The sequence below is a fragment of the Zootoca vivipara genome, chromosome 10 (genome assembly GCF_963506605.1).
Source record: "Zootoca vivipara chromosome 10, rZooViv1.1, whole genome shotgun sequence".
Classification (NCBI taxonomy): Eukaryota; Metazoa; Chordata; class Lepidosauria; order Squamata; family Lacertidae; genus Zootoca; species Zootoca vivipara.
The window spans coordinates 41,831,526-41,888,854 of NC_083285.1; the positions used below are offsets into that span (position 1 = coordinate 41,831,526).

General features: G+C 43.6%; 3 protein-coding genes and 1 non-coding gene across 6 annotated transcripts; 2 read left to right on the forward strand and 2 right to left on the reverse strand.

Moving 5' to 3' along the window:
- The first annotated feature begins 3,163 nt into the window (after positions 1–3,163).
- RANGAP1 (Ran GTPase activating protein 1) lies at positions 3,164–23,787 on the forward strand. Of its 2 annotated transcripts, none has more exons than XM_035128198.2 (16): positions 3,164–3,280; positions 8,260–8,419; positions 8,780–8,907; positions 10,035–10,094; positions 11,113–11,292; positions 12,070–12,204; positions 13,217–13,375; positions 13,768–13,881; positions 14,538–14,637; positions 16,621–16,705; positions 17,871–18,039; positions 19,446–19,568; positions 19,946–20,048; positions 20,553–20,641; positions 21,349–21,470; positions 22,320–23,529. In XM_035128198.2, the coding sequence occupies exons 2-16, from the start codon at positions 8,308–8,310 to the stop codon at positions 22,387–22,389; spliced, it is 1,749 nt and encodes a 582-aa protein (XP_034984089.1). In that variant the 5' UTR covers positions 3,164–3,280; positions 8,260–8,307; the 3' UTR covers positions 22,390–23,529. The 2 variants fall into 2 exon arrangements, with proteins under 2 accessions (XP_034984089.1, XP_034984090.1); XM_035128199.2 differs by lacking the exon at positions 3,164–3,280 and adding an exon at positions 3,337–3,654 and having other exon boundaries at positions 22,320–23,787.
- Positions 23,788–23,896: 109 nt separating this feature from the next.
- Positions 23,897–33,030, reverse strand: LOC118091327 (chondroadherin-like protein). 2 transcript variants are annotated; one of them, XM_060279795.1, is made up of 4 exons: positions 32,811–33,030; positions 28,285–28,727; positions 25,902–26,500; positions 23,897–24,760 (listed from the first exon to the last, which is right to left on the reverse strand). In XM_060279795.1, exons 1-4 carry the CDS (start codon positions 32,894–32,896, stop codon positions 23,897–23,899), a joined length of 1,992 nt encoding a protein of 663 aa, XP_060135778.1. In that variant the 5' UTR covers positions 32,897–33,030. The 2 variants fall into 2 exon arrangements, with proteins under 2 accessions (XP_060135778.1, XP_034984087.2); XM_035128196.2 differs by lacking the exon at positions 32,811–33,030 and adding an exon at positions 30,397–31,366.
- Positions 33,031–36,085: 3,055 nt separating this feature from the next.
- Positions 36,086–36,201, reverse strand: LOC118091600 (U5 spliceosomal RNA). Its single transcript, XR_004693407.1, has one exon. It is a non-coding gene; the product is annotated as a U5 spliceosomal RNA (small nuclear RNA).
- An 8,415-nt stretch (positions 36,202–44,616) lies between these two features.
- On the forward strand, positions 44,617–55,931 carry CHADL (chondroadherin like). Its single transcript, XM_035127809.2, has 4 exons — positions 44,617–44,772; positions 46,950–48,620; positions 49,821–49,987; positions 55,597–55,931. Exons 1-4 carry the CDS (start codon positions 44,617–44,619, stop codon positions 55,886–55,888), a joined length of 2,286 nt encoding a protein of 761 aa, XP_034983700.2. The 3' UTR covers positions 55,889–55,931.
- The last annotated feature ends 1,398 nt before the right edge of the window (positions 55,932–57,329 follow it).

Below are 57,329 nucleotides of genomic sequence, written 5' to 3' on the forward strand. Positions count from 1 at the left end.
ATCCTTTTTACTTCCTTCCATTATTCCATTTTCTTACACTTTGTTGGCCACGCTGTCCTTTTCTTCTTTTGATCCTTTCCTCCTTTCTAGCTGTGCATAGTACAGTCTTCCCTCTCTCTTTGTCCAACTCAGACCTGGCTCTAGGTGTAGTTCCGGTGGTGCGGGGTGCTGCGCACTGCGAGGGCGCCGGAGCGATCTCCGTGCCTCAGCGCCAGGGTGCCTGACCTGCTTGAGACGGCCCTGGTCCAACTCCTATACATGCCTTTGCACTACTCATGCAAGGGAGTAGGTGCTTGTCCAATCAAAAATGGGCTTTTCAGTAAAGAATATTCCAGGCAATTTATCAACAGATAGTACCAGACTAAGGCTACAGTTCTAGATCCGCTTACATGGGTAGTCATGTACAGGACTGTACTGTAAACTACTTTATCCATCTATAAATGTGAATGAATAAATAATTATCAGAGTAATTAATCACTAAGTCACCTGTAAAAGGTGATTACTTGCAGTGATAAATAGCTAGATGATAGATAGATAGATAGATAGATAGATAGATAGATAGATAGATAGATAGATGGATAGATAAAAAATCAGAGTATATAAATAGAAGTCAAACTTTTGACAGTGTCCCAATGAGTAAAGACAACCAATTTTAGGAGTGAGCATAAAATAACGGATACTTAAAAATGGTTAGGGAATAAATGTTTAACCAGTCCAGTAACTGATGAGGAAGGTGTCAAATTAAACATACTGTATATTTATCAATTTCAATGGGATTTTTTTTAATCCTCTCCTTCACAGGGTTGATCACAGAGTTAGTCAACACTGAAATTGAGAGAGGAAAAAGAGGTAAATTCATTAAAAACAAGAATGCATGAAGCTAGTCAACATAATAACTGGGGATGTTGTTGATCAAGTTGTCCCCCAAATCAGAAGGAAAATCAACAAGCACTACTTTTTCTTGCTGATGATGGGTTTCCCCCAGTTTTGTGGGCTGTTGAGTTTGCTCTGCTTAGTTTTACTTATGTCTCACCCTTGGGTATCTTGAGTGATTGAAAGGCAACCAATAAATTATTTTAATAAGGCAATAAACTGTGGCGAATGAAATGGAAAGCCCTGTTAAAACTGGTGGGCTGCATATGTGGTACATATCTGCATTTTGGACATAGACACAGATTTGTACACAATTTTATGATGCTCGTTTAAGAGTTTTTCTGCTCCACTTCTCCCCACTGGTGCCACATATATCTGCTACCAAGCTGCACTGTAGTCAGTTTCTACCGTACCTCTTTTTCATAGCATAGCAAACCAACCCACCTCACAAGGTCAGTGATGCAAGTCACTTTAGAGTCTGTTGGGAAATGTAGGTGCAAGATTCCACAGCCCCACAATAATCTGTTATTTTGATGCTGTAAATTCTTGAGTAAACATATGCATGCAATAAAATAAGGCTCTATCTGCACAATACATTTAAAGCAATAGCCTATCACACCACTTTAAACAGTTGTGGCTTCCTCCAAATAATCCTGGAAGCTGCAGTTTAAGGGTGTTGAGAGAGCTGCTAGGGACCTCTACTGAGAGAGCCAGTGTGGTGTAGTGGTTAAGAGCGATAGACTTGTAATCTGGGGAACTGGGTTTGCGTCTCCGCTCCTCCATATGCAGCTGCTGGGTGACCTTGGGCTAGTCACACTTCTCTGAAGTTTCTCAGCCCCACTCACCTCACAGAGAGTTTGTTGTGGGGGAGGAGGGAAAGGAGAATGTTAGCCGCTTTGAGACTCATTAGGGTAGTGTTAAAGCGGGATATCAAATCCAAACTCTTCTTCTTCTTCAACTGCCCCCCCCATAGCTGCCAAGTTATCCCTTTTTTTAAGGGAAATTCCCTTATGCTTAATAGGCTTCCTCATGAGAAAATGGAAAACTTGGCAGCTATGCCCCCCCCCCCGGAGCTACAGTTCTCAGAGTTCCCTCCAAAGAGGGATTTATTGTTAAACCACTCTGGAAACTGTAGCTGCTACAAACTCTCAGCACCCTCCATAAAGTACATTTCCCTGGATTCTTTTAGGTAAGACTCAGGAAGTGCAAATGTTGGCCTCTGCTCTGTCTTCTCTCCACAGGTGGACCAAATAAATTCTGACCTTCCTCAGAGAACCTGTGTGTGTCTTTATTGATTGGGAAAAATACTGCAACAACATGACTGTTTAAACTAAAGTGATATGATACTGCTTTAAATGTATAGTTCAGATTGGGCCTAGTTCACAACACACTGAAACAATAGTGTCATTTTGTAAAAGTCTAAACTATACCCTCCAACATTTCTCCGATGAAAATTGGGATGTCCCATTCCATAATGATAACTTTACTTTTACATGTCTTACTGGGTTGCCCCAGCCACTCTGGGCAGCTTCCAATATGTATAAAACATAATAAAACATTAAACATTAAAAAACCTTCTCTATACAGGATTGCCTTCAGATGGCTCAGAGGCTGGATAACTTGAAACCCTCCAACATTTCTCCAATGAAAATAGGGACATCCTAAGGGAAAGTAGGACATTCCAGAATCAAATCAGAAATCAGGATGGCTTCTCTAAATCAGGAACGTCCCTGGAAAATAGGGACACTTGGGGGGGAATCTACTAGACCAGAGGATTTTCAGAATAAATTCTCCCTCCCCTCACCTTTTTCTAAACTAAAAAATTTCAAACGTTGTAATTTTTTCTCAAGAGAGTTTCTTAAAGGTAGTTCTTAAAGACACAGGAATTCTTCAAGAAAATAGGTAGCAGTCGTACTAAAAACTAAACAGAACCATATAATCGTATCCAAACCCGTTACACACGTCTGACCCGCCGCTCCAAGCAACAAAATAGTAGGGAACTCAGCCTCTTTCACTCCACCACCAAGTTTTGTTTTTAAAGGGGGAGCTCGAGGACACTTCCATTAAAAAAACTACAGCTCCCAAGATGCTTTGCGGCAAACGGGGAGCTGCGTCGTGCGACGCGAAATTGTGACCTCTCCTCTCCGTTTCGGCTCTCCCACTAACAATTGCCTGGGCGCCTTTAGGAGGAAGGAGGGAGCAAAGGGGAGGAGGAGGAGGAGGGAGGCCGTGAAAGCCCCTTCCTGCGCAGGCGCAGAAGACCGGGAAGGCGAAGAGCGAATCACAGCGTAGGAAACAAAACTGCCGGCTTTCAAATCCTCCGCCTCCCATAACGCCATCGTCTTCGTAGGCTTGGGGCTGCGGTAGCGGCTGCAACGTGACAGGCTGGAACCCGGCGCTTTCGCAGGTAAGCGCCTGCCGGGTGGTCTCGATGTGTTCGCGCGAGGAGGGGCGGGAGTTGGCTGGCTGGGTTGATTAGGCAGGCTCGCCGGTAAGAGGGCGCCGGGTGGGTTTGTTTCCTCGCATTAGCGCCGCCTCCCCACTTTCCGCCCCGGCCATGCCAGGCGCGGCGCGTGTGTGTGTGCGTCAACTGGTAGGAAAGGAGAAAGCACTTGCGCGTTGCCCCTCGGGATGCACGTGTACATATCTTCCCACGGTTCGTCCGGCGGAGACGTGGATCCAACCCTCCCTACTAGGAGTGCTTTTTTACCAGCCCAAAAACTCTCGGTCCCTTCCCTGTATGACGTCACGCCCTCGTTGGCAGTTTTAGGGCCCACTCGGGTGAGCCTGTTTAGCTTGGCTTGTGTAATTTTGTTGTGCTGTTGCGTTTGTGTGAAGCCCGTGCATGACGGAGCGAGGGACTCGGGTCACCCCTTTGCTCACCTTCTCTCAGTTCCACTTACTTTTTTAAAAGTGAGCATCTGCATGGGAGGCTGCTTTTTATGTAGAATAGCGAGGAAGCAGACGGAACTGAGTCAATGAAGGCGTGCGGTGGCTCTAGATTGGCTGAGCAATGTTCGATGACTGAAATCGCTTGCAACACTAGGAAACACGTAAGCTTCACGCATTTTCGTGTTGCTTCAAGAGTAGGGTGATAAAGGAAGAAAAACAAAAGGTTTAAATAGGACTTTTGTTTGGGAAGTGATTATTCTAGTGGAAACAAGTTGACAGTCTCTTGACCTGTGTAACAAACCACTGGTAAATAATAATATTGGAGCGTTTTGGAACTGAAGAGATGGTAATAATGTGCCTTTAGCAGCACTGATAGTCACTAAAATGTTTATCAAAACAAGAGTTGAAAATTAATTACATTTTATGTATTTTTTAAAAAAAATATGTTGTATCTTCTGTAACAGTCTGAACAGAGAACTAGCAATACAATATCATGAATGGGGAAATCAAGTTAAAGTATGACAAGAAAAAAATGAGTTGATTATGTAAGAGATAGAAAGATTGATAGTCATGGAGCCGTTGACAAAAAGCTAACTTTCTCCCCACCCCAACTACACTTCTGATAGTGGTGAAATGTGAAGCCAAGCCTCTGTTGATAACACAGTGGGTGGAGAGGGAGTGATCTTTTTAAATATCATGGTCCCAAATAGTGCAGAACTGAACTGGAAACCCGTGATGAGAAGCCCATAGGTAGGACATAAGCACAACAACACACTCCCATTCCTTTTCCCTAGCATACTCACAAGCATACTTTCTTCAGTACTGGAGACTGAATATTGCTATTGTGATAAGTAGCCACTGATAACCTTATCTTCAATGTATCTATGTAATACCTTTCAAAGTCAAACAAATGGGCATCAATCACTACATAGTGAATCCATAGTTTAGCTATGCTGTGTTTGAAGAAGTACTTTCCTTTGGCCTGTCCTGAATTTCCCATCATTCAGCTTCTTTGGATGATCCTAGGTTCTAGAGAAAAAGACGACAAAATCCACCCACTTAACAAATCCATGCCATGCATAACTTTTTATATTGTTACAAAATTCCAGTGCCTGCCCCTCTCACTGCCAAGCGGCGGCAAGAGCCCATGAGGTCACAGGGACACACACACAGGGTCTGTGTCTCTTGGGATAAAAGAAGACACAGCAGAGACTGTTGTGCTTTTAAAAATATGGTTTATTTGCACCTTCGGACTTCATGGTGGGAGTCCAGATCTTACAGCATGGCCAACGACATTGTAGGCAACCTTTCCTCTCTCCCTGGCCAAGATGGATCTCTCCCCCCCTTCCTCCTCATTCCTCCCAGAAACCTCTGCTCAAAAGCACACCCCATCACCTCGGCAACCCTTCAAATCAGACCCCTGTCTCTGTTAACACCTGTGCGTGGGGGGCGTGTTCCTGAATTCATTCAATTTATTAATTCATAGAGTTTAGCAGGATCCCCCCCCCAAGATCTATAACACCATCATGTCCCTTTTCAACTTTTCCTCCTTCTAAACTAAAGAACCCTGAAAGAGCCTAAAGCAGGCTTCCTTAACCTCGGCCCTCCAGATGTTTTTGGCCTACAACTCCCATGATCCCAGCGTCAGGGATGATGGGAATTGTAGTCTCAAAACATCTAGAGGGCCGAGGTTGGGGAAGCCTGGCCTAAAGAGCCTCTTTCCTCAAAGAGGAGTTCCTGCAGTCCAGTGACCATTTGGTTGCCCGTTACAGAATATTTTCCAGTCCTACAATATCCTTTTTGAGGTGAAAGATAGGCCCTGGCCAAAACTCTAGCTGCAGCGTTTTGTACCACTTGAGGTTTCCAGTTAGTTTTCAGAAACGGTTCACATAAATGGCCTTATATTAACTTTGCCTAGATGTGAAGAAGGCATGACAGTGAGAAGAGCTGTTTTCTCCTGGTAAGAGTACAGCTAGTGTATCAAGCTGAAGCAGCACAAAACAGTCCTGTGCACTAAGTTGGGCAAAGTTGGATCTGGAAGAGCTCCCAAATTGCGAACCAGCTCCTTTATGAAGAGTGCAACCTTGTCCAGAACAGACTTTACACCTAACCCTGGATTAAGTCTCCTGATCAACAGCACTTCTGTCTTATCTGAATTGAATCTCCATTTATTAGCCCACATCCAATCCCTCCTTAAATTCAAGCAGTGATTCAAAATCTCTGCAACCTCTCTAGAATCAAATGGGAAAGAGAAAATTGGGTGTCCTTAGCATGCTTATTGGTTTGTTTATTTTTATTTATTTCATAAAATGTATACACCACTTGATCGTGAAAATATAAAAGCCCACCTCAAAGTGGTTGTGCTAACACCACACCCCAGATCTCTAGAGCTTCTCTCCCACTGGTTTATGTCAGAGTTGAATACCTTGGGTCATAAGATGAAGCCTTGTGAAACTCTTGAGGGACCAAGAAAAAGGCCCTGGGGTGAAAGTAGTTAGCTCAACCCAGTGTGCAGTGGCTATGAAAAAGGTGATTTCAATGCTAGGAAAAATTAGGAAGGTACCCAGTAATTAAAAATAAAACTGCCAATATTATAACACCATAATACAAACCTATAGTGTAACCATGTTTGGAATACTGTGTACAGTTCTGATTGCCTCACCTCAAAAAGAATATGATAGATTTAGAAAAGGGTCAGAAAAGGGCAACCAAACTGATCAAGGGGATGGAGAGACTACCCTAGGAATGAATGTTGATTATGACAGATGCTTAGTATATTATTTAAGAATACAAGAAGATTTGTGTGCTGGATCAGCCTTTTAACAATTGGCATTCAGTGGCATTCAATTTAAAATTGAAAGAGCATGCCCAAGCAACATTTTAAATAAGGATTTGGGTTGAAATGGGGGGGGGGGGGAGCTAGTTAACAAAATATTAATTCAAAGAGATGTAATTAGGCCTGTAGATAAATGTGATACCTCTTGTTTAAAAATAGCATTAAGGTAATCTTCATTTTAGAAGGTGGCAAACAGATGCAGGGCTGTGGACATGAGTTCTGGTGCTGAGATAAGAAACAAGTGGCTATTCCTTCCTATCTTAAAAAAGTGGTATTAATATAGAACAGTATAGTATAGTAGCAGAGTGCTTTGCTACTAACTTCAGCTTACTTTTGATCGCTATACCACACTTTCCACATTTTCTAGTTTTGTGGCTCGCACTGTTGCAGACCATGTCATCTTTGGTGCCAATTTCTACAGCTATGCTTAGAAATTAATATGAAATAAATTATTTTAGGGTAGCTTCCCTTCCTGCTACATAATAAAGTGCTATAAAATTAAAACCGTTTGAGATAGAGGAAAAAAATTAAGGGGGTTTCTTTCAACTATAAGGGAAGGGTGTACAACAAGTTTCGTCAAAATCCAAGATGGTGAGTGACGAAACCCTTGTTTTTTGCATTGATTTGATGTGGAATGACCCACATCTTTGTGCGAAAATGTGACAAATAAATAATGATGATAGGAAACGAGTACCCTTAAGTAGGGAGAAACAAACTTGGGAATGGCTGCTAATCTGTGTCATTGTAGCTTCAGTTCCTTTTCATTTCCATTCAAATCCATAGTGTTGAATAGTCAAGCTGTGTATGTAACATATTTGCTATATTGGAGTTCCTTGTTAGTGTATATGGTCCGAGAAATGCTTCCTTCCTCCTCTTTCAGATACTGCTAATGAGAGAAAGCGTAGGCAAGTGTTATAATGAGGAATCTGATTGCCTATATTTCAAACTTGTCTATTCCCCAACTTCCTCATTGGAGCTTTTCCTTGCTCAGGCTTTGCTAGGTGTGCAGAAATTAGGAACAGGACTTCAGAAACATTTTGTGAATGAGTGTGGAGCTGACTTTTTAAAATTATGGATATGGCTGCTTAGGTTCTGCTAGGTGATGAATATTGCCCTTCTACGAATTTGAGTTTGACACGCTTGGCCCAGTTTATCATCAGCCTCATGCAAATAATCCTCTGCTGAAATGTGCTGGTGCTGAATATTAAACCAAACTGCATTATTTATGTGGAACTTAGCAGAAGCATGGCAGTACACACTAGCAAACTATGCTTTGTAGCCTCTTTTCAATAGCTGTTTCCTAATCCGCAGCTCTTAGAACTGGCATGTGGTGACGGGTAAATTATTGTTCTTTTATTTTCGCCTGCATGTGACAGGGCCTTTTTGCTATCCCAGTGTTAGGCTGTTCTGACCTCTTTTCTCGTGGCATATAATATAAGGTAGGAAAAGATTATTAGTCTACTGAAATATTTGTTTTGCAGGAGGTTGTATGATGATTTAACCCTTTGCTCCCCTCTCTTGGCTGTTTCCTTTTCACCACGAGCACTTAAGGGGTTAAGCCTTGAAAGCAGTTATCTATCAAACAATAAATTCTACATATAATTGAACAGCACATTTTCACCCCATTGATGGTATATGATTTCTCTCCTCTTTTTCAGCACCCTTCCCAACTGGTAATCAGTAAAGGTTGACACAATCCCCCCAAAATGGCATCAGAAGACATTTCTAAGCTGGCAGAGTCCCTTGCTAAAACTCAGGTGGGCGGAGGGCAGCTGAGTTTTAAAGGCAAGAGTCTGAAGCTCAATACCGCAGAAGATGGTAAGATGAATAGCACTGCTTTGAATGTTTTCCCAGCAATAGATCCTGGAAAAGTCTGGCCTGATCAAATATTTGTGCCCCCCCCTCTTAATCTTTCTAAAATGGTGGATTTGCAGGAAACCTTGATTTTGAATCCTTCCTTGATTTTGGATTCTGAATTGCAGGATGAATGTGCATCTGAGACCCAAACAAGGAGAATGATTTCAGGAGAGATTCTCCAACCACCCTTAGTACATACCTAGGCTGCACACATACCCCTTTCTCCAGAGTCTTTAAAAAATAATAATTCCACAGCTGGTACTGTTAGCACTGTTAGATCTCAATTTTGGCAACAAGTAATATTCTGCTTATTCTGTGCAGCGGAAGAGGTGATTAAAGAGATTGAGGAGTTCGATGGCCTGGAAGCACTACGCCTCGAAGGCAACACTGTGGGGGTGGAGGCAGCAAAGGTCATTGCCAAGGCTCTCGAGAAGAAATCTCAGCTCAAGGTGAGCATTTCAGTGGATGATGGACAGTGGAAAACTCATCATCTTGCAACTTAAATTCAGTGACCGCTTGACTAGCAGATAAAACAGGCCCAGGGACATCTGTGATATTCACAAACATAAGAAAAAAAAAATCGAAACTGTCTAAGCAATTTTGAATTATAAGTGGCATTCACTACTGTGCTTCCTGTGATTGACTCTGTTGGTAAGTGAACTTGTGGATCTCCAGATGTTGGACTCCCAACTTCCATCATCCCCAGCCAGCCTGGCCAGTGCTCAGGGATGCTGGGAGCTGTATTCTGCCATGATTTGGAGGGACACAGGCTCCCCACTCTTGATTTAAGGAAAAGTTTGAATTGGTGGAGCAAATACTGGTTGAAACCATTGTTCAAGCAAAGTTTACTATTTTTGCAGGGAACACAATGAAATATGCTAAGTCTTACAGTAGCAGTTATGAATTCTTCAACCATTCTCTCTTGTGCCCTCAACCCTCTGACTACAAAACAGCCCTCTGACTATTTTTTTGCATGGGGTGGTGATTGCATAGATAGACCCTATTTTTTTAAGAAAACATTGCTTCCTGCCTTCTTCATGAACTCTGGAGTAGCACTGCTTCGGCTGTCATTACTAAGCTTGTGTGTGTGTGTGTGTGTGTGTGTGCAGTAAGATTTTTAAATTGGTGTGCAAGATTATACTGGATATTTGAGCAAATTGAATTATAAATGCCACTCTGCACGCCTCCTTTGGAGCATGGTGATTTTATTTATTTCACAAAATTTATATACCACTTGATTGCAAGCAACAACAACCCTCGAAGCAGTTTCCCAGAGGAATAAAGCAATGTAATTACCAGTAAAAAAAACAGTTGAAGAAAAATATTTTAAACATTTAATGAATAATTAAAACCAACAATAAGGATTAGTTTACCAAATTTCTAATCTGTATGGTATTATTGCTATGTGCTGTCAAAAACCTGTTATTATTAAAAAAAAACTACTCTTGAGCAAAACATTCGATATAAAGCATATGTAGCTCTCCATTACGCACACCAAGTAAGTGAGTACAAATACTTTGACTAATCATGGTCTTTTATTTTTAAGCATGTATATAATATATGTGTCTTATTTTAGAGGTGCCATTGGAGTGATATGTTCACCGGGAGACTACGATCTGAAATTCCTCCTGCTCTGGTAAGTGTAAGACTAGGTTGCTAATATTACCAAATGTCATTTTTCATTATTTCTTAGTCCATGCTCTTTTCATGATATTTTTCTGAGGCTAAAGTGTAGGAATGACTTTCTGAGCTTGATGATCAACAGTGGGAGCAATATACTGTTTCTCTTACAGGGACTTTATGGCAAAGTTGGGGAAGCTTTTTCAGCCCAAGCTTTATTACCCTTTCTGGGTAACTTTCTGAGGGCCACATGCCAGTGGTAGGTAGAGGCAGAGGCAAAAGTGGGTAGGGCATTAAAGTTAAAAATTACCTTTGTACAGTAGGCTAGTTTCTACACACAGTAATGCACACCTTGCTATCCTCCATCCATGCAGCCAAGAGGCACTGTCAGATTCCAGGCAAAAACACTTGGGCTGCAAAGCAGAGCCAGTCAAGAGTGTGGCCTGAGGAGAATGTCGAAGGGTCTTAGGTTCCCCACCCCTGCTTCAGATAGAGACAGGGATGTGATTAATGAATGACCAAAAGGAAGGTTAAGAAGGGTTGTAATTTTAAGCTTTGAAATTGGTTGTCATAGATTAATTGCCAAGAGAGATCTCTGTTGGGCAGAAATTGAGTAATGATGGAATCAGTATTATAATGGTAACAGTTCAATAAAACATTAGGGCCTTATAAGGAGGGCAGAGTGTCATCAGTGGCTGTTTCCTCGGTCCTCTTTGCTCGGAGTCACAACATATCTGTTGCTGGAGAAAAGGCCAGGAGGAAACAGAAACACAGCATCCAGGTAGATGGGTGTGACTTGCTCATCCCAGCTGCTTGTGTTGCCCCTCCTTGACACAGACTTGGCACATAGGACATGAAACATGGCAGCTGCCTGCCTACCAGCAACTTCTCCATTTTATGAATGAAAAGGAGCCTCTCAAGGCTGCTAGCGGGTAATGAGTGAAAAGAGACAGCAAGAAATGGCTGCAGGGCCGATCACTGTCCTCGGTAGTAGACAGGCTTTGTTTCAAATTTACCTTTTGTTCATCTTTCAGATCGCACTTGGAGAGGCCATTGTTTCTGCTGGCTGCCAGCTTACAGAGCTGGATTTGAGTGACAATGCCTTTGGACCAGATGGAGTGCGTGGATTTGAGGCACTTTTGAAAAGCCCTGCCTGTTTCACCCTGCAGGAACTGAAGCTAAACAATTGTGGCATGGGCATTGGTGGTGGCAAGGTAAGGGCATTTCCTGGGTGGGGAATCCAGTCTTCACAGCAGGGTGAAACCTGAAATCCCCATAATTGCGGCTTCCTGCCTATCCATCATGTGATGTCGCCATGATGTCACAATTTCCCCTTAAAATGGAACTTGAACGCAAGTGGTGCTGCAAAGGGAAGATCCCAGCGGGGTTGGGTAAAGTCACTTCCCATCAGTTGATTGACACTGTCTTCAAACCCTATTTCTGACAAGGGTTGACTGTTCAGAAGCTTTGATTTAGAGCTCTTGAGTAGAACCAGTTCCAGGGGGGCTTGTGTTTGCCAACAAGTTTTTTATTGCTTCAGATTGTTTTCTGTATTAAAATCTCCACAAGCAGATCAGGGTGGGCAGTCTTCTCTTTTTCTAGTCAAAAAGTCTAATTCAAAAAAGAAATGTCTAAGGCATTCCTCTGCCTGCCACAGAGAGGTTTTTCGGTTTTTTGAGGGGGTGGGGAGAACCAAAACCCTAATTTGGGGACCTGTGTCCTTCTTATCTCACACACATGGAAATCTGAGTTGAAGATACACAACAGAATCATTGCATCTTACTCACTTACATTCCCCTCATGATATTACTGCTGACAGTAGCCTTCAGTGGTGTGTAATATTTCCTGCAGAGTGTCTGCATTATGTATGTATGTATGTATGTCTAGGAAGTGGTAACTTAAATGTGTGCCTTACAGGAATTGAATCCCTCAGGCCAAAATGAAATTATAGTAACATAAACAGTCTGGTATTATTATTATTATTATTTTAGATCTTGGCTGCAGCTTTGAAAGAGTGCCACAGGAAATCAAGTGTTCAAGGCAAGCCTTTGGCTCTGAAAGTATTTGTGGCTGGCAGGAACCGCCTGGAAAATGATGGTGCAACTGCTCTTGCTGAGGCATTCAGTGTAAGTACAAAAAGCAGGACTTTGAGAGAGGAAGTTTGCCCTGATATTTGTTGCATGGGGAGGGATGCTCTTAGCCATTGGTGTTAATGAACATGCATATTCTTCCTCCAAAGTGTGTTGTGGTGCCCTTAAAAAAACCCGAATTCCTTTTGCTACAATGCTACTATCTCTTGCATTGAATGGTATTAGTAGTGGTCAAGTTTGTTGCAGCATCGGAAAAGGCCATTTGAGGCAGCCTAAGTCACCTCTGTTGATACTGCTGCAAGAAGTGGCTTGCCAGGTAGAGTGGGACCACTGTGCTAGCTTGCCGGAAGATGGGTGCTGTTGTTTATCAGGAGGGACACAGAGTAGAAAGGAGGTTGATGCGGAGCAAACACACTGGCAGAGCCAATCTAAGGTTCCTGCTGGTGCTTTCGCACCACATTGACCTCTCTGCTCCACTGGCCCTCTCCCCCTGGTAAGCAACAGCAACTCACCTGCAGTATTTCTCAGTTGGTGGGCCAGGGACTACCAGTGGACTGCAGTCCACTTTTAGGAGGGCCTCAGTTCTTCTTACCCACCCTGAATTCTGGCTGTGCTGCAGAATTTTGGTTGGACCTATGCCAGCACCAGAAACTCCCCACATGCAGAGTAAAAGTGGTTGGGAGAAGCGTGGGGCAAAGAGATGATTTCACTCTGAAGAGAAAGGGCAGTAGGAGGTGTTGAACTAAATTAGAGAGACAAAAGCTAATATTTTAAAAAGTGAATAAAGCAGGATAAGTAAGCAATGGGACAAGAAAGGAAAGTTGTTCTGAGTCTCAACATTCTGGAATCAGGAATGCGCTTAGGCTTTTCATTATTCAAATTAGCCAATCACTTTGGATCACTAAATAATATACAAAGGGTTCAGACAGAATATCCCAAAACATTTGTGGAAGATGGAGATAAAAAGGATCTGAGAACACCAGCCTCCTAGAATTATCACCTATGACATGAACTTTATTTGCTTTCCATTCTGTTTTTGCCCCTTCAGGTTATTGGGACCCTGGAAGAAGTTCACATGCCTCAGAATGGAATCAACCATCCAGGAATTACAGCCTTAGCTGAGGCTTTTGCTGTCAATCCCTTGCTGAGGGTGATCAACCTGAACGATAACACTTTTACAGAGAAGGGAGCCGTGGCTATGGCAGAGGTGAGCTCCTTTCACTTAAAATTAATCCCTCTTGATTCTAAGAGTGACTTGGGCCAGGAAATCCTGAGAAAGTGTAGGGGAGGAAACACTTTCCTTAGGATTAAGTTGGTCTTGTGTGGTCTTGCATGGTCAAGTAGAATAGTGAGTGGAATACAGTGGTACCTCGGGTTACAAACGCTTCAGGTTACAGACTCCGCTAACCCAGAAATAGTACCTCGGGTTAAGAACTTTGCTTCAGGATGAGAACAGAAATCTTGCTCCGGTGGCGCAGCAGCAGCAGGAGGCCCCATTAGCTAAAGTGGTGTCTCAGGTTAAGAACAGTTTCAGGTTAAGAACGGACCTCCAGAACAAATTAAGTTCTTAACCATTGTAATGTTCTCTATTCCATTCAGACCCTCAAGAAACTCAGACAAGTGGAAGTGATCAACTTTGGTGACTGCCTAGTACGCTCCAAGGGTGCTGTTGCCATTGCTGAAGCTGTTAATGAAGGACTCCATAAATTAAAGGTATTGGCTACAACTTAATCTTTCAAAATATTGTATTTTGTTAAGATGCTTGGGAGAAATCTGAGTGATTAAGGGAGATTTCAAATAGGAAATACTTTTTCTTTTCTTTTCTGTCCATCTCCCCATGTGCTGTTTCATTCAAAAACCCTGAAATAGGGATTGACAAAATACATGACTACTCATTTTCGTGCTTATGGCTGAGATCCATCTTAAAGTTAAGGCACCCTTCTGAACTGATGCCAAAACATAGCCACTAAGCATGAATATATTCCAAGCCACTTGGCGTGATGGAAGAATGACATTTATTCTGTTTGAGTGAAATGTAAGTGTTTTGCATCCATTTAATATGAAATTTGGCTTAGAGGTAGTGTATTGAATCTAAAACTACAAAGAGTCAACATAAACCTTCATCTAGGATTTATTTCTGTAGTTCTTATAAAGAAAACCAAGCACTATTTGCCATCTCTTAAACAAGGTTATTCATAATTTAGTCATTTCTCCCCTAACCCCATCACTACCTTTTTAATGAAGCTTTTTTTAGATTCCTGATTTGGTACTTTGTAATGTGAATTGTAGACGTACCTGGCTTGAAAATGCAAAATATATCTCTAATTTTTTAAAATATTGCTCTAAAACCATAGCTTCTGTCTGTTTAGGAACTCAACTTGTCTTTCTGTGAAATCAAGCGAGATGCTGCTCTAATTATTGCTGAGGCTACTGAGGACAAGTCAGAGCTACAGAAGCTGGATCTCAATGGTATGAGGCTTATGATGTCAGTGTCAAAAATGTTTTACTAGAAATCTGTAGCTTGATAATTGCCTGGTTCATTCAGGTCAGCATGTGAATATGCCTCAGTTCCCTCTCTTCCCCAACCTTCTGTTTAACCCAGCCTTCCCATAAGTTCTCTGTCCATTGCCTACCCCACACACTTGCTTCTACAATCCTGTCTCTAAGATTCCGGTCCTTTAGCTTCCCTAACTAATTGAATTTCATATCAGTTGGTCGTGCAATGCTACTGTAGTTCATAGAGCCTGTGCAGGGTCTTGGTCCTAGCCAAAGCCATTTTCTCTCCCAGAAGATGGATAGGAAACATTCTTACATATTGTTCCCTGAGCATATATGACGTTCATGAATATTCTATATAACCACGGCAACTTAGCCATTTTGTGTCAAGAGACTTCACTACCAAAGTACAATAAAGTTGCTTTTTAAACTCTATTCCACATTGACCCAGCAAACCCAACTGAAGTGGCATTTCCTTCAAAGCACAAGTCCCATGATTGGGTATTTAAATATTAAAGTTGTTCATATAAAGATAATACTGAAGCAATAACTGTTTCATTCCAACAGTTTGTATTGCTAGACAAACACCTTCATGGCCTTCTCTGCAGTGGCTCCCCGTCTATGGAATGCTCTCCCCAGGGAAGTTCGCCTGGCACCTTCATTATACATCTTTAGGCACCAGGCAAAAACATTCCTTTTTAACCAGGCCTTTGGTTTATCCAAGACCCTTTTAGAATGTGGCTTGGGGTGGGTGGGTTATTGGGATACTGCTTTTGGTTTGATTTTATATGTTGTGGTCTTGTTGTGAACTGCCCTGAGACCTCCGGGTATAGGGCAGTGTAAAAGTTGAAATAATAATAGTAATAGTAATAATAGTAATAATAATAATAATAATAATAATAATAATAATAATAATAATAATAATAATACTGGGCCAACACCAATATACACCCGTTTACATACACACACAGATGGTACAAGTAGCCTTCTCCATCTCAACCCAGAGAGGGTTCTTTGTTTCAAAGTCATTGCTGTGTTAAAGTCCACAGCCAAGTCCTAAGCTTGGTTACTGCAAAGTCCTGCAACTGATAGGGTTCTCCGAGTTCTGAAGTCTGGCAATTTTCCAACTTCTTCCTCAACATCTTCAAAGTCTTCCCTTAAATCCGTAGTTCCAGCAGATAGCCTTCAGCAGTTCCTGAAATCTCCCCCCATGACCCACAGAGTTTTGCCCTTTTCTACGCAAAATTACTTGCCAAATCTGCCCAGTAACACTGGGAAATGATATATAATGAACTGAAAAAGATTTTTAACTATAGCTTTCCCAAAAAAAACCTGAGGCTTTTTTATTGGGACTAATAGGAGAGGAGATTGCAAAAGGAGATCAAAAATTACTTATGTATGCTACAACCGCGGCTAGGACTTTATTAGCCCAAAAATGGAAATTACAGGAGTTACTGACGATTGAGGAGTGGCAGACGAAAATGATTGACCATGCAGAGTTAGCAAAGTTGACCTGCGGGATCTGAAACCAGGGAGAGACAAGGTTCCAAAAGGAATGGAGTAAATTCGTGGACTATATGGAGAAAAACTGTGGAAGTTTAAAGACACTTGCAGGACTGAAATAAATCCTACGAATTGGTTTTAATTAGATGGACTAAAAGGAACTGCAAGATAAGAGTGGGAAAGAAAACCGAATGATGGGAGGGAGGGAAGTCAAAGCTTGGCAGAGCAAAATGAACTAAAATAGGGGAATACAAGATAAAATGCAAATTTTTGGTTGTTTGTTGTTGTGGTGGTTGTTTGTTGTTTTTGTTGTTGTTTGGTGTTATTTGTAAATTTAATAAAAATTATCTTTTTTAAAAAAATCTGCCCAGTAACACATATAAGAGAGTCACAGGATGGCTGCAGGTGCATTGTGGGAATTACAGTCTTTGCTGATGTCTGTCCTTGCTATAGGGAATTGTTTTGGAGAGGAGGGCTGTGAGCAGCTCCAAGAGATCCTTGAAGGCTTCAACATGGCAGAAGTACTTGGATCTCTGAGGTAAGATATATGAAGAAGCTACGGTAATCTGCTGCTAGAGTTCCTTGATTCTCTAGTGAAGCTGCATGCAAGCAGTGCTGCTTGTGAAATGGCCATTTCTCCAACAGTAGTTAAGCTTGAGCTCCTAATTGGTTTTGCTGTTTTTATAACAACCATTCTAGGAGTGTTACAGCGGGATAAATCTGACTCGGGGGACTCTTGACATGCCCATCTCTTGATCGGTTGGCCTGAGTTTTTCATTCCTTAAAACTTAAATTGTATTGACCCTCTTTGGAAATGGCTTATTCCTTATGTTGGTTATTCATGATTGGCTAGTTAACCATTGCCAGGGTGCATAGCTTCTATTCCCGAGTGTGAAAATATTTTTCGGGTAACACTTGTTGCTGCTCTTTTTGGTGGCTTATGGGTTTGTGCTCTGCCCTTCTGAGCTCCTTTAAGAAAAAGATTTTATAATCCATTTTACTTGGTTTTTTGCTTGTGTAATGATACAAAACTTGTTTTGTGACTACAGTTTTCTAAATGAGGCAAGAAAAATATGATGATGATAAGTTTAGGTTGTATTCCGCTAAGTCAGAGTGTAGACCAATGAACTCAATTGACATAACTAACTCAAATCCATTCATCTCAGTGAGTCCACTCAGTGAGTATGATTGGGTCGTATACCGCCAGTTTTCTAGGAGATGTACAAAGATGAAATGCCAAATGCATCTCTATCCACAAGGTAACAGTCTAACATTCACAAAAGAAAAGAAAAAGGGGATGGGATAGGAGCTGGAAAACAATCAAATTCAGTCACTGATGAAGGCTCTGGGGGAAACAATTTATTATTTATACAAATATTTATAAACCACCCACTCATATGACACATCAAGGTGGTGCACAGAAATGTGTAAAAATAGAATATAACATCAAACACCATTAAGAACAATACAGTGATGGGTGATATCCACTCCTGAGGTCCAACTGCTGCTCCTTGAAAGGACCACTAGGGAGAATAGCTACTCCTACAAGTGTGCTTCCTTCCTTCTTTGCCACTAGATCTTCCTCTTATTTGTGTTTCGGATTATTTAGTGTTGATTGTTACAAACTGACTGGCAGTAAAATGCTTGCATACGGCATGAAACGGCTATATTCATAACATTCTCTCTCACGCTTGTCCACCTAGTGATGATGAAGGAGAAGATGACGACGATGATGATGAAGATGACGACGATGAAGAGGAGGAGGAAGAGGAGGAGGAAGAGGAAGAGGAGGAAGAAGAACCAACTCAGTTGCAGGAGAGAGGCCAGGGAGAGCAAGAATCACTGACGCCTAAAAAAATATTGGAGGCACATGTAAGTATGAACAGATCCCGTTGCTTTCACATAGAGGGGAAATAGCTGTTCATGAAGTGATATGGGGTGGGAAAGTGTTCTGTAAAGATTTCTACTGCCATATTTTTCATTGTAGTTTTTCCATTTCTAACAATGCAGTGTTGCATAAAATTAATTAAAATGTACCGAGTGAATACAAGTCAAATTGGGCTGCTAAGCAAGTATTTTGATTCAAATATTTTTAGCTACTGGAAAACCTTCTCAGTTGTTTTTACAAACTTTAATGTGAGCAAGTAGCATGCTGAAATGGACTTCTCTAAAGTTGCTGCTGTATCACAGTCTTCCAGCCTAATCAGAAGCCCAGGTTCAGATCATAAATCAAGCCAGACTCTGGCTTGTTTCAGCCATGGCAGAGGAGCACCACAGGGACATTTGAGCAGTATGCATCAGTATTCTGCCTGTTCACATTAAACTATAGTCTTAAATTGTGGTTTCTTTTTCTCTCACTTTGTTTCTTCCCTGTGCACCATCCCTTTTTAGTCCATTGGAAGGGATACTTCAGGGACAACTGAAGCAGCTCCCTCTTCATCCCAAATAACAGAGTGGTTTGTGGGGGAAACCCCATAGTTTTTCCTTGCTTTCCCACAATTCTCCCCCACAACTGAGCAGTGGTAAAGAGGGAGCTGCCCTTGTAGGTTTCGCTGCATCAAGGCATTCTAGTTGCCTTGAGGCAGTGGCTTGTAACAGAGAAAGATTTCTTTGACCCTCATTTTTCCTGAGGCGCAAGAATTCAGTGATAGGAAGGTATTTTTGCTGTGGCCTTAGTATGTTTGATGGAAAGGCTCGGCAGGGCAGATTTAGGGTGTTGTAATATACAGCGGGTGGTGCTGTGGGTTAAACCACAGAGCCTAGGGCTTGCCGATCAGAAGGTCAGCGGTTCGAATCCCTGCAACGGGGTGAGCTCCCGTTGCTCGGTCCCAGCTCCTGCCAACCTAGCAGTTCGAAAGTACGTCAAAGTGCAAGTAGATAAATAGGTGGGAAGGTAAACGGCAAGTAGATAAATCAAAGTGCAAGTAGATAAATAGGTGGGAAGGTAAACGGCGTTTCCGTGTGCTGCTCTGGTTTGCCAGAAGCGGCTTTGTCATGCTGGCCACGTGACCTGGAAGCTGTACGGCGGCTCCCTCGGCCAATAACGTGAGATGAGCGCCGCAACCCCAGAGTTTGTCACGACTGGACCTAATGGTCAGGGGTCCCTTTACCTTTACCTTTTTAATATAGCATTAGGCTCTTCTCCACTAATTTATTAATGACGCCCTTCCCTGTTGCTGCAACTCCTTTTTTGGACCTGCCTTTTCCAGAGTTCCAGCGCTTGTGAATTTTCTGGGAAATTACTAGGGCGCACTAATTTTCAGGGCTGTCTCTTCCAGGATTCTACTCCAGTGGTTTCTCCTTCTCTCCCTCCTGTGGATGTTGGCACTTTTCTTGCTTTTCCATCCCCAGAGAAACTGTTGCGACTAGGCCCTAAGTGCTCCACCTTAATAGCGCAGCAGGTAAGTCACAGCTGTTTTTCATGAGTCGTGGGGGGTGGTTGTTGTTTTTGCAAAGCTACAGTTTGAGATTGGTCTTCCTTAGGTGTTTCAGAGGATTCAGTGTACAAATACTTAACTTCAGGAAGGATACAAAATATGCTTGAGTATAATTAGCCTTATCTGTATTCTTCCCGCTGAAAATCATAATAATAATATTTATACCCCGCCCATCTGGCTGGGTTTCCCATGCTTGCTACTTGTTGAAATAGCTGGGGATTTAGGTATCATGCATGGGCTGCAATTCTAGACATAATGGCCATGGATTAGTTCTTTCAAGCAGCAAACATACCTTGCCATTGACTCTCCATTTTTTTATTCTGGAATTACGTTTCTTCTAGACAGACACATCTGACACAGAGAAAGTTGTTACGGTTTTTCTGAAGATATCTTCTGTGTTCAAAGATGAGCCAACAGTAAAATCAGCAGTGAATGAAACAACAGGTGAGGCTGGGAACTTTGACCAATAGGATGATGGCAAAGAGCAGGCTATCAGGCTCAGTCGCTGTGGCCGGGGTGGCTAACCTTTTTTTAGCTGAAGGGCTGCATTGGCCAATGGTCAATTGCATTGACTACAGGGTTCAAGAGGGCATGAACAATCTTTAATTATTAGTTTTGGTAAAAAAAAGACACATTTTAGGGGGTCTTGAGGTGGTCATAAAACCCTTTTTGGTATCACAGCAGGGAGCCTATGGGAGCAGTCAGCAAAAAATAAGTATTTTTTTTTCTAATAACCAATTTTTTGGGTGAGGGATATTGTGGGGGACACAAAAATGCTATAGGAAGAGCTATATGCAACTGCATTTTAGCCACCAAATGAAGATACCAGCTAAGTCCTGTGACCCACCAGGTTCTTAGTGTCTTTCTTTTGGCCAGCTGCCTTCAGGACTGTAAAGCTTGAGAGCCTCTTTCCCTGAAAAATTGAAACCCGCTGTTCTCTTTTTTCAGATGCCATGATGAGAGAAGCTTTTTCATCAGCTACCTTCAATTCTGATGCTTTCCTTACCAGCCTCCTGATTCACATGGGTTTGCTCAAGGTGAGAGGAGAAGCAAATGATTTGTGGCAACTGTGAGGTGTGGTCTGTTTAAGCAAACTGCACCCTTGTTCCAAAATCACAGAGATTTAGAAGGCCAAGATAGCTGCTTGTGGAAGATGTTCTTTCTCTGTGACTATATAAGGCTTCTGTGCATATCTGGTGATAAGCGATAACAGAAACCTGTTCTCGATACCTGGTACAGTATTCTAAAATGGAAGTGCTCTGCCATTTCTGCTCTTGGCAAATGGAAGGCATGTGGTAGGAATGGAAAGCAAATAATACACTTGCATAGACAGGGCCTTGATCAAGCAACAGCTAAGTGTGAAATTTTACCTTCTCGCCACCCATCTATCCCAAATGCATCCACTTGAGGGCTTTTCTTGCCCTTTGAAAAGGGTAGAAATTATATGGCAGCTGGATGTCCTGTAAGGCCAGGAGGGACACTGGGCACATGCCATAATTCTGTGCTTTCATTTCTCAGGCCAGAAAGAATTGTCTGGGCTTTGAAAAGCCCTAGGGTAGGCAGCCACGAAGGGATGGGGGAGAAACGGGACACTGGTATCTGAACTGCACCATCTCAGCAAATTTATATATCCAATACAATTTAAATATACTCCTTGATTGTAAAAATCAGCCACCTCCTAGTGGTCTCTGAACGATCCCAGATACTCATTTGTATCTCATGCATGTCTGCTTGTCCCTTCCAGAGCGAAGAGAAGATCAAGGCTGTACCAAGCCTTTACGGCCCTTTGATGACTCTGAACCACATGGTCCAGCAGGATTATTTCCCTAAATCTCTTGTACCAGTTCTCTTGGCCTTTGTTACAAAGTGAGTATTGCGCCTTTCTCAATGAGAAAAAATAGCAACACCTGCCGCTCCCAGATAACAGAGACACATCATATTGCTGGATCCAGCGGAAACCTCTCAGCACAATAGATGTTATTGCAAAGGACTTAAACGTCAGCCATAATCTGTAATGACAGCTTACTTTTTTGCTGAAAAGCCTTTTTTGGTTGGTTGGCTGGTTTTTTTTTAAGGGTGATAAATATCCAGCCTTGGAATCACACACTCACCTGGAGAGGGGTTAATCATTCATTATGGTTGATTTATTAATGCCCCTCCATTTGTTGTCTCTGTGAATGGCCTGAGGGACCTGAGAGAGAAGATCTCTTTTCCAGAGCCATTCACAGTACAACCTTGTTCTGACGTTTTAATGTTAAGTGTTCTAATGATTGTTGCAGATTGAATCCTGTTTCTGCCCCACAACCCCATTTTCCCGTAGTACACTTTTCTCTATACTCCATAGTTACACCAGAATAATCCTGATAGGCCAGGGGTGGCTATCCTGTGACCTTCCAGATGTTGTTGGGCTGCATCTCCCTGCATGGACCATAGCTAGGATGCTGGGAGTCCAACAACATCTGGGCAGCCAGTTAGCCCCCGCCTCCCGTTTTAGACCATGGGGCCTACATGTCCATGGGACACATACAAGTGTATCTGACTGTTGCATTGTGGAAAATCTTGAGTATTTCTTAAAGCACCTAGCGATTGCAGTTGCCTATGGCAGATTCCAGGGCTACATAACTGAACTCTTTGTCCCTTTTGAGAATATCTGTTGATCTGAGTACAAGTTCATTAATATTCATCCCTTCTTCTATTTCCATTTTATCTTTGCAGACCCAATCATGCTTTGGATTCCTGTTCCTTTGCCCGCCACTTGCTCTTACAAACTCTCCACCAGCTGTAATACACATGAAGCTGTTTCCCTCCCATTATAGGACTGTCATCAGAGTGTTTGAGATGGAGAGCAGATAAAGACAACGGGACTTACGGATAAAACATTCTGCCTCTCTTTACACCAGGATGTCTGGCTACCTACTGCTACCTAAAGCTTTGAGGAAGTCTGCCATGTGCTTTTTTTAAAAAAAATGTGTTCGTGGTTTTTTTGAGGGGGCTTTGTGTTTTTAAGCTCTCATTTTTCCAAAGTGAACTCTGCCTTCCCCAGTGTAAATACTTCATTTTCCCCCATCCCCCTTTCTCTGAGGTTAGTCTTCCCTCGGCTTTTCTGCATTTTGTTTAGCTGAAACTTCAGGGCTTTGGACTCACTAAATGGCTTAAATTGAACTGTTTGTCAGAGGACCACCTCTCATGGGGTAACAGAAAATCCTGACGCTAACCTTTTTACTGCACTGTCCTATGAGCTTTGGAGGAGCAATTCTTTCAGCTTTAGGACAGCACCAGGTATAAAGCAATGTCACTATTTTTGCTGTTTCTCAGAAATTTAGGTTATTATAATTGTGTGGACCGTGACATATATTCCTAATTGGGGATATTTCATTGGTTGTTGGATCATCATGAGTGATCCTTCCCCATTATTCACTGATGTTTCTCATTGAAATGACTGATTCTGGAGGCCTGCAAGAAAACGGCTAGTAATATTTCTAAGCATAAAAGCTCTCAATTGAAATAGGTTTGGTTCAGTATAAGAAAAATCAATATAAGAAAAATCAATATTGACTCTCCTTGGAATCATTCTGTTCATATTTCCTCTTATACCTGAGTAAAGAAAGTGATTGTGTTAGAAGCAGAAATTTGACTCATTGGACAGTGCAGAACTGGAAATAAGCAACCCTTCATATAATTCAACAATACCGCCATTTTTAATTACTTTCTAGTTCGAATTTTGTTTTCTTCAGGTTATTTATTTAAAACACATTGCCTTGAAGCCAAGCTTGAATCATTAAAAAATAAAGCGAATAACATCTATCCATACACTGTCGGTTATCAAAAGAGCAATTTGTGTTGTGAACGATAGGCATGGGTTTCTTCACAAATACTATTTCATTAAAATATATGAAAAATTTCTAAAGATGGCAGTTGTGTGGAGCATATTCCGGATAGTTGGGGAGCAGCTATGATGGCATCATTGTGTGCTTCTCCCCCTCTGGTCTTCAGAAAAATAGGAATCTCCCCTTTCAGGTTCAGCCAACAAAGCCACTAGTTTATGCTAACATGAATACCCAAATAATATTTCTTTCCTGGTATTGTTGTAAAAGTTACCGGTAGTAACAGCTGACTTTGTTTCTTTGAGAAAATCTTCACAAAGGAGGACACAGGTTAGAAAAGATTTCTTCCATCGGATTCAGCATTTCTTTGTGGTCATGTAAGAAACATTTTCATCCACAGCTGTGAAGGGTTTGGATGTCATTCACAACAGCTGGTCATTTTAACAAATAACTAATATTCTGTAAATATCAGAGGCTTGCATAGGCTGGTGTGGATGAAAATCTGGATGGGACAACAGGAGTGCAGTCTATCTTCTCTTGAGGCCATTGGCTGGCAGCTGTCATATAAACATGCTGGTTGTCCTCTTCTAAGTTCTCATAGACTGACTCTGTGGTCAGCTTGGAGTGGGCAGTGCCTTGGCGCCGGGAAGGCAGCCCGTCTTCATCATAGTAGCGCTGAAACTGGAAGGGTCGGATCCGCCACTTGTAGAAGGCAAAGAGAGCCAGGGCCACCAGTGCTAAAAGTGCGATGCTGACGCCAATTCCCAAGGCTAAGTTGTGCTGAGCTGGAACTTGGGCTCCAGTGCGCCCTGTGGCACATTGCTGGGCTGTAGGGGCCGCACACTCCAGGAGGTTCTTGTTCTGGGGGATAATGCAAACCCTGTAATCGGTACCTGGTTGCAGATGGTGAAGTTCAATCTCAGTTAAACGTCCAATCACTCGCAGTATGTGCTGATCCACAGAAGACTTGTAGCGCAGTTCAAACTGGTCATGATCTCCAGAGAAAGACCAAGTAACCACCAGGGCAGTGTGGTCTTTTGTTCTTATGTGAATGCTACTAATATGGTCAGAGAGGCAAGGGTCATATTTCTCCAGTATGTAATGGTTCTCATCAGAGGTTGGTCTTGAAGTGGGATTATTTTGTGTAGTTGTCCCTGTGATAGAGAACATCCTACTGGTAACAAAAGTAGTGAAAACAGTGATCGGAAGGGTCGTAGCAGCTTGTGGCAAAAGTTGTTCACTGGGTAGAGTAGATATCACAGGCATGGCATTTGCAGAGGAGCTGGTGGTGGCTGAATTGGTTTGAAAAGGTGGACAAGTCAATTTCTGTAACTGGAGGGGAAAAGAAGACATGCGAGAAGTCATCTTCCAGTATTAACTATTATGCGTGTCACACTTGCTCTCACCTTTAGAATGTCTAAATGAAGGCTCTTCGTTTTATTACATGACAACTAAGTGTAACGTACAGAATGTTACAGCTTCCTAAGAAAGTTCTTATGACTTCAGAGCTGAATTTAGCATTGCCACTACTTCCTTTAGTGACCCATTTGGCTGCAGACAGAGAATGCTTAGTGTGGTTGGATGGCAACATTGCCTGTGATGTACACACTCATTTATTCTGCCCCCTTGTTGTCTGCCTCTAGCTAACAGGCGTTGCATATTCTTGAAGTATTATAAAAACCTACAAAACCTGTTTGCCAGAGACTAGTGGACACACCCCTAAAAGGCGTTCCTGTTTCATACCACCTTCAACTCTGGGGAAATTGTCTTGTGCCCCAGTTTTAGACTATCTCTAGGCTCTTTTCTGTCTGTTATACAGAGTACTGTAATTAAGGATCAGTGCCCTCAGGTGGCTAAAATTTTGTCCTTGAACTGTGATAATGTGCCTTGCTTGCTACCCTGGATGGTGAGGGACGCGGGCGGCACTGTGGGTTAAACCACAGAGCCTAGGGCTTGCCGATCAGAAGGTCAGTGGTTTGTATCCCCGCGACAGGGTGAGCTCCCGTTGCTCGGTCCCAGCTCCTGCCAACCTAGCAGATCGAAAGCACGTCAAAGTGCAAGTAGATAAATAGGTACCGCTCCAGCGGGAAGGTAAACGGCGTTTCCATGTGCTGCTCTGGTTTGCCAGAAGCGGCTTTGTCATGTTGGCCACATGACCTGGAAGCTGTACGCCGACTCCCTCGGCCAATAATGCGAGATGAGTGCCACAACCCCAGAGTCATCCGTGACTGGACCTAACGGTCAGGGGTCCCTTTACGTTTATGTTTCCTTTAATAAGATTATCATATCTTTAAACAACAGTTACAGTTCAGATTTTGCTTAGCTCCAGCTCCTATCATACCTGACAGTTTACCTTTACCTTTACCCTGGATGGCAGATGGAGAGGGTTGTCTGTTCCCACCCCTCTTTCTTTGGCAGTCCTATTTGCAAGGTGTTTCTGGGGTCTGTCAGTGTGATTCAGATTGTTCATTACCTCTACATTTGCCAATTGTTGTCCCTGAAGGGCTTCCGGGGAACTGCATTCCACTGGGCTGCGATCTTTTCTTGCGACTTGCTTCTGCCAGGTGCGAAGCCAGATTAAGTTGCAGTCGCAGCGCCACTTGTTCCCAGTCAGATACAAAGTCGAGAGATACTTCAGCGACGACAGAGGTGACAGCGACTCCAAACTATTGTTCCTGAGGCTCAAGACCTCGAGTCTGCGTAGCCGTTTGAACGTTGAGCTGGTAATGTTCTCCAGGCACAGGTTTTCTAAGAACAGCTGCCTCAGCGAGCCGAGCTTCCTCCCAAAGGAGAGAGATGTCAGCTCCTGGATTGGGTTGCCACTAAGATAAAGGCTGGAGAGAGTGGCAGAGGTGCGGACGGCAAGTGGCACACTTTTCAGCCTGTTCCAGTCGAGGTAGAGGATGCGCATGTTGCCCGGGAGAGCTCTGGCTGACAAGTTGGCAATAAGGTTAGCACTGAGGTGAAGTTTGCGTAGCTGCTGGAGACCACCAAGGGCCTCGTCTGAAAGTTCAGTCAACAGGTTATGACTCAAGTCTAGGAGACTCAGTCGCTTCAAAGAGGAGAATGCACCTAGGCAAAAGAGGGAGTGGAAGTAAGAGCTGTCTTGAGTTGAGAGCTAATAACTCCATCCCACTTCTGCCCTCCCCAGGGTGGTAATGATGTGCAGAGCACATCTGCTTTCCAGCACAGGTGAAAACTGCTTAAGCATCCAAGTGCTTAGGTCTAGGACAGGCATCCCCAAACTTCAGCCCTCCAGATGTTTGTGACTACAATTCCCATCTTCCCCAACCACTGGTCCTGTTAGCTAGGGATCATGGAAGTTGTAGGCCAAAACATCTGGAGGGCCACAGTTTGGGGATGCCTGGTCTAGGGTTCCTTCTCTTGGTGTGTGTTTATACTTGCTTGTGCTCGGATTAATGAATAAAGCTAATTGCTATATGGGAAGCCTGAGCATTGCTCAGTGTGTTTCACAGAACTTTTGAGAACCAGACATCACATGGTGCTGGCACAACAGAAAGACTAGCCTACTGTTTAGTCCCTTGCAGATCTGTGACGCGAGGCTGCGTATAACTATTTTAATTAATTAATAAAATGAATATTGCTGGTCAGTTTCTGCTTTTCATGGTGCACATTTGTGCCTGATGATATCTAGCTTGTTCCCAAGTCTCTCCCCCCTCCCACCTGACACCTTGGGATAATGCCAGATTAACGTGTCTTTCCTCATGAGCAGGTTGCAGTAGTTTGCTAATATTCTGGTTTACGAGGGGTGGGTGGGTGTGATCTCTAGTGGGTGTGTAACCTCTTGGTCCCTCCTGCAATACTGTGGCACTGAATGTGGTATTGTGCTCAGTGGTGTCATCAGGAAAGGACATTCATGGAAAAATCCAGGGCCCAACTCAGCAGAATGAGCAGCAAGAGCCCCAAATGCATTTTGAAGCAACAAACTACAGAAGGTAACCATTAAGGACAGAGTTCAAAGTTACAGGACTACATCCTTGTTTGTGTTAGAATTTAATTTTATAAAATTTGCAGAGAATGTCAAGACCTCTCTCCCTTCTTCCAAACCAAGAGGAAAACAATACTCTTTTCTGCCATAAGGAATACAAAAGGCAACAGGAAGGGCACCAGAATAGGCTAATCTGGCCTATTGCACATAAAAAATGAGCAATTCATTATCAGTACGTAGCAGTAATACCATGGGCCTACTTTATTGCTGTTGAAAGGAGGTGTTCGCCCCAACTGAATAAATCCATATTGAACTTAAGCTGAAATAATTCATAGAGGGCTTGAACTAGCCAATTTCAGTTAAGTTACTCCACATCAGCTTTGTGCTCAGCTTCTAAATTGGTCAGCTGCCCCACTCATTTGTAAGGTAAAGGTAAAGGAACCCCTGACCATTAGGTCTAGTCGTGACAGACTCTGGGGTTGTGGCGCTCATCTCGCTTTACTGGCCGAGGGAGCCGGCATACACTTCCAGGTCATGTGGACAGCATGACTAAGCCGCTTCTGGCAAACCAGAGCAGCACACGGAAACGCTGTTTACCTTCCTGCCGGAGTGGTACCTATTTATCTACTTGCCATTTGGCGTGCTTTCGAACTGCTAGGTTGGCAGGAGCATGGACCGAGGAATGGGAGCTCACCCCGTCATGGGGATTTGAACCGCCGACCTGGTCTGCAAGCCCTGGGCTCTGTGCTTTAACCCACAGCGCCACCCACGTCCCACTCATTTGTACTTCATCCCAAATGCATCCTTTCCCCACAGTTCATACCCTAAAACTGTTGGGAATGAAAGTGGGAGGGATAATCACTATTATACCTTAGCAATGAGGGGGGAAACACCCATATATAAATACCTGGTGAAAGGTAAGCAATCCGATTGTGCTCCAGGTGCAGAAAGACTAGATTGGTCAGGTTTTCAAATGCCCCTTCTGGGATCTCTTCGAGGAGATTGTTGTCCAAGTGGAGGTGGTATAAATTCTTCACACCGAGAAAGGTTCCCGCTTCAATCCGGCGCACTTGGTTGCTCCCAAGGAAAAGCGTGGTGAGCTCGGGCAAATCTGGGAAAGAGGCTGCCAGCAGGCTGTCCAGCTGATTGAACTGCAGATCAAGCTCCACTGTGGCTTGTGGGATGCCAGTGGGCAGAGAGGAGAGGCTGGCATTGGAACACCGAATAAACCCGTCTGTGAAAGAGCAGCTGCAACCGATGGGGCATTGGGAACGGTCCAGGACCTCTGGGCTGGCAATGATCCACAGTACTGACAGAGTAAAGGCCACACACCAATGCTGAGCCATAATGCTATAATTTAAAGCAGACTGAAATAATTAAATACACTTCAGAAACCTGCAGGTAGTCTGTGAAGCATCTCTGCTCTTCTCAGCCAGAGCCTTTTCTGATCAGTTGCCTAATGAAGATGTGTCAGAATTATACATGCATCCCACCACATCTCCCCAGCTCAAAAGCTTACATTGCTGGGCACTAAGGGACTTTGGCAAAGATGTGTGAAGTCACCTTAATGCTGTTCAGTCTTCATACCTGAGGTTAAAAAAGGCTTCCATGTGCTTTTGTGGCCTGTGTCTGAACCCTAGACTAGGGGTGGTCAATGTGGTGCTCTCCAGATTGTGTGGGGGATTTATTTATTTTAATTTTTTGCAGGGGCGGAGCAGACTACAGCTCACATCATCCCTGATCATTGACCATGCTGGTGTTGGAGATTCATTCCCATGTGCAGTCATGGGCTTGTTGTCTATCACATTATGGTATATGTTTACATTCCACAGGAATGGGAAGTGAGGTAGACAGGATGTTTGTCTTACTGTGTTCCTGAAGTCGGACTATTATCCTTTGTTCTCTCTCTTTGCTGTCTGATGCTAGAGAGAGAGAGGGAGCCATGTTGCAGTGCTCAGAGTGTGTTTATATGTAAATAAAGTAGATTAGCCAAATGCTGTGCTACTGAGTTCTGTTACGCAACTGCACAAACCACTGTGGAACCGTGAAGTGTGCTGATGTCAGTTGGCATCACTCGCTGTGATGTTCGGGCTGCAGAAAGCTTGTGAAGCTCCTGAACGATCTACCATGAGGGAGAGTACATGGCAGCCGGGCATGTGTCTCTGCCAAGGTTCTACTTGAGAGTAGGACATCCTGACAGCTGGCAGGGCCTGGTGGAAGTTGTAATACAAGAACTTATGGAGAGCACCATGTTAACTTCACCACCCAGAAAAGCTCTTATAGTAGAACAAGAAGATTTCTCTGCAGTTGACACTGCCACTTGAATAGGCCTTCAGGCGGACTCTGAGACTGATCATCACACTTTCCCCCAGTTGCTCTCTAGCCATTATCCTTGCTGTCTCTTTGCTGGCAATCCCTTGTAGAACCAGCAAGCTTTTCAAGGCAAGGGAGAGCAAGAGTCACTTGGCCTTCTGTGGCCCTCCCCTACCCCATTAGCACTAACTGACATACTCTCCAATTCCCTCTTACCACAGTCCTAGGTCTTCTTGGCTTAATTCTGTCCAGTGTCCAGTCAGTTAAAAACAACAACCCAGCAACAGCAGGGACATCTGAATTAAGGGGGAAAGTGTGGGCTGCTATTTTGATGCGATGTGTGGGTGTTGCAGAACACTTCAATGCATGTGCAGGACAGAATCTTCTAGGAAGTAGATGTGTCCATAGTCCAAACCACATGCAGGGCACAAGCAGCAGAGGCAGATTTGGGGCTTCCAAATTTCAGCAGTGCCCTGTGCGACACCTAAATCCACACAGCTCCCCGCCTCTGTTCTACATCATCGTTGTGGCACCCTCTCAGCTGGGAACCTAGTACAGGCAAACCAGCCGTGCTCCCTTAGATCTACCTGTGGCACGAGGTTGGAGAAGGCTCCAACCTTCTTCTTTTAAAGACTAATAAATGCATAATGCATTTATTAGTCTTTGAAGGCTGCAAAATACTCTTACTGTTCTTAAAACAACTTACCAGTAGTAGCACAGCTACCCCTCTAGAAAGTAGATAACTGGCGTCTCTGGAAGCAAACAGTAAGGGTGTTGGGGCTTCCTCCTTTTGTTTCAGCCAGGGGTATAATTTACAGCTAAAAATATACTGATTCAGCAATCTGGAAAGCAGGAAACACTGACATAAGTCCCCTTTGCCCTTGATTTCCCTCCCTCTGGTGGTATTTGAAAAGAGTCTGCTTTTAAATTATCTCTGATGAGTGTTGCGACAATCTGAGCATAAACTCCTACATGGGCATGAGATGAATGGGCTCTGTGACTTCAGTCCATGTGGCCAAGAAACACAGGAAGTTGTGAGACTGGGTTTGTTTTTTGCCCTGGAAAATAGATTTATTTGAGAGAGCGGAGTAGAAACTTGCTCTAGCTTATAAATTAAAATGGTGATTCTTGGGATGTTACATCCTGCATCAGATAAGTGGTTCTTACTCATTTTTAAAATACCTATGTCTATGCTAGCTTTCAGGGCAAAGCCTTCCAAAGGCAGCCAATATGCATAAATAAAACACAACTGAAACATACCGTTCCACTCAAATAAAATCATATGCAAATTGTGATTTTATGGATGTGAGTAAAATATAAATCCACACATGGAAAAGCTATAGGGAGAAGAACCAGGAAAGTCCCCAGGCATGCTCTTTGAGGTATAACTTGCCCAGGATTCTCCTGTCCTAACATGTTATATTTGCTATCTGACTCTACAATACATTAAACAGCCATATCCCCTGTCTATATAATGAGAACAGCAGTGATGCCCATTAGGTGGTTTTATATGGATCTGCACATTTTCTATAAGAGAACTTGTGTCCTTGTGAGGTTGCTGAGCTATCAAACCTAGTTGGAGTCCAACTGCAGGTTGAGAGCCACAGGTTCACCCTATTGGGTTAAAGGGCTTTTCAGTGATGGAAAAGTAAATAGCTTTTAACTCTCTGTACCACGTTAGCACTAACGTTGTTCAAGAACCAGCAGGCAGTACCTAATTTTCACTTAATTAATGTTCATCCATACTAGTTAAGCTCTCAAAACCAGGGTAGGGATTTCTGCAGATGAAACTCACATCAGTGGTGGTTCTGGTCTTGAAATCCTCAATGCATTTACTAGCGAGTAACCTCACACTGACTTGCTTTCAAGTTACTGTGCACAGGGCTGCACTGTTAGGAATCAGTGGAGGTTGGTCTATGGTGGCAAATGGGTCACTGCCCCACCAACCTTAGTCCGCCCTCAACCAGCTCCTGCCTGACAGCCTTTTTTCTTACACCCAGACCAGAAGGAGGAAGTTTCCTCTTCCTCCTCCTCAGTCTCAGTGTGGCCTCTTGCAGAATTCAACAGGCAGGAGGATGGGGGCAAAATGAGAATTAGTTGGTTCTACCAAGTGTTAACCTTTATGCCTTCCACCCTATCAGTTCCAATGGGCAACAGACAGCACTATTAGGAATACTAGGAAGACTTTCAGTCCCGCAAGCATTTGAATTAACAAAAATGGTGAATTTCGATTAATTGTAGCAAAGTGATAAGCAGCTTATGCTTTTACATAGTTCTAGATTTGTATTCAGTCATTGGAAGGGGGTAGCAACCGTTTTTCAGAGTAATTCCATTGTTCATATGTTTCATAATATATTTTAAGTGAGATTAGAAACCCGTAAAAGAAATTATGATGAGTGTGTCCTGTCATTAAAGACATAAAAATAACATAAATACAAAAACAGCCCAGTATGAATGGAGAGCTGGGTCATTTTTCATTAGTGATGTAATGAACATTAATCAATACATGCCAATGACATTTGCGCAACCACAGTACACAACAGTACACATATCCTTTGGACAGATGGTCCTTGTGCGCACACCATCATCAAATGTCAACCTGAAAATAATTCAAATACAGCATCATGCACTTTCTGGGAGTAAAACTCACTACTGTTATTTCTTTCCTACCCACCCTTCAGTGCGGGTTACAACACTAATACTGTGGTCTCAATTGCTGGAAAATGCAAGGCAAGTATGCTAATGTAAAGACCGGAGATCCTTCAAAGTAAAAACATTCTATTCACTTCATCATACAATCAGTCTCTCTCATTCATCAGCGGATGTTTGTACCTATTTGGAACATACATATTGGTTTCACAATTAAATCTGGATACTTCTTCCCATCTTTGCTATGCTACATAGCCTTCAACAATCTTCACTGCCACTAGCCTGCAAAACACCCCAAAACCCACTTGCATTTTAACCTCTATGGTAAAAACAAACAAACCCTTTGCTAAAACAAAAACAAATATCTCTTTAGGGGCACGAACTTGATTCAGGCTTTTATCATTCTCATGTGCTGCTCCCTGTTGTGTGGCTCCTGCATCCTCATCAATTTGAGCCATGAATCTCCCTTACCTGCTGCGTTGCTTCTTGTTACGCTGTCTTGGAGCTGCTTTTGGAGTGTACAGCCATGTAGCTGGCTTCTCTCGCTGCTCTTTCATGCGCTTCCCTTCAACCACAAAGTCTGATACAGGAAACTGGGTTGGACAAGTTTTTTCCTTCTATTGTTTCTAGTGAAAATGGTTCTGCAGCCCCCTACCCTATTAAAAAGTGACCCAGTGCACCAGATACTGCCTTAAAACACCAGTAGATAAGGCAGTAAAAAGGAAGTTGCGGACTGGAATAAATATTTCTTTATTTCAATTTATGAAAAAGGCAAATGTTTATGAAATAGGATTCCAACATTTTACATGTGTTACATCAGAATGAAAAAAATAAATTGAAATACTTCTTATTGTTTGTTAATTAAAAAAAGGGGGGAAACAGGGGTTCTAGTAATGCTGTGCATTACTTGCATCACAAAATGCTATGTCTGCATGTTATTCCATGACCCAAACTATGTACACCACAAGTATAGCTAATATTGATCATTGATTCTACCGCCAATATTACACTCACTTCCCACACCAATATTAATTTAAATTCATGTACAGTATTACATAAACACCTGTACCAAACATTATTACCAGAACTGGGTATTAGGGTATTATAAACAATATTGAGATGTGGTGAAAGATGCAAAGGAAAAAACTGGGAGAAAGATTCAAGAACACCTTTACAGGGCGATTCTATGTTAGTCTACTCAGAAGGAAGTCCTATTGAGTTCCATGAGACTTACCATACACCCAGATACATGCCTGCAACCAGTTATTATAGTCATATGTTTATTTAAGTATATGCTATTAAACATGAATGTTCAGATTTTGGGAATAATCTACTAACTGTTTGCTTTGTGCTTTTGTTTTTAAATTATTTTCCCCACTATTGATCACGTGCAAGGCAAACATACTATTACCATAACAAACATCAACTCTAACAAACACTGGAGTACCATGACGTGTTGCACATTGTGCCATCTTGGGATTCACATATCTTGAACCGCCTTGACCAGGGACTATATCCATAATAACAGAAGCAAGACAAATGTGCTACAACACTGAGAATAATTAACTTGCTCAGGAAATTTAAGAACATAAATGTGAGGGTTGCTGGGTGATTTTTATTAATAAATACCTGGTCATGCAACAACAACCACTTTCTTGTTTAAGAGATATACTATTTATTTTTAGATTTTAGAGTAGGGTCAAATATGTTAACCTGGAGATGAGAAGTACTGTAACATAATTCATATTACAGGTAGCTCATTTCACACGCTAGCAAGGTTATGCTCAAAATTCTACAAGGCAGGCTTAGGCAGTATGTGGACCGAGAACTCCCAGAAGTGCAAGCTGGATTTTGAAGGGGCAGAGGAACCAGAGACCAAATAGCAAACATGCGCTGGATTATGGAGAAAGCTAGAGAGTTCCAGAAAAACGTCTACTTCTGCTTCATTGACTATGCAAAAGCCTTTGATTGTGTCGACCACAGCAAACTATGGCAAGTTCTTAAAGAAATGGGAGTGCCTGAACACCTCATCTGTCTCCTGAGAAACCTCTATGTGGGACAAGAAGCTACAGTTAGAACTGGATATGGAACAACTGATTGGTTCAAAATTGGGAAAGGAGTATGACAAGGTTGTATATTGTCTCCCTGCTTATTTAACTTATATGCAGAATTCATCATGCGAAAGGCTGGACTAGATGAATCCCAAGCCGGAATTAAGTTTGCCGGAAGAAATATCAACAACCTCAGGTATGCAGATGACACAACCTTGATGGCAGAAAGTGAGGAATTAAAGAACCTTTTAATGAGGGTGAAAGAGAGCACAAAATATGGTCTAAAGCTCAACATCAAAAAAACCAAGATCATGGCCACTGGTCCCATCACCTCCTGGCAAGTAGAAGGGGAAGAAATGGAGGCAGTGATAGATTTTACTTTCTTGGGCTCCTTGATCACTGCAGATGGTGACAGCAGTCACGAAATTAAAAGATGCCTGCTTCTTGGGAGAAAAGCAATGACAAACCTAGACAACATCTTAAAAAGCAGAGACATCACCTTGCCTACAAAGTAGTTAAAGCTATGATTTTCCCAGTAGTAATGTATGGAAGTGAGAGCTGGACCATAAAGAAGGCTGATCGCCGAAGAATTGATGCTTTTGAATTATGGTGCTGGAGGAGACTCTTGAGAGTCCCATGGACTGCAAGAAGATCAAGCCTATCCATTCTGAAGGAAATCAGCCCCGAGCGCTCACTGGAAGGACAGATCGTGAAACTGAGGCTCCAATACTTTGGCCACCTCATGAGAAGAGAAGACTCCCTGGAAAAGACCCTGATGTTGGGAAAGATTGAGGGCACTAGGAGAAGGGGGCGACAGAGGACGAGATGGTTGGACAGTGTTCTCGAAGCTACGAACATGAGTTTGACCAAATTGCGGGAGGCAGTGGAAGACAGGAGTGCCTGGCGTGCTCTGGTCCATGGGGTCACGAAGAGTCGGACACGACTAAACAACAACAACAAAGCCGTGTTGGTCTGAGTTGAAGCAAAATTAAAAAATTCCTTCAGTAGCACCTTAAAGACCAACTAAGTTTTTATTTTGGTATGAGCTTTCGTGTGCATGCACACTTCGTCAGATCTGACGTCAGATGAATCAGATCTGATCAGATCTGACGAAGTGTGCATGCACACGAAAGCTCATACCAAAATAAAAACTTAGTTGGTCTTTAAGGTGCTACTGAAGGAATTTTTTTATTTTGCTTCGACTCAGACCAACACGGCTACCTACCTGTATGTTTTAGGTGTTATGTATTAGGGTATATAGTTTTCCCTCAGGTCCTCCAGTCCCTGACAGTTGTTTTAGGAGGGAACTTTAGGAGGGAACTTTGAATTATGTTTGATACATTGTTTGAGCCAGCCTCTATAAAAGCAGGCCAGCTCAGCAATGCAGTTCAGTTCTGGCTTCCGAATAAAGAGCTTCTTGAAGAACTGCTGTATTGTCTACCCACTATTTAATATTAGGAGTTATCTAAAAAGCAGTAAAGAAACCCCAAAACTACTTCTAACAGCCCTTCTCCAAGTGGTACACCAACAGAAACACATCTCGCTTCTAACCCCCCACTTTCCTATGAAATAGAAAAACCTCAAATCTCTCAGTCGTCTTACAGCCTCAACAACACTTAACATGAAATTACAGGGACAACATCAACCACTCAACACACAAAAAAGCTCATTCTGTTTTTTTAAACCACATAAGACAGCTCTGCCGAAACAGAGCCTCAAAAAATTAGTTGTAAACTCATAAATGTTCCTCTCCACGGAAATCTTTAGTAAAAGGCGAAAGATTTATACGATCTGAAGAGAAACCAGAGTATACTGAAAACCCTTCGGGCGCCTCTACCAGGGACCCGCCAACAGCCTCGCAGGTGATGGCGAATACCTAACTGACCTGTCAAAAGCAATCCCTTGAGTAAACACTAGATTTCCAAGTTGACAAGACCAGTTTCATAATCGGGTTCGAAACTAAAACATTAATAAAAGTATTTTAAATGTATCATCTATGGCCTTCCGCGCAATGTATGATGGGATATGCAAATTAAGCAACGCCGCCTTCGCCTCCGAGCCGAATCCACCGCAACTCCTCCCGGCTCTGCTTTCACGTGACGTCTGCATTTGTCGCGAAGCCTGCCGGATAACGACCACCACTGCGCATGCTCAGACCTCCAGTGATAGTTTGCAGAAATGGGGCGGGGAGGCGGGCTTAAATGAGGTCATTTGTTCAAGGAAAAATTTCCTCCGCTTCTGCTTGAACGCCGATTTGTGCGTGCGTGCAGGAGCAGATTTATACAGTATATATTCATATCAGCTCCGTTCACTGTAAATATGCATTTGATGCACGAAAAAAAATACTATTTGCGAGAGAAGGCGCTTAAGCACAAACCCGCTGCAAGTCTCATGCTATTAGAAGCAAGTGATGTGCAGCGCGATCCTGCACATCTTTACTCGGAATTAAGATCCAGTGTGTTCAGTGAGGTGTGTTGGTAAATGCGCATAATAGGGCCACAACCTTAAAGCTGAGAGTCGGGGTGTGCCGGTCACCTCTGCTGGCTTTTCTTTTAAGCATGGGGCTTAGTGTGGAAAAGCTCTTTTTGCTACCCTGAACATAGAGACCGCTTCCAGGTGACCTCTCTACTGAGCATTCCTCCTGATTTGTTACAGGACACTGCCTCAAGTAAACAGTATCGCCCACTCCCCAGTGCATATTGTCCCTGTCCCCGTTTTTCCTTATCACAATAAGTCTGATCGGGCAAGGGAGACGAATCAACTTTCCTTGCACAACTTAAATTTGCCGTCAAAACAAGACTGAATCCCACCCACAAATGGCAGTCTGGAATCATCCAGAGTGGTAGGGTGCTTCCAAGTAGGTGTATATTGTGGAATGAATGCACCTAGTGTATACACATTATTGCAACACGTACCCAACGTTGGCATGCTAGCCTGTTTTTTTTTTTTTTTTTAGTGTACTTCCATATTGAGCATTTAGCCTCATTTGTTTTCACAGCCTGGGAACCTTGGTTGTGTATTGAGTGTTCATTCTAATTTGTAAAGGGGCAAGTTATATCACATTGCATCAAACCAGGCTTATCTCATCATTTTCAGTGCATTTGCTTACCACAAAAGTCTGATTTTTGTGGGAAAAGTAGGTTTGTTGCAGAGTGCCAAATCATTTTAAACTGTGCCATCTGAATTTTGCTGGTATCTATTTGACTCAATTTTATGGGTGAGATTCAATCTGGAAGTGCCCTTAATCTTGATTTACCCTTTTTTGGGGAAATATGATAAACGAAAAACTGTTGTCAATAACCCATTTGCAATGCCTAAATGACCCCCTCCCCATTTACAACACAAGACTACCGGGAAGCACGCTGATGCTAAGAAATTCTATTTTTTATATTTACTATAAAGTAGTTGAGAAAGACTGTATAACAGAAAAGAGTCACAAACTGAACCAAACACTCAAGACTACAGGAGAACAGCCAAGGATTACATTATAAATGAGGAAGTTCTGATTTGTTTATTCACAATGGTTCTATTTAACTATTAATTTCCTGGGTTTCCTCCACAAATTGTAAATCTGGGTTCAGAGAGCGAGAAATGTGGGCTACCAATGACACGTGAGCACTGCAAAAAATAAAACAAAAAACACCTCACAATAAACACTCATTTGGAAGCACCCTGAGTGGGAGAAGAGATGGAATATAAATGTGAGTAAATAAATAAAACACATGTATGGTCTGAAGCTCAACATCAAAAAAACCAAGATCATGGCCACTGGTCCCATCACCTCCTGGCAAATAGAAGGGGAAGAAATGGAGGTAGTGAGAGATTTTACTTTCTTGGGCTCATTGATCACTGCAGATGGTGACAGCAGTCACGAAATTAAAAGACGCCTGCTTCTTGGGAGAAAAGCAATGACAAACCTAGACAGCATCTTAAAAAGCAGAGACATCACCTTGCCTACAAAGGTCCGTATAGTTAAAGCTATGGTTTTCCCAGTAGTGATGTATGGAAGTGAGAGCTGGACCATAAAGAAGGCTGATCGCCGAAGAATTGATGCTTTTGAATTATGGTGCTGGAGGAGACTCTTGAGAGTCCCATGGACTGCAAGAAGATCAAACCTATCCATTCTTCAGGAAATCAGCCCTGAGTGCTCACTGGAAGGACAGATCGTGAAGCTGAGGCTCCAATACTTTGGCCACCTCATGAGAAGAGAAGAATCCTTGGAAAAGACCCTGATGTTGGGAAAGATTGAGGGCACAAGGAGAAGGGACGACAGAGGATGAGATGGTTGGACAGTGTTCTCGAAGCTACGGACATGAGTTTGACCAAACTGCGGGAGGCAGTGCAAGACAGGAGTGCCTGGCGTGCTATGGTCCATGGGGTCACGAAGAGTCGGACACGACTAAACGACTAAACAACAACATGTATGTTTCATAAACACAATGCTTTTACTATGCTTTTAATACTCTAAATCCTATGTAAACCATGGAAGATTTGTTCTAACTTCCACTGTGATTGTGACAACAGTATCCAGAAGGCAGTGTGTGCCAATGGCATTTGCCCCTGCAGATTCACTAAAGAAATCATGAAGCACCCTTATGCTGGTAAACCTATTTTTTATATTTACTATAACATAGCTGACAAACAAAGTCTGTAATAGAAAAGTGTCACGAACTGAGCTAAACTAAATAAACACTACATCTCTCTTGACAGCCTGTTCTGGCTGAAGAACAAAATAACAATTCTCTAATAAAATAAATGCATTCGATCCAGGCCCATGTTTTTAGCCCTGCATGGAAAGAAATAAGTATACAATTCAACTAATTAGTATTTGAAGCTGTTTTAATTATCATGTTTAGAAAATGTCAGTCAAATGTAGTTGCAACTAACTTTTGCTGGACTGGGCCCTTGAAATCTGGAGTGTCCACTGGCAAATTCTTAAGGTCAAACAAATAAACTAAAATCTGGCTGGTTTTTTTAAAAATATATTTTATATAGTTTTCAACACTACAACAACAACAACATATAATATCATGTTACCTAAAAGTTGAGCAACTAAAATTTGGTTTTTGACACATTGTGGTCCAGGAACATGTTGGAAGTGAGTCCCAGATAGAAATTTGAGATGGCTATAATAAACCCTGGAATCCAACAGGTTTTTCCTTTGTTTTAAATTGCATTTAATGTACTGGAGTAAATCATTCAAATCAATAAGGGTATTTGGAAATTTAACTTGCTCTGTGTGTGTGTATGCGTGCACAGACTGAGAACTGCTTGCAGAGCAAGGACTTCTCTGCCTTCATAAATGAGAGGTTTTGTAATGCAGGTTGGCCTATTTGACAGCTTGAAGGGGGGAAGCGGCACCCTGCAACTCTGCTCCATGAGCTTCCTTGTTTCCTTCTGTGGAAGGGCTGCAGCTTGCCCAAGTCTAAAGGTATTACAAAGAGTCCAGTGTTAATGCAAGGATGAACAGCTCTTGATGTGTGTTTCCATTACCAGCCACTGCAATGGCAGGCAGAAAAAAAGAGGACTGATTAGTTTGTATGAGAATCCTGGATGGTTTTCACTCCCTCTGAAGGTACGTAGCTTACGGGTAATTCCAGATTCGTTTCTGTCATCTAAGGCTCAAGTGGCCTTGATGGTGCAGACTGGCTTCCATTGGCTTTGACTGGTGGCCCAGCTGTGCTCATATCTAGACAAGGACAGTCTTAACTTCTGTTGTCTATGACCGGGCTGTAGGCTGGATGACTGCAGTGCATTATATGTTGGACTTTCAGGTATTTATAGCCTCTCTTAGAGGGTTAGGATCTGTAAGACCTGTCTTTTATCTGTATAGGTGTGTTTTTTTGTTGTTGTATTGGTTGTGCTTATTTTAATTGGCTTTAATGTAAGTCACTTTGGGTCACTTTTGTGATGATGATGATGAAAGAGAGAGAGAGAGAGAGAGAGAGAGAGAGAGAGAGAGAGAGAGAGAGAGAGAGAGAATGATTTCAACCCTATTATGGCAAATAAACCAACATTCTCCCTTCAGTCCTGCAACCCTCCATAAAGACAGTTTCCCAAACTTTGTGGAAAATTATAGCTTTCCAGTGCACCATAAGCAGCGAAGGAAATTATACTGGTATCTGAAGAAGTGTGCATGCACACGAAAGCTCATACCAAAATAAAAACTTAGTTGGTCTTTAAGGTGCTACTGAAGGAATTTTTTTATTTTACTTCGATCCAGACCAACACGGCTACCTACCTGTAACCTATACTGTACACAGAAAACAAATTACCTCATGTACACGGAGTTACTTGAATAGTTTGAAATAAATGAAGGGACTGTTATATCCAAATCTACCTTATGAGCGGTAAAGCAAAGCCTTCATTAGGCAGATAAATATTGCCAGTGCAACCCCCTCAAAAGAGGGTGCAATGTGACTGGCCAAGCCTGTGTTATGCTCTGTGCCTCCCACTGCTTTCCACAATGCTATCTGACTGTTTTCCCTGGCCTGTGTGGAAGATGAGCTGAACAAAATGTATACCTTTAGTTCTGAATTTGCTCTTGCCTGGGCATCTGGGTATAAATCTCTGGTGGACTTCTGGTCTACTGTTACTCTGTTGAAAGCTGCAAGTACTTTGGAAATTCACTTTCCACACTATCAGCTACATTGTGCTTTTTCCGTGAGCACCACCCAAAAACAGATGCCACTTCACTCCTTTCCTGCTCATCAGATAACTTATCTGCTGACAAGTCCATTCTCATTCCCACCAGACTGCTGTGGTGAGCAGAGAGGTTTTAAACCCAACAAGAGGTTTACCTTGTGTTTTGTTTTCGTTGCCAAACTTGATGGGGTCTTAGGGGTCCAGAAAAATTTGCTAGGAGGGACAGATCAGGCTCTCAGACTGAGGGTTAGCCATCTCTGATTTAGAGTATGCCCTGAGATTATGTAGAGTAAATGCACTGAAACACTCTCCTAAATGAGTGCCATTGCATATATGACACAATTCCTACATGGAATACTTTTGCATGTAATAATTACTGTAACTACAAAGTGCCCTGCAACATGTGTGGGACGTGAATTAATTACAACAACAATGGATGATGACTTTACACACAGGTCTTACCCAGTGTGCTCAAGAGGGATACCTATAAAGGTAAAGGGACCCCTGACCGTTAGGTCCAGTTGCGGACAACTCTGGGGTTGCGGCGCTCATCTCACTTTACTGGCTGAGGGAGCTGGCATACAGCTTCCTGGTCATGTGGCCAGCATGACTAAGCCGCTTCTGGTGAACCAGAGCAGCACACGGAAATGCCGTTTACCTTCCTCCTCTCTTCTTGTGGAAGGGGTACCCTGTTGCAACAACTTTAATAAAGATCAGGCTTACTAGCTGCTATGCTTCTCAATATTCTCTGGTTGGCCTCTCTTATTTTCTCCTACTGATGGAGAACCTACAAAGGACTCTGTAAGGGCTCTTGTGTACCCCATAAGGGAAACACAGCAGTTTTTTTTAACAACACCCTTTTGCTGCCAAATAATAGGAAGCTTTCTGGCTAAAGGAATAGGGACAATTAATTCCTAAGTGGGTATTTCTCCACAACATGACTGTACGAATTAGTTGTACAGTTTAAGTTGTAAAATCTGTTCCTCAGTCTAATAACTTAGACTTTCCGAGCACAATGCAAAGTGTTTGTGCTGACCTTTAAAGCCCTAAACGGCCTCGGTCTTGTATACCTGAAGGAGCGTCTCCACCCCCATCGTTCAGCCCGGACACTGAGATCCAGCGCCAAGGGCCTTCTGGCGGTTCCCTCACTGTGAGATGCAAAGCTACAGGGAACCAGGCAGAGGGCCTTCTCGGTAGTGGCACCCGCCCTGTGGAAAGCCCTCCTATCAGAGGTCAGAGAGATAAACAACTACCTGACATCATTTAGAAAATACCTAAAGGCAGCCCTGTTTAGGGAAGTTTTTAATTTGTGATATTTAATGTATTTTAATGTGTGTTGGAAGCCGCCCAGAATGACGGGGGGGGGGGAGACCCGGCCAGATGGGCGGGGTATAAATAATAAATTAATAATAATAATAAATTTATTATTATTATTATTATTATTATTAACTTAGAAGCAGATGTTTTAAGTCAGCAATGTGCAATGGGGTGGGTGATGTATTTTTAGTCTTTAAGTATTTCAGCATTTGATGAATAATTTGGGGTGCTTAGAGGTACCTTTGTGTCCAGCCAGCTGCACTGCAGACAGAGACAGACAGACAAACAGGTCATAGTAAACATGTGACTCAGGAAATGGAGATATTGAGAACCAATACCACCAAGGACATGAGATTCAAGCTGAGCACACATTTCAGAGAATCGGGGGGGGGGGGGATGTTAGCCTGACCTCAGCTACTTTGACCTCTTTGAAGTAAAAGAAGGGTATAAATATTACAGCCGGGTTTGTATCAGGCTGCCTGAAGGCACAGAAGGAACAAAGAGAGAGATGGATTAGAAGACAAGGCTTCTTAGACTTGGCATATCTATGGCCCTCTCTGTGTTGCTGGACTCCAGTTGCCATCGGCCCTAGCCAGCAAGGCTAGTGGTGAGGGATAATGGGAGTTAGATACCAAGGACATCTGAATCATACTGTGCCCCTCTGACAGGGATGGCTGTGGAATCAGCCAGGTTTTTGAATTGTCCATAAAAAATGCCACACTTAAAACAGTATCATACACCTTTGTAAACTCCACTTTCATTGTAATTAGTCGCTTAATGTACAAGAGCTTATTTCTCTCAAAAAATATATGCAATTCTCAACACACCCAGGATACAGTTGTGTTCATCACTGGTATTAAACATTCTGTTTATTTTACGTGTGAAGAATGTATTGTAATTGACAGTTTAGTGAGAGGAAGTAAGGAGAAATATTTTATATTTCCACTTAGCAAGACTATCCCTTAGGAAATCTACTTTTTTGTATTATTAGTTGTAATGGGTGAGGTGTGGAATGAATGAATGAATAAATGAATGAAGTGGTGTGTGTGTGTATGTATGTATTCTTGTATTCTACATAGAAAGGGGTCTTCTGGGAGGAGTGAAGTCTTAACCTTGGCGACAGAGGAAAATTGACAGGCACAGAAAACAACAAAGACATGCAGATTTGAGATAACAGGCAAAGAAAAATGAAAATTCGCAAAGAAGGTTGTGCAAAAAGAAGGCGAATGAAGGGAAAGCAAAGAAATGAACCTCTTGGCAACAAGTGATGGTTTCATTTTGTTGCATTATGTAAAATAACCTGCACATCAGTTGAGATGGGGTGGGCAGAAGAGATGGCTATGTACAGCATAAATCAATTTTATTGCCCTGTAAATGAAAAATTACTGATTTTTGCTTTGGGCTTTTGTGCCGTTTGCCGTATGTATGTTTCTAAATCTTCAGGGATTTCTTCCTCCATTTTAATTTTGTCTAAACTATGTTGATTTGTGATTCCAATTGCACACTCCCCTCCTCCATTTCCTTCTCTCTCTTGGTCTCTCTCCAAAGCCCCTGCTGTTCTCTTTACTTTGGCTGAGGGGCCTCCCTAAGGTAGGTCAGATTCACTTCTAACAACGGGAGCCTTAACATTTGTCTTTTTAAAAAATACATTGAAAAATACACAAAGTGAAGAGCAGCGAGGGGAAAGCAAGAAGCAGCAGTATCAAAGAGCTAAATTTATTAAAGTTGTATTCTCAATCTCAGATTGCTTTAATTGGTCTTAATTTGCAAAAACTGTGATTTGCTTCCAGTCCAGGAGCAACATTGCAAATGAAGAAGAATGAAGGTTTCTGGCATGAAAAGTGCCTGTCTTGGATATATTAAAGTTTGGGGGTGGGGGGGGAGGCAGTGTATCTTAAGATCACTTTCTCAGTTTATACCGTTTATACCCCTTTTTATTACATCACAGTGACAATATTAAGGTCATCCGTGTAGGGCATTTTTTAAAAAAATAAGCGGTTTTGTGCATTCAGCATGCACACCCAGTGCACAGGTCCATTTGTTTAACTGTTACTAGATAAGTATGGTGGGAACACATGCTGAGGATTTGCCTTATGTTTTCTAATTTCTAACACATTTTAGGATGTTGGCTTATTCAAACCATTTACCCATCCAGCCTCCCACCGCCCCTCTGCCTCCAGCCAGTCCATGACAGCAGCAGAAAGTTTAATATTGCCTTACGACTTGGCTTTCTTGCATATTCCCTACTCAGCCGCTTCCCCAAGATGTGGACCTCTGTGCGCCTTCTCCTGTTGTCAACCCTACTCACTGGAAAGACAGTTGCTGAACGCTGCCCACAAATCTGCCTCTGCGACAGCATCAGGCATCAAGTCATGTGCTTGAACAAGAACCTCACCGAGGTGCCCATTAACATCCCTCAGGTCAGTTTGTGGGAAGCGACGAGGGACGTGCAACACGAGCGTGCGCAAGTGCACTTCTATGAAGCATCCATAGGGCCCTTTCCTCTGACATCCTACTGGCAAAGTTCAAACTGGAAAGAGTTTTGAAAAAAAATGCCTTGTAAAGTGGTGGGTGCTCCTTTATTATTCAGCCAAGGCTGGAATGCTACCTATCAGGGATATTTAATGGGTTTCTTGCATTAGCAGTGGGTTGGAGTTGATGAGCCTTGAGATTCCCTTCCAACTCTATGAGTCTATGAAACAGCTCCAGTTTCTTTAAAAGTTCTAGTGAAGCCATCTAAGGCAGGCATCCCCAAACTGCGGCCCTCCAGATGTTTTGGCCTACAACTCCCATGATCCCTAGCTAACAGGACCAGTGATCGGGGAAGATGGGAATTGGAGTCCAAAACATCTGGAGGGCTGAAGTTTGGGGATGCCTGATCTGAGGACTCTCTGACCCAGAGACTTTTTTTAAAAAAAGAACAGCTGCTGCCTCTAACCAATTTCTAATATTAATAGCATGTCAATTCATCCATTTACATATTATCTAAGGATTTAATCAGACACTCCTTAATCATATGCCTTGAGCCTTGCACTACCTGAAAGAACAATCTCAGCAATTACAAACAGGTCAAAATAATACACATACATTTGATATCCATTACCTACACTATTAAGACAGTGAGATGATTAATTACGATAGCATTAGCACCCAAGATTGGACCTATCTACATCCAAAACCTGCATACCTCCAAAACCTGTAAACCTGCATATGGGACCCAGGTGGCGCTGTGGGTTAAACCACAGAGTCCAGGGCTTGCTGATTAGAAGGTCAGCGGTTCAAATCCCTGCAATGGGGTGAGCTCCCGTTGCTCGGTCCCAGCTCCTGCCCACCTAGCAGTTCGAAAGCACATCAAAGTGCAAGTAGATAAATAGGGACCGCTCCGGCGGGAAGGTATACGGTGTTTCTGTGCGCTGCTCTGCGGACAAACGCTCGGCCAATAACGCGAGATGAGCGCCGTAACCCCAGAGTCGGACATGACTGGACCTGATGGTCGGGGCCCCTTTACATCCAAAACCTGCATACCTCACCCATGAACCATATTACAATTCCACCACAAATGGATAAAATAGGCATGCCCCCTTGCACACATCCTACAATTGGACTGAGATTTTAGCTGGAATAATATGCCACTTAAACATAATATTATATTGGACTTCCCCATAAAGTGGAAGGGCCACAGCTCAGTGGCAGTGCATCTACCTTTCATGTCAAAAGTCCCAGGTTCAATAACCAGAGACTCCCTGCCTGAAATCCTGGAGAACATCTGCCAGTCAGTGTAAGCAATACTGAGCTAGATGAACCATTGGCCTGACTCAGCATAAGGCAGCTTCTTATGCTTCTATCATAACAAGCCAAAGAAGTCATCATATTGTTATGACAGACCAAGCACTTTCAGAAATCCAATAACCCAAGTCTGTTCAAAATCATATCACAGATTATATAAATGAGAAAGTACCCCCTTTATTAAAGTGTATTCTATAACCACCTTCTCAAATAAGTTGTTTGATGCAGCCTGAAAATATTACCCTCTCCTTTTTGTACAAACTGCTTTATTTAAGCTACTGATACCCTGTGGCTACCCAGACCTGAGACTCCACAAAACTCTGGTCTCAAGTAGACAAATTCCCATTTGGTATCAGGTCCATGTAACTATACATTTATGCTTTTCCCATCCGAAAAGGTCTCTCAAACTTTTCTGGGATTGAAATTGAAGTCTGTTGTTGTGGATTCAAAAGGTGCAACCTATGGGGCAAAGTCATTTTCTATATCTATTCCAAGTATGGAATAGTTACAGGTAGGTAGCCGTGTTGGTCTGAGTCGAAGCAAAATAATAATAATAATAAAAATTCCTTCAGTAGCACCTTAAAGACCAACTAAGTTTATATTTTGGTATGAGCTTTCGTGTGCATGCACACTTTTTCAGAGAAGAATATGGAAGTATGGAATAGTTAATAATATGCAAATTCTCTATTATAACAAACACACCAGGGAGTGATGAATTGACTTTTCATGCAGAGGTAACATTGTTCCAAAAGACCGTGAGCAAGACAATTAGTTGAGGATAAAGCTAACGTTTATCTGTGATAATCAACAGGTCACTCAAAGACTTGACCTCCGGGGTAATGAAATCAAAGTCATCCCTGCAGGAACTTTCTTGCCTATTCCATACCTCACCCACATGAAACTTCAGAGATGCAAGGTGGAAAGCATTGAGGAAGGGGCTTTCAGGGGATTGGGACGGCTTGTCTACCTCAATTTGGCTTCCAACAATATAGCATTCATCTATCAAGAGTCTCTAGATGGCCTCTCCTCCCTCCGGCAGCTTATCCTAGAAAATAATAGCATTGAGGAAATAAAGCCAGGGGCTTTTAGTCAACTGGGCTTCCTCACCTTTCTTAACCTGGCCAGAAACTCCTTGGTTTACCTACCAGACATGGTCTTCCAGGGACTTCAGTTGATCAAGTGGATTAATTTGTCCCATAACTCACTCAATGTGCTTGCCAACGAGGCCTTTGGTGGATTATCGACCCTTAGGAGGCTAAGCCTAGATCACAATGAACTTCAGTTCCTTCCTAACGAGGCACTCTCTAGATTGTCTGGCACAGCCCAGCTAGACCTCGGACATAATCCAATCACTTATATTGGTGAGGAGGCCATTGAGATGGCATCCCTGAAACAGCTCTTCTTGGACAACATGGCCCTTCAGGAGGTCTCACACAGAGCTTTTGTCAAGAGCCCCCTGCTGCACACTCTTGACCTGCATAACAACCAGCTGTCCGTGTTGCAGTCACAGACGGAGATGGCCCACCTCAAAAAAATCGACCTAACAGGGAACCCTGTCCTTTGCACTTGTGAAATGCGCCCCTTCAAGGAGTGGGCTGCGAAAGCAAGAATACACGCCGATGTAGTATGTGCTGGTCCTGCTGCCGTCAGGGGAGAGCACCTGGAATCCCTGAGGGCAACAGATATGAAGTGCAGAAGTCACGCCTTGGGTGAGGAGCTGCTGCCTAGCCTGGCCACGGTCACCAGGGAGCCAGAGAAGGATGCTGTAAGATGCCCACAAGGATGTACTTGTTCACCAGATTCCCAGCATGCAAACTGTGTCAGGAGAAACCTCCAGAGTATTCCCAAAGGCTTTCCAAGCAACACCCAACTTCTGGACTTGCGCCATAATGAGTTCCACTCAGTACCGCAAGACTCCTTCCCTGGCTTGAGAAACCTGACATCACTCCATCTGCAGAACTGCAAGATTGCAAGGCTGCAGGCTGGTGCTTTCCAGGACTTGAAAAACCTCGTCTACCTTTACCTGTCTAACAACAACATAGATTCTGTAGATGCTGATGTTTTCAAAGGGCCTGCCCAGCTTGCATATTTGTACCTGGACCACAATGGATTCAACCAAATATCCAAAAGCTCCTTCACCCTCTTGCCGAACCTCTTTGCCCTCCACTTGCAACACAACTCCATCGGTCAGCTGTCCGATAATGACCTGGCTGGGCTGGAGAAGCTACGCTGGTTATACCTAACAGGGAACCGCATCACTCACTTGTCTCCCAAGGCTATGGGACATGCCAAGCTGCTGGAGAAGCTGCATCTGGACGAGAATCATTTGCAGGAAGTGCCCACCAAGTCTCTAAGAGGGCTGCCCACCCTTAGTGAACTGAAGTTGTCCAAGAATCCCATAAAGTACATTGGGGATGGTGCCTTCCTGCCAGTGGCAAGATCTCTGCAGCACCTGTATTTGGATAATATGGGGCTAGAACAGGTAAGCAGGGGTAGGAAGGTTGGAAATTAAGACCTGCCTTCTCTTGCCATCATATTCCTAAGAACGTCCCTTTGCAAATGTTTGTTTGCTTAATTTTATTAAATACCAGTTCTCAGGTGTCATAAGGATTTGGGAAATTGTACACATGTGTTAGGAGGCCCTAACCAACCTGTAGGCCCTATCTTGCCACCTTCCCCAAATACAAGCTTCACCTGAAGGGGATAAACTTAATCAAGTCAGACTTGCATTGCTTCATCTAGCTCAGTAACCAATTGACAGCAGCTCCCAAGGGTTTCAGACAGGGGTTTCCCCCAGCCCCACTTGGCGATGCCAGGCATTAAGTGCAGGACTTTATGCATGCAGGGAAGGTGCCTGCCTCTGAGCTAACAACCTTCCCCCTGGACCACAAAATCTGCTCTTAGGCCTTTAACAGAGATATGAAATGCATTTTCTAGCAGATGTGGCTTTTCCACACATTGCAGTGGCGACAGGAAAGGCTGTCCCTACTCAAACTCTCTGCTGCACAGCTGTTCCATTTCATCTCATGGCTCTTGCATGCTGAGGGAATGGCCATTGCCTCGTTATCAGGACACAGGCTTCTTATGCAAAAAGGTTGCAGGTTCATTCCTTGACATCTCCAGCTACGACTGAGAAAGATGCCTGTCTGAATAAAAACCCAGAGTGCAGCTAAATGAACCAGGGTTCTGACTCAGTATGTCAGCTTTCTAAACAGCTTGCATCCAAACTACCTGCACAATGTATAAATATGATCCCGGGGTTATTGCTGTTTTTCTTTTGATTAAAAGCCGCCATCAACTGAAAGGGGCTGGGAGAAGGTGCAAAGCAGAAACCACGGTAGATGAGCAAATTTAAAAGCTAGAACTATTATTTCCTTTATTCCAGCACCCTTAGTAAGCTATAGGTTGAAGATGCTCAGATCTGGTAGAGCCATTTCCCCATCCAAGTTCCCCCCCCCTTAAAGTAATATGGAACTACCATAATTTGATCAGTCTGGGGTGGGATGTAGAAGCTAAAGTGCTTGGATAAGTAGAAGAGCACCTTCCAAATGGTTCTGGTGGGACACACCAAGTGGGTCAATGTCACCAGAAGTTTCAGATAACTGGCCTAGATCGGGATGCTAACGTAGAATTTACTGATGTCATTAAGCGTCTGACAGCCAAACTCCTCCTGTGTTTGCAGATTTCCTCTGGTGCCTTCACTGGCTTGGGCCCACAGATAAGAAGTCTGTATCTTGAGAAAAACAAAGTGAGCAGTTTGCCGAACTTACACAGCTTTACAGCTCTGGAGGTCATCAGTCTGAGTGATGTTCCTTTCTCTTGTGACTGCCAACTTCTCCCACTACGCAAGTGAGCTGCTAGTTCCCACTGTTGTGACGTGGGGTTTGTGATTTCAGCTCTCTTGACAAAACATGCTGGAGACAGTCTCTAGTAACAGCTCTTTATTAAAGTGAACAAGACTGAAGACTGAGGAGAGGAAAGCTACATTTATAGGGACAGGGGACTAGCTAGGAAGGGATACATTTTGGAGGGAACAATATCAAGCAATCACAGTGCTGCCTTTTGGAGGAAACCAATAAGACAGTGGATCCAAATACAGCAGCTTAAATGAACCAATAGTAGCTGTACCCTCTGGAACCAAAAGGCAGTTACTTTATCCTAATGCAAATACAGACAATAATAATACAGATATAAAATCCTTTGACTCAATACACAACACCCCTCCCCCCCTAGTGAGCACAGCAGACGTAATCCCTCAGGTACTGTGGGGTCCTACAACTTCTACCTGATCTCCTGACAACAGGTGTTGCAGGTTCTGGATTGGGTGTTACCTGTGGTGGAGGGGCTGCTATAGGGGTTTCATCAGGAACAGATGGAGTCCCAGACATCTCAGGGTCCCCGACCTGTACCTCGTCATCATGAGGACTAGCAGACCCTGGTTCATTTGCTGAAGCCCCTGGTGACTGTACCTCTGGACCATTTTCACTCTGGTCTTGCAGCTGTGCGTCATTAGCCAGGGATGAATTATCTGACTCCTCCCTGCTGAGCGCCCGGCGCCTCAGCTGATCTATATGTCTCTTCCAAACTTGCCCATTTTCCAAGGTCACATAATAGGACACAGGTCCACTAGCCCGGGTGATCACACCGGCCACCCACCGCGGACCTCGTGAATAGTTCCTCACCCAGACCAGATCTTCAGGGGCGAGATACCTTGTTGTGTCAGTCTCAGCCTGGGGGGGTTGCTCTTGAATTACGGTTTGGCATTTTATCTGGGTGGACATAATCCAGCACCGTTACCAGTCTTCTACCTAAGAGCAGCTCGGCTGGCGACTTGCCCGTCGCAGTACACGGCGTCGCATGCTGCAAAAATAACATTCGCGCAATGCAAGCCGACCAGTTACCCTCCATTAAGCGTGCAATGGATTCTTTGGCTGTTCTTACCATGCGCTCAGCCTGCCCATTGGAGGATGGGTGAAAGGGCGCGGATGTGACCCCTCTTATAAAGTTATCAGCCAAGAATGCCCTGAATTCTTGGGATACAAAAGCTGCCCCATTATCTGATACAATGGTCTCAGGTAACCCGTGGGTAGCAAACAGCTGCCTCAACACCTTGATTACGGCAGCTGATGCCATGCTGGGGACCATCGCCACTTCTAACCATTTGGAATATGCATCAACGATAACCAAAAAGACCTTCCCTTGGAATGGCCCAGCAAAATCTATGTGCAGCCGGCTCCAGGGAGTCCTGGACTGCTCCCACCAGTGGACTGGTGCTCTGGCCACTTCTGGCCGCACCTCTTGGCATGCCTTGCATGTTCGTACCCATTGTTCTATGTTCTGGTCCATTCCAGGCCACCACACATAACATCGGGCTAGCGACTTCATCCTGACCATTCCCGGGTGTCCCATGTGAAGCGTCTCAAGAACCCTGTTTCTCAGTGGTGCTGGGATTATCACCCTATCTCCCCATAGGAGACAACCCTTATGCATGGACAATTCGTGCTGCCTTGTCGCATAAGGCCTGAATTTTTCTTCATGCGGACCACCTGGCCACCCCCTCCCCACCCAAGTGAGCACACGGGAGAGAACAGCATCTTTCCTAGTTTTCTCAGCTATATCCGTAGCTGTTACAGGAGCCCCCGGAAGTGTTTCTAGCATCATAATGTGCTCCGCCGGAGCAGGATCCTCATTGCTCCCGCCAGGAAGGGGCAATCGACTCAGCGCATCAGCATGGCACAACTGTTTCCCCGGCACATGGGTCAAGGTGTACTGGAACCCATTCAGGAATATTGACCAACGCAACATTCTGGGGGAGAGAATTTGTGGCGTTTGTTTGTTTGGGTTGAACAACCCTAACAGTGGTTTGTGGTCCGTTTCAATGGAGAAATGGCGACCGTACAAATAATCATAGAACCTTTTGATTCCGGACACAATAGCCAGTGCCTCTTTATCAATTTGAGCATAGTTGCGCTCTGTGGGCGACAACGTACGGGAATAGAAAGAGATGGGCTTTTCCGACCCATCCGGTTCCCTATGACTCAGCACAGCCCCCAGACCGTATTGAGAGGCATCACATGCCAGGACCAGCGGCTTTGACTCATCATAATGAGCAAGGACGCTCCTGCTACTCAGCATTCCTCGCAAGGAGTCAAAAGCCTTCTGCTGCTCCCGCCCCCATCGCCACACATTCTTTTTCTGCAATAGTCTATGTAATGGTTCAGCTACCGAAGCTTTCTGGGGTAAGAACGAATGATAAAAGTTAATAAGTCCCAGGAATGACTGCAACTCCGTCTTGTTCTGTGGTCGTGGTGCCTCGATGATGGCCTTAATCTTAGCATCTGTGGGGTGGATGCCTGATGCATCAATTTTAAACCCCAAGAAATCCACAGTTGGCACCCCAAAACTGCATTTTTCTTTTTTCAGTTGCAACCCCACCTCCTTGAACTTGAGCAACACTGCACGGACACGCGCAACCAGTTCCTGTGGGTCTTTTCCAGCAATCAAAACATCATCAAAAAATGGCAAGACCCCCGGCAGACCTCTTAACAGGCGTTCCATGAGCCCTTGAAAAATCCCTGGGGCCACACAAACTCCGAACTGTAATCTGTTAACTCTGAACGCCCCTTTATGTGTGACAATAGTCTGTGCTTCCGCTGATTGTGGGGTTACTGGCAGCTGTTGGTAAGCTTGTGCCAGGTCAATTTTGGCGAACGCCTTGCCCCCAGCCAGTTTAGCCAACAGATGTGATACGACTGGAATGGGGTATGAGTTTCCCCTGAGTGCCTTATTGATAGTACATTTGTAATCTGCACATATCCTGACTTCCCCATTTGCTTTAAGGGGCGTGACGATTGGAGTCTCCCACTTAGCAGAGTCCACGGGTGAGAGAACTCCCTGCTTGACCAATTTATCCAGCTCTGCCTCGATCTTGGGTTGCAGTGCAAATGGCACTCGCCTTGGTTTGAGTCGGATTGGGGCCACACCGGGGTCCAACTCGAAGTCAACTGGGGGCCCTTTATAACAACCCAGTTTTCCATTAAAGAGACCAGCAAATTCCTTGCATAATGCCTCGCTCATCTCAGGGCAGGTTTGGATTGAATTAAGCCCTGATATACTCAGTCCCAGGGCGGGGAACCAGTCAGTGCCCAGGAGACTGGGGCGACTGCCCTTCGCAATCACCAGTTTGAGTACAGCCTGTTTGTCCCGGAACTGTACTCTCACGGCACACATTCCCATAACATGGATGCGGCCTGCTGAGTACGACTGCAAGGTTGCCGGGAAGGGCTCCAGAGGGGGCAACTTACCCCTGGGGAAGAATGTCTTCGCGGTCTGGTCCGACACGATGGTGAATGCGGATCCGGAGTCCACCTCCATGTCGCACTGCTGACCCTCAATCTTCACCTTGACGTATGCCTTGCCTTGCGCTGGAAACTGCACGGCCCTCCCGTTGATCTCCGTTACGTAGTGGCAGTCCTTTAGAAAACGAGTTGCTGTGGGCGGTCTGCGATGCTCCAGTCTAGGTGCTCCTGTCGCTCCCGACGCCGCCGATCTACAGACCCTGGCGATGTGACCCGTCTTTCCGCACGTCCGGCAGATAGCATCCCTGAAACGACAACTCTTCCTTTCATGGTTTCCGCCACAACCTGGGCAACTGCCTCGGCGATCTCTGTGCACTGTGCAGGCCTGACGCACCGACTCGACCCCACGGACTGGGCTCTGGCTCGGAGTAGCCTCTAGCTCGTCCATGGCATGCGCAACTTCTATCTGTGGCTTAGTGGCCTTGCGACTGGCATCAAGCTCCTCTCTTTCATAATTCTCCGTGGCGGTGGCCTCTTTCAAGGCTGAAGCAAGGGTAACCTCTTCTTTAGCCACGATGCGTCTTCTGGCTTTCTTGCTGCTCAGACCACCAATAAACCGATCCAGGAGAGTCTCTTCCAGATTTTGGAAGCCGCAGTGCTGAGCGAGCTTCCGGAGTTCAGCCAGAAATGTGGATACAGACTCCCCAGCATGCTGCTGCCTCTTATGGAACTCCATCCGCCGGGCCATCTTGGTCTCAGTAGGCGCCAAGTGGCTTGTTAGGCAGGCAAGAATATCTTTGAGAGATGTCTCACTCAGCTTCGCTGGAGCAAGTAATGCCTTGGCCAGCTTGAAGGTCTCGGGCCCACAGTAGCTCAGGAATGTGGCCCTTCTTTTGCTGGCATCGGTGATCCCTTGAGCCACTGCAAAGAACTCGAAGCGTTCGACGTAGTCTTCCCAGGTGTGGGGCTCTGATGGCTGGAAGGGCTCCAATACCCTTGGACTCTCCATTGTCCTAGCGGGCAGGGTCGTCTTCTCAGCTGGCCAGTGAGTCTTGTTCTCAGCTGCAATCCGGACTCTGAGGCAGGGTTGTGTTTAACCGCTCCTCAGCATTCCGGATCCCATCCTCGTCGCCAGTTGTTGTGACGTGGGGTTTGTGATTTCAGCTCTCTTGACAAAACATGCTGGAGACAGTCTCTAGTAACAGCTCTTTATTAAAGTGAACAAGACTGAAGACTGAGGAGAGGAAAGCTACATTTATAGGGACAGGGGACTAGCTAGGAAGGGATACATTTTGGAGGGAACAATATCAAGCAATCACAGTGCTGCCTTTTGGAGGAAACCAATAAGACAGTGGATCCAAATACAGCAGCTTAAATGAACCAATAGTAGCTGTACCCTCTGGAACCAAAAGGCAGTTACTTTATCCTAATGCAAATACAGACAATAATAATACAGATATAAAATCCTTTGACTCAATACACAACACCCACTACTGCACAAGGGCTTGTAGAACAGCAGTGGGTAGAATGTTTGTCTCTCTTTCTTATTTGGCAGGGCTTCAAACGCATCCTATTAACATGCTCAGACTAGCACTCTTGCCAGCCATCTCAGCAAAGTGATTATGGGCACTGTTCTAGTTTCTGTTGCCTAGTCGCAAAATTGTACAGTAATTCAACATGTTCCTCTTTATTGCCAATAAACCAAATAAGGTATGGGGAAGGCCCAAGAGCAGCAAATACGAAGCAACTCTTTCATTATACCAACTCACTTCAAATGCTATTGCATCTGCTTTCAAGCCAATATGCTTTAAGCTGACTCAAATGCCGCAGTGTATCTAGATTAAAGCTAGGTAAGAGATAGGCAACCCAACACAATTTGAAAAGGTGATTCATTCATTTATGCATCAAGCTGATCAACTGAGCTCCATACAGGTAGTTGCCTAGGTTGACTTATAATTTTTTAAAATTTTAAAATTAATTCATTAAGTTAATGAAATCATCAAGTCTCCATACCTTCCTTTCTCCTCTGTGTTTCACAATAAATGAAGATTCTCTTGTATCAAGAAGCAATCTCTCAGAAATGTAGGAAAGTGTGTGACTGTGAAGATACAAAGGCTTAGCACTTAGGCTGATTATATTGCCTCACTTCCTCCTTTTCAGGTGGCTTGACAAGCTGAATCTTAGAGTAGGAGCCACCTGTGGCTCCCCAGCAGAGGTACGTGGCCAGAAGGTGAAGCTCGTAACTATCTTCCAAAGCTGCCCAGGCTGGAATACCAAGAAGACAAAACGAACCAGTTCAACTAAAGCCAAAGCCAAGGCTGGAAGGAGTTCCAGTAAGAAGAGGCAGCAGCAGGCTGGAAATATAAGAGTCAAGAAAAGCAAGAAAAATAGAAGCAGGAAAAGCAAGTTGCTGAAAATGCGCTTCTCCACTAACAGGGGGAGAAAGGCTTGAGAGGGGGCACATTTTTATAGCCTGTAAATTCCTCCATACTACAAAAGGTACATTTTCAAAGGAATACTTGATCATTATACCAAGAGTCAATCTTAGATGTTAAAGAGGCAGGCAAGTGGAGCAGTACGTTATGCTATACCTGTCTGTATAATCATGCACTAAGCATGATTGAAATCTCCAAAGATACTTGTATAGGCAAATGTGCACACTTAAATATTCTATAGTTTATTCTGCTAGTCTGGAAGTAGTGCAAGGTACCAAGTACTCCTCTTGTCACCATGATTTAGCCAGACATGTCATGCACACTTTCCAGTCTGTATTTAACAAGGGCTTAAAAATATTAAGAGCTTGCCATACATACATACATACATACATAATACTAGTTACAGGTAGGTAGCCGTGTTGGTCTGACGCAGTCAAAATAAAAATAAAAAATTCTTCCAGTAGCACCGTAGAGACCAACTAAGTTTGTCATACCGGTAGGTATGAGCTTTCGTGTGCATGCACACTTCTTCAGATACTAAACTTAGTTGGTCTCTAAGGTGCTACTGGAAGGATTTTTTATTTTTATACATACGTAATGTAAAGCTTTATCAAGGTTGTTGAATTTTTTGCCCACAGCTGAACTGTGTGCTGTTTCTGCATCTTTGCTAAATTGTAAAAGAACCCACAGCATTTGTTGAAGTAGAAACAGCAGTTTCTGTTAGAGGAGATAGTTAGAAAGTTGACTTTGTGAAGTATATTAGTTATTAAAGTTAATGCTCTCATGATGCTTTTTCTAAGCATTGGAATATTTGGACTAAGCTACAATTTGCCAACCTAGCAGTTCGAAAGCACGTCAAAATGCAAGTAGATAAATAGGAACCGCTACAGCGGGAAGGTAAACGGCGTTTCCATGTGCTGCTCTGGTTTGCCAGAAGCGGCTTTGTCATGCTGGCCACATGAACTGGAAGCTATACGCCGGCTCCCTCGGCCAATAATGCGAGATGAGCGCGCAACCCCAGAGTCGGTCACGACTGGACCTAATGGTCAGGGGTCCCTTTACCTTTACAATTTGGCTAAGTCTTTGTCTTCTGCTACTCATTGTATTCAGTTTGCCAAATTTATGCATTGATGCTCTACTACGCCAATAGCCTTTCGCACTATATACAGAATTTTGCAATTCAGAGTTGAGGAATTTGTTGTGAAATCTAGCATAGCTTACCACAGAAGAGCAATAATTGGGTAGTGCTAGGAGCTCACCATCTGTAAGCAACCAATGCTCTTCCCAAGGTTAAACTGCCTCTTATCTCTGGTGTGTTCTGGAGTTATCTCTGGAGGCTGCAAAGAGTTTACAAGAGACAAAATATGGGGGATTTGACGCAATAGCAAAAGAATGTGCATTGAAAGAACCATGGGATAAGATGGTTCCAAAGAACCAAGATGTCTCCAAACAAAAATG

Bases quoted from the DNA above. Each gene is read 5' to 3' on its own strand.
- RANGAP1 (XM_035128198.2), top strand. From the start codon at position 8,308: ATGGCATCAGAAGACATTTCTAAGCTGGCAGAGTCCCTTGCTAAAACT. The intron at 13,376-13,767 runs GTGAGCTCCTTT...TATTCCATTCAG, and splicing joins GAGCCGTGGCTATGGCAGAG to ACCCTCAAGAAACTCAGACA. The intron at 19,569-19,945 runs GTAAGTCACAGC...CGTTTCTTCTAG, and splicing joins CCACCTTAATAGCGCAGCAG to ACAGACACATCTGACACAGA.
- LOC118091327 (XM_060279795.1), bottom strand. From the start codon at position 32,896: ATGAAAGAGCAGCGAGAGAAGCCAGCTACATGGCTGTACACTCCAAAA. The intron at 28,728-32,810 runs GTAAGGGAGATT...TTTAAATTATAG, and splicing joins AACAAGAAGCAACGCAGCAG to CATTATGGCTCAGCATTGGT. The intron at 24,761-25,901 runs GTAATGAACAAT...TTTCCCCTCCAG, and splicing joins AACAATTGGCAAATGTAGAG to TTACAGAAATTGACTTGTCC.
- CHADL (XM_035127809.2), top strand. From the start codon at position 44,617: ATGTGGACCTCTGTGCGCCTTCTCCTGTTGTCAACCCTACTCACTGGA. The intron at 44,773-46,949 runs GTCAGTTTGTGG...GATAATCAACAG, and splicing joins TGCCCATTAACATCCCTCAG to GTCACTCAAAGACTTGACCT. The intron at 49,988-55,596 runs GTGAGCTGCTAG...CCTCCTTTTCAG, and splicing joins CAACTTCTCCCACTACGCAA to GTGGCTTGACAAGCTGAATC.